General features: G+C 43.6%; 1 protein-coding gene across 1 annotated transcript; it reads right to left on the reverse strand.

Annotated features, from left to right (window-relative positions):
• Nucleotides 1-1103: 1103 nt before the first annotated feature.
• TC2N (tandem C2 domains, nuclear) lies at nucleotides 1104-52928 on the reverse strand. Its single transcript, XM_054026752.1, has 12 exons — nucleotides 52154-52928; nucleotides 31950-32075; nucleotides 31087-31317; nucleotides 27246-27413; nucleotides 23682-23773; nucleotides 23009-23084; nucleotides 21278-21378; nucleotides 20018-20134; nucleotides 10687-10878; nucleotides 9062-9176; nucleotides 8375-8574; nucleotides 1104-4417 (listed from the first exon to the last, which is right to left on the reverse strand). The coding sequence occupies exons 2-12, from the start codon at nucleotides 32014-32016 to the stop codon at nucleotides 4307-4309; spliced, it is 1470 nt and encodes a 489-aa protein (XP_053882727.1). The 5' UTR covers nucleotides 32017-32075; nucleotides 52154-52928; the 3' UTR covers nucleotides 1104-4306.
• Nucleotides 52929-62045: the final 9117 nt, after the last annotated feature.

Here is a 62045-nt window from a genome sequence, read left to right on the forward strand (position 1 = left end):
TCTCTCTCACACACACACACCCACACACCCCTCTTCTACCCCCACCCACCTCCTTCTGAACATTATGGTTTCAAGAAACTTGCAGAGTCTCCTCTTTACCCTATAAAGAAGTAGTATTATATTGTGCTACAAAAGGGAGTCCGATAATTGCTTTTACACCCTATCCTTTTGTGCTTGAAGCTTAGACTGGACAGTCTTACAATAGATCAAGAAACCCCAAAAAGGCATGTGTAATATGGCTAAAATTTTCCTACTTTCCAAGTATAGAGACCAGAGTAGAACAAAGCACCACTGAATGGAAATGTGTAAAGCAGTTGACAGCATAGGGAAGCTTCATCTAGAAACAGGTTAGTACATAGGGTACTGATTGTCAATGTCAGGGCTTCTGAGTGCCTATAACTGCTATAAAGTTTAATTAGGGCTATGGGTGCTCAACTGCTTTTATCTATAATTAAAATAAAAATAAGACCCACAATAAGCTTTTGCCCCCCCCCCCCTTTTTTTTTTTTTTTAAAGGTAGTCTTGGATCTTCATTCTGTAGCTAAGAAGCTCATCTATGCTAAGGGTCTGGAAGCAGTTGAGGACGTAGTCAAGAAATTGTGTTGAGAAGGGGCAGAGAGATGGTGTTTCCATGCATTTTAGTTAGTTTCCGAGTCTTGCCAAGTCAATTCCACATAGATGATGCTGTAAAACCTCTTCTCCATGATGGTTAAGTGACTTCAGAGAAGTAATGTTCCTTAAGGTCAACAGTGGAGTTCACTGCTCTGTTCATCTTTCTAGCTACTAAGAATGTTATGCGACTGTTACACAATAGTACGAAGAGCCTTAAGTACAGCACTTTAAAGCTCTGGGTCATTTTGTGTGAGCCAAGGGAATCAGTACATTCTGCATAGACACTTACACTACTGCTGGGATAGCTGAGCACCTGCTCAAAAATGCAGAGACCATGCACAACTGCAGTTTTAATTTAAATACCCCTTTTTAATTAAAAACCTCAACCCCCCTCACAAATTACCAAGCTGAAAGGAGCTTGGTAGAGAAAAATGTAGGAACTGTAGTGGAGTATGGAGGACTAGGTAAGCATTAGAGAAACCAACAACAAATCAGATGTAATAACACACTTGTTTATTACCTATGTATTTGGAATAAAATGTTAACATAAAGGTATATATTAAAATGTCAACATAGCAAGAAGGGAACATGACCAGTTATGTTTTAAACAAGGCTCAGTGTCTGAAGACAACCATAAGTAATTTTAAACACGACTAATTTTCCTCTTTAGAGAAGACTTTGTAATAAATTGTGGCTTCCAAAATGTTGGAACATTCCTTGCCCTTCTCCTTCCCTCCCCCATTAGTAGTGCTGACCAGGACTGCATGAAGCAACAGATACTCAGCACTCCTGCTTACAATACTTTTGTTATCATGAAAGGAGATACATCGGACATATTAAAATAGAGAGATTACAGAAAGATCAGTGAAGGCCAGATCCTGTTCTCACTGAAGTCAGCTGGCCAAATTGATCAGACATAAATCAGTACTATAACCAAGGATGAGTTCTACCCCATGGGAATTTTGCAATTGACATCAACAGGAGCAGGATTCAATATTTGTCTCCTAATGGTGAGGATCCAGGGCTAAAATATTAAAATCTTGTTTTAGTTGTTTTCTGGAGCTGGTGAAAAAAGTGGAAGTACACACACACATACACACACACACACACACACACACATACACAATCGTTGCATTCTCCCCCATTTGTTTTTTGTTCAAACATCAATGAAAATTTGCTGACATTTGAAAAGTTTCAGCCAATAATATAGCTGGTCTTTCCAGTTTGACATTTCATGAAAATCCTCCCCCGCATCAAACTGTAAACAAATATTACAGGACTGTCTTTACAAGGTGTGTGTTCTTCCATTAGATTATTTTCTCTGGCCCCTCAGCTGTTCCTTCCCACAGCCCCTCTCTCCTCTAAGAAGAGCATATTCCAAAAACATTCTCATTCAAATCCAAATATGCAAACACATCATGTGAGAGTGGATTTGAAGTTAAACCAATAGGGTAAACTCATTTTGTCTATCTATATAGAGTACGCAGACAGTGTCTGTGCACTCTGAATAGGTAGCGAATAAAGAATTGGTAAGGGATGAGTGATCGTGTAAATACGTATTTATAGATTTATTTTTTTAACATTCCAAAAGTTACAGGAGTGCAAAAAGGTTATGGGTTTTAGATGCCTGTATATTATACATGCAGCTTATTTATCAAATTAAAGCCCAGAGTGAAAATTATTATTCTTCATAAACAGCTATGTGAAGATATGGAATGAAAAGAAGCTAGGTTTAGCTATGGCGTGCCAAGGTGGCACCACAAAAAAAAATAAAAAAAAATAAATATTGGTGCCATTTGCACTGAAGATAAACCTCAAATTGTTACTCTTCAGATTCTTATAGCTGTACTAAAATTCTCTCACTTTCGGCCTACCTCTTAAATAAAACCCGAGTCCTACTGTGTGCTGTGTTCCAATGAACATTTTATAAGCACTGCTAGATCAGTAAATATTTGCTCGTTCCACAGTACAGGTTAGTCTGGCTTTCAAAAAATGTAAGTAAACACTACAGCATCATTGATTAGATAGGAAGTGGTTTATGGTTTTAAAAAATACAAATGGAGAAATTTATCCACAAATGCTGGCCCCAATCCCAGGCCTTGCTCTGGCCACTTTTCCCCATTCCACCAGCACAAAGCAGCCCTAAAGCAAACAGATCCAGCCCCTGCAGTACCTCACCTGCATAGGGAGATCCTTGGGTGGCACAGAGTAGCCATAGTAACTCTTACAGCACTATTCCACTCCCTGTGTCAAAATAGCAGAGGCAGCTGGGAGAAAAAAAGAGCGTCTGTGCCCCACCACTATCCCTGGCTGCTGTAATGACCTTTTGTGGCTGCTGCCAACTGGCACAAGGCAGAGCAGTCTTTGGGCTCTGACTACTGCTTGGGGTGACCCCAGGATCCCTGTGTGTTCCCCACTCCTTAGCTGTGCTAAGTGCTCCAAGGCCACAGCTGAGGCTCTACCCCCTGCAGTTTGCTCATTTGTAGAGATGTTCATTTCATTCCATTCAAATGGAGTCAATACTCATGCGACCCCCTCGATCTTAATGGAGGGTCCCCAAAAGGGAAGTACCTACGTGGGCAGACTCCCACTGATGTCAATGTGAGCCTGCCCAACTAAAGGCTTCACATGTAGACCCATGACAGAGAACAATGGGGAAAAAAATCAGAATCAAGTTTCTGCTTTCAGAGACTTGATACCAACATTGTTTCAGAATCTGCAAGGGGAAAAAAAAAAAGTTTGTTGCCTCTTTTAATTAAAAAAGGGGAAAAAAAATAAAAGGCCTAAAAGGGGTTTGTTTATTTTTTAAATTCTGCTGCTTTTGTGTGGTCTTTGAAATATCAGGAATATCAGGTCTTCATTTCCCTGGTTTTGTGACAGTCTCAAGAGGAAGGGAAAAATTCTCAACCCTTAATGGAAGTGTTGTGATGTTGCATCTTTTCTCCTGTTTATTCAGGAGTTACTTAGAAAAAATGCGTCTGACGAAGTGGGTATTCACCCACGAAAGCTTATGCTCCAATACATCTGTTAGTCTATAAGGTGCCACAGGACTCTTTGTTGCCTTTTAGAAAAAAATAGTTATAAGTAGTTTGAACAAACAACACTTTCCCTTTCAGTCTGATTTCACTTGTTTGGTATCAAAGATATAATCCTGCCCGTTCTCCAGTCATCTATAGACATTTCCAGGGGAGATGAGAACTGCGTTTCTATTGTTACTTAAAAAGTTCAGAGAAATCCTTTTGGAAAAAACCCAAAACAAAACCAAAAATACACACAAAACCCCTTTCAAGCCTTCTATAAAGAAGTTTAAAATACAAAAGGACATGAGTTCAATTCCACACACGCCCTTTTAAAATAGGCTTTAAATTTACATAAACACTATATTATATAATCCTTCTTGGAAAAACTACAGCAACAACAGTTCACTTCTCAAGGTGGTGTTTTACTTCAGTGTACAGTTTCACTAATTCCCACCTGTTATCATATCAGTATTTTGCCAGCAGTACTCTGTGAAAGCTCTGATCCCTTTTCCTTTTGGCTTATTCCCGTTAACAATATGTGATGCAAGTCCAGACTTCCTGAAACATTCAAGTAGATAGTATTTTCCCTCTTTTTATCTGTATTAGTTCATTTTAAGAGTGCAAGAGTTTCTTGTAGCAAGTCCATATCAGTACTGAATTCTTCTTTGACATCTTCAGGATGGATTTATGTTATGCCATTTAATGACTACCTTTTCGGGGTTTGCGATTGTATCTCTCCACTGATCTGCTGCTTCACTACTATTGCTATTAGAGCTTAGCCAGACCTGTGGTAAGAAAAGAAAAAACACACCACAGCTGAGTTGTCATACAGAACACATTACTGGCAGCCTCAGCCAATCCCCTCAACATTACTTCTAACCATTGCATACATATAATGAAAGCTAGCATGTACTGCAGAGTATAATAAAAATCTGTCAAAGTTAGTATGGTCTGACCCCGGGCTGGGAGCACAGGGTATTAAAACACTCAGTTCAATTTCTGTCCCGGACAGTGACTAGGAGTTTGGTGGACTCATCATAGGCAACATACATATCTCCACTGTGCAACACACAGCCAGTTGAGCATTGTTTGTGATCTCTGAATTCCATGGGTGCTGCAAGTCAACACTCAGGGGGAGTCTCAGAACTCATTAGGACTTGGAATGGCTCTACAGAACTTAACATAAGAATAGAAGAACATAAGAAAGACCATATCGGGTCAGACCAAAGGTCCATCTAGTCCAGTATCCTGTCTACCGACAGTGGCCAATGCCAGGTGCCCCAGAGGGAGTGAACCTAACAGGCAATGATCAAGTGATCTCTCCCCTGCCATCCATCTCCATCCTCTGACAGACAGAGGCTAGGGGCACCATTCCTTACCCGTCCTGGCTAATAGCCATTAATGGACTTAACCACCATGAATTTATCCAGTTCTCTTTTAAACTCTGTTATAGTCCTAGCCTTCACAACCTTCTCAGGCAAGGAGTTCCACAAGTTGACTGTGCACTGTGTGAAGAAGAACTTCCTTGCATTTGTTTTAAACCTGCTGCCTATTAATTTCATTTGGTGGCCCCTAGTTCTTATATTATGGGAATAAGTAAATAACTTTTCCTTATCCACTTTCTCCGAAAGTGCACAATGCATTTAAATTCACAATTAAAAAACAGATATGGCCTAACTGGGCATTCCATTGAACTTAATGGACTTCTTGCCCGAATGACCAGGTGGGTGAGGTAATCTCTTTTATTGGACCAACTTCTGGTGGTGATGAAAGACTAAGAGACAAGCTTTCAAGCTACACAGAGCTCTTCTTCAGGTCTGGGAAAGGAACTCAGCAAGTCTCAATCTGTTCCACCTTGCCTTTAGTTATGTGTTAACCACTTTTGCTAAACAGTCTAAAAGGCCATTCCAGGTGAAGTGGCCAGAACAACATGTGAAGGAATGTGCCCATACCATGTATAATCATGTGAGAAAAATCAGTTTGTCAGCAGTGCTCAAGTAACAGATGGCAGATACAAACTGAGGAAATAAAGTGCAAAGCGCAAAGAAGGAAGTTTGTCTAATCATTTCCCTCCCACACCCCCGCCCTTCCATTAACAAAAGTTATTGGGACAAACAGAACTCTATCAATATTTATGAAGGCTTTTCATTCTTTTCTCCGTGCTTCAGAGGACCAATCTTGCTCATACAAATCCCAATGATTAAAATGTGATTTTTTGTCAAAATACACTATGCATACACAATTTTGGCTCTCAGGGCAGTCAGTGGGAATTTTGCCAGCCAGAGGACTGAAGGATTGGGTCCTCAAATAAAGATCACCAAATAAATTCCTTTATGCATTAAAATAGTCATGCTTATGATCAAAGACACCTACAAACAGCACAGTCTAAGCTTTAAGTTGTCTTCTGAGAATGTCATCCAATTAAATCTCACGTTCTCTAAAGAATGAAGTTACTGGATTCAGCTATATTCATCTTTTTCCAGCTCTACAGCCAATTGCTCGCAGTACATTTTTCCTATGGCCATGTTTTGTGTCTGCCTGTGTTATATAGCAATATCTGCCTGTTTCAGCCTAAACCAGCCTTTCCAAATCAGCTCTAACGAGCAGAGGTAGTGCACTTTTCTTTTTCTTCAACCCCCCCCCCCCCAAGGTTTGTTATTAAAAGCAGCCCCACTAATCCAGATGCAGTGACAAAGCTTGATAACTGCAGCATCATGCACACGTTATTTACTCCAAATTAAAATAGCTAGAAAGCACAAGCCTATTTTTTTTTAAATATAGTTTTACTAACAGTATCACAATGAGATCCAGCACAAGTGTGGAATGCTGCTCTATCCAGCATGGGGAAGCTCACCTTACAGTCATTCATGCTAGGATATGGCCTCCATAGCACTTACAGCTCTCCAGTAACTGTGTACGTTTCTAATGTCATAAGCACAAGGTATACTGATACAATGGTAAGTTACATGTTTACTGTGATAAAGAGCATAGGACCTCAGTGGGATGTGGACATTATAAAGGTAAAAAGAACAGGAGTACTTGTGGCACCTTAGAGACTAACAAATTTATTAGAGCGTAAGCACCTTAGAGCATAAGCATGCATCTGAAGAAGTGGGCTGTAGCCCACAAAAGCTTATGCTCCAAGGTGCCACAAGTACTCCTGTTCTTTTTGCGGATACATACTAACACAGCTGCTACTCTGAAACCTGTCATTATAAAGGTAGTGAGGCTCTCAAAAAAACCCAGACATTTTGGGGTTCTAAAATTTAGGTGCATATGTTATTTTATAAAAAGCAAAAGAGGGTCCTGTGGCACCTTTAAGGCTAACAGAAGTACTGGGAGCATAAGCTTTCGTGGGTGAAAGGTTCTCACCCACGAAAGCTTATGCTCCCAATACTTCTGTTAGTCTTAAAAGGTGCCACAGGACCCTCTGTTGCTTTTTACAGATTCAAACTAACACGGCTACCCTTCAGATACATGTTATTTTATGGCTCTCAGAGAGACAACTACCACTACCTAGCATTGAGGGCTCTGGAACAGATCAGACAGCACTGAGGGTAGGTTATCAAGACCGGCCTGTGGTCCACTAGAGAAAGAAAGGAGGACAGAAGAGACAGGAAGTTGGGAGTGGAGATTTTAAAAAGCCAAACTAAAAACTCTTGGTTAGTAAAATAAATGTAGCCACACGGTACTTTCAGGAAGATGCAATGGAAACCACCAACTTTGCCATAAAAGAAAATATTGTATTCCCCTCAAGCATTTTATCTAACAGACAAACAAATATCATTATGAGGTTCAAGATAACCTAATTGTGATTAGGTCTTGTGTACTCAGAACTGTGCTAGTTTCAACATCCATTGCAATAGATTCCTGAGCTTCCTGCTTCCCTTTCAGGGACTTGAGACGGAAGTAAAGGTAACATTTAATGTTCTAATGGTAGGGGACGGGAGGGGAGGCAGTCATTTAAGCTCTTGACATTTCCTTCTCTGCATACTTGCCTGAGCACTGCAAGCTGATACACCCTCTTTTTGTAGAGGCTATTCAGAGCTGCAGTGCTCCTGTGAATGCCAGATTTGCTTTACTTTAGCAAGTCTAAGCTATTGACTACACTACCGACCTTACAGTGGCACAGCTGCGCTGCTATAAGGTCTCCCATGTAAATGCTCTATGCCAGTGGGAGAGAGCTCTCCCATGAGCTTAATTAAACCACCCGTAATGAGCAATGGTAGCTATGTTGGCGGGAGAGCGTCTCCAGCCAACATAACGCTGTTCACACCGGCACTTTTGTCAGTGAAACTTTTGTGGGTCAGGAAGGTGTTCTTTTCCCCCACACCTCTGACTGACAAAAGACTGACAAAGCTTTAGTCGGTTAGGTATTCAGCAAGGAGGAGTTTATCTGTATGTATGTGTGAGAGAGAGAGTGGTATTTCACATGGTGGGACTCTGGGGGAAAATAATCAATGAGCCCAATCCTGTGAGGTATAAAGTGCATTCTGAGGGGCAATGAGCACCCTCAACTACCACTGCATGAGCACTGTAGGAGCACAGCACCACTCAGGAGATGCTCAGGTCCTTGTAGGACAGGGCCCAAAGCTGCTACTGGCTGTTTATTGAACGAAAATGGTTGACATTCAGAGATTACGTAACTTAGTAGCTAAGCAGTGATCCTGGTGAGTAAATTTTTAACCTCTGGTTTTATGCTAGTTACCAGGGGTTGGGGGTGGGAAAGAATAAAAACCAACCTGTCCCAGGAACTGTTTTCTTCTCACTGAGGTCCTGCTGTAGAGTTTGATGAGAAAATTAATTCCTTGTTCATTCAGGCTAACTGGAAAAATCATTGTTTCTCCCCACTTCACTTGGCCATTGGTGGGTTTCAATAGACGAGTCTTTTTCTTATAAATCAACCCTTCTGTAGTAAACATTGAAACCTTCACAAAGAAATCTAGGATAAAGGAAAAATGTGTGACACGCAAAGGGGTTAGTGCACTAAAACCTGACAAGAGCCATGTGTGTAGTTTATATTCTAATAATTACCTAAAAGCTGGGCCAAATGTGTTCATATTTACTTAAACATTGCAAGAACCATACAATAGCTTTCATTAAAATCACACATGCCTAATACATTCCATAACATTGAACTGATTAACACAGCATCCAAATGGCAAGGGCAGGCTAATGCTCTTGCATGTCAGAATTAATATTAGGACAAAAGAAAACCCCAAACACACCAACATAGCATCAAACCAAACAACAAATTTAATCTAGTATGACATCTATGGAAACGAATCTTGGCAATGGAAATCTACTGTGCTATGTAATATTAGCTCGAGGTTTGTGCGGAATGCTATGAATTGCCAGGTCATTCAAGCAGTACTCTACCTGTTACAAATGCTTCTAGACAGGAGGTATGAGACAGCTGATGTACTTACTTAAAGAGAGTGGTGTGGATGAACTTGGGAGGCTTTGGGCTTCAAGAATCTGTAACTGAATCCTGCTGTTTATTGCTTGAAAACAGGTTCCTATTTGAAGTTCTGCTTTGCACACCTATAAAAAGAAGAATGTTGCTTTAATATCTGGATTAAATTGCATATAAACTCATGAAACACATGAATTTACTTATATGGATATTGAAATAGAAACCAGATTTATTCCACAAGCACCCAAAATGTGCTTTGGTGACCCTTTCCTCATGCATTTCTGTATACTGAGGTAGAGACAGATAAATATCACTTTATTCCATAAATACCCTGACACTTACCCAATACGATTATGGATGACCAGAGGCTTTGGAGTTTTACTATGTAAAATGTATTTGTGCCATAAATAAACATAGTGTAAATGTAATAAGATCTCGGAGTTTAATGAACACTACACAAATGAAATGCTCAGGACAAACTTTAAGACCTGTTGGAGTATCTTAGAAAGCTCTATAAAAAATAATGCTTATGATTATACATTATTTCCAGTATCTCTCTCCCTATTTTGAATTATTAGGATGGAATTTCATGAACACAATCTGGAAGCAAAATTTAGATTTTTGTAACCAGGCAAGCCTCAGGAGTTGGCTCTTTGTGGGGCTGCTTGTGTTTAAGAGTTCATCTGAATCCTACCACTAATTATTTAATGCTCTCTGATGTCACACACAGAGGATTATAGATTCAGGTGAAGAATGAGGAGCATTTATGGTTATTCAATAACAATATCTACACATGGCAAGTATCATTTACATTGGAACATTACGGATTTATTCAGATGCAGTTTGCTTCCAAAAGCATTAATTCAAATTTGATTTATAAAAAGTATTAGCATCTGCACACATTTTCATGGCAAACATATTAGGGGGAAAACCCCACAACGAAAATTAAGATGATCCTGCTGTTGTGACACACGCAGTTCTGTAACAACTGCCATACTGTGGGTGTGTCGCTGCACTGGGTTTGGGAATAGACAGTAAAACAAACCTTTTATTACATTTCTCAAAAGATAGCTTTACTGTAGTTTCTGATTTAATTGGTCCTATAAATTAACCCCGGTTATTATTACTCTTTCCTGTAACACTTAGCAACCACCTGCTGTTTATTGCTCAGTTAACTGCCTGAATTATTGCTCCAGAGCATGCAGCTTGAATACAAACACATTTAAATGGTTAAAACATCAATAAAGAGCAAGTAATACTACTTAGTACTTTTAATCCATAAGAATTCAGGCCGTCTACTTTGTGTGAACAAGAAAGATCTGAGGGCTGAGAATTTGTCATTGGTCAAAAATTTCCCCAGTTGCCACAGCGCGTGTTCCGCGTAACAGCTGGTTGCAGCCCTTTGCCCCAGAAGCGGCTGAGTTTCAGGAGCTTAGTTATAAAGTGTACAGTTGTAAAGTCTTTTGGAATGAAATACAAAGCGCAGGAAGATATTAATTATAACACTCAGATTTCCAGAATTAACCTTACACTTGTGATTTTACTTTTCCTCCCATTAATCTTCAGCTCTCTTTCTAGTGTATGTGATAACACTAGCTACCATGGCGTATGATGCATAACTGGCGATCAGTCACTTACTGAAACTTTGGAAGGAGGCATTATATCCAACCAATGATCGGATTCCTGTGAATTGAGCTCTCGTAGTGGCAGGGAACACTCTCCGATTGTTTTCTTCCGGGGAGTCTGAGTTTGGATTTTAAACACTAGTCTTACAGTCTGCAGAATTTGCAATTTGATAGTAAACACAAAGGTTTCCATGAATTCAATGTCCTAGAAGAAAGGAACATATGTAATACAACAATGAAGAGCCCTATACACCATGAAACCCAGGGGAAAAAATGTTTTAAGCCTTACAAAAGGTGTAATTGGAAATATTCTTAGGCTGTCTTCATTGCCTACAGAGGTGTGTTTTTATAGCTAGATAACTAACATGGACTAGCTATCTCGGGTGAAATCCTAGTAGAGAGAACGCTCTCTACTTTTTACTGCAGTGTAACTAGGCAAGGTCAACTGCACATGAGAGACCAATCGTGTGATACACTGCAGAAATACACTACGTTCACCGAGTCTCACTATAAAATTCTAGGAGACAATTAAAACGCCTTGGTTATCTCATTGTAAACACACACCTTTTTTGGCAGTGAAGACATAGCCTTACAAAGTTCTCAGTCACGACATTCTCTGCCTGGTGCTGATTGGCTGTTTGTGCCAACCCCTCCCACCCTAGCTCTCTCATTCTTTTCACTTCAGCCTCAATCCACCTGCCCTCCACACTGCCCTCTCTGCCCCACCTGTCTTTACCATCTCTGATGACTTTCTATATAGCTAATCACCTCCTTACCAACCCCCCAAAAGGAATTCAACAACAAAACCAAACAAAAAATTTGTGGCACCAACATGGATGTTTACAAACCATTCCTCTGCTTGTATGTTACACCTCTGGCTCCTTCCGGGTGTCTGACCTCTCTTTTAGACTATGAATCCTTCAGGACAGGGACTACCCACTACTCTGCCTATCCAGTACCCAGCACAGTGGGGTCCCATTCTCAGTTGACCTCTAGACAGTACCACAACATATCATTATGCTCTCACAGTCAGTAGGAGTTTGGGGATTGGCTTCCACAAAGTAGGTCCCTAACTTTAGGATTTCTATCCCCTTTGCACAAGCAAGGTGAATCTAGGCCTGTCTTTTTCCCATTTAGCCCTCCTGACAGGTCGAAGTGGACGCTCAGTCATTAATCAGCCAGTAGGACCCCGACACATGAGAAATGCAGAGTAAAATTTAAGGCACCAAATGATACAGTCCCCAATTCATATTTGTACAAAGAAGCAGAAAGAAGGGAACTCAGAAAAAAGGGTTAAATTGCACATTTCTCTAGAAGGGTTGGGAGGATCTAGACGTGTTGGGTAACATTTCAGACGGTGCCACTTTCTCCCTTCACGCCCAATTTTAATAATTAAATATCACCAAAGATAGTCATGGTGAGAGGCAAGCTTTTGAGCTTACACAGAGCGCTTCTTCAGGTCTGGGGAAAGTACTCAGTGTCACAGCTACATATAAGGTGGAACAGATTGTTTAACATAAGTAGTTAACACATATTTCAAGGGAGCATTCCAGGTGAAGTAGCCTGTTAACACACCTCCAATCATAAAGGAGAAAGGAAGGGGGTGGGAAGGAATGTGGGGTAGGGGGGAGTTGCTAGTAGATTATAGGTTGTTGTAATAAGCCCTAAATCCAGCATCTCTGTTCAGGTCATGATTTTTAGTGTCTAGCAGAGTTCTTCTTCGAGTGCTTGCTCATATCCATTCCATTAGGTGTGTGCGCGCCGCGTGCACGATCGTCGGAAGATTTTCTACCCTAGCAACACCGGCGGGTCGGCTGTGGAGCCCCCTAGAGTGGCGCCTTCATGGCGCTGAATATATACCCCAGCCGACCCGGCGCCCCCTCAGTTCCTTCTTACCGCCCCTGACGGTCGTTGGAACTGTGGAGCGCTGCTTAGCTGTTCTCCACTCTCCCTAGCTTTGTTGGTTATTAGCAGTTATAGTTATAGTGTTTATAGTTAAATAGTTAAATAGTTTAAAAAAGTTGTTATAGTTGTTCTAAGTAGCTCAGGGGATTAAGGGGGTCGTCTCCCCCTTTCTTCCCCGGCCGCGGGGCCGGGCTCATGCCCAACGCTCCCGGCTTCAAGCAGTGCGCCTCCTGCGCGAAGCCTATGCCCACGAGCGACCCGCACGACTCCTGTCTGAAGTGCCTGGGAGAGTCCCACCAAACAGATAAGTGCAAGATCTGTAAGGCCTTCAGACCAAGGACCAAGAAGGAGCGGGACTTTCGGCTCAGGCAACTCCTGATGGAGGCGGCACTTAGCCCGGACACTCCCTCTACGGGCCAGACCCCGGCGCCTAGCACCTCGGTGCGCAGTGCACCGGCAGCACCGGCTTTGACGACCACGCGAGTGGCGTCAGACAAGCCTCCCCGGCACCGGACCTCGTCGGCACCGCAAGCAGTGCCTCGGCGCCGATCATTATCCCCGGGGCATAAAAAAGCCCATAAAACGGGGACGTCCGTGCCGAAGACGCCAGCTCCCCCAGTGCCGGGGGTAGAGCCGCGTCCGCCGGTGGAGCAAAGGAAACAGGTGCCTCCAGCACCGTCGACTCCGGCACCGAAGCCGTTGAGTCCGGTGCAGATAGCGTCTCCACCGAGGCCGGCGGTGATACAGTGCCTACCGTCGACTCCAGAGACCTTCGCGGCGGCGAGAGACTTAATAGCTCTCACGGAGCCGGCACCGCCTCAACCACCGGCACCGACTGCACCGCTGACTCGCCCGGTCCAGTCGAGGGGGAAACCGGCCTTGATGCGCCCTCCACAAGGACTGGAACCTCGGCACCGCTCCAGGTCCCGAAGCAGGTCCCCACGCCGCTCGCAGTCCCGGCACCGAATATCATCTCGGCACCGGTCGTACTCGCGGCCAAGATCTTCTTCGCAGCACCGCTCTACGTCTCGGCACCGATATGATCGTCGGCACCGATCAACGTCGAGACGTAGCTCTCGGCACCGCTACGGTCGACGCTCGACGTCGAGAGGCCGCTCCCGGCACCGGGCATACTCCAGGTCCTCGTCGAGGTCCAGATCCGACTCCCGGCACCGACGAGGTCATCGGCACCGGTCGCGGTCCCGGCACCGATCGCCGGCACCGCGTGGAGATAGAACATCCCCGGACCGGCACCGTGCGGCACCGCATCCCACGGGATTCGTCTCGACGCACTCGGCACCGCCATGGCCATCGAGATCGGTGTCCCGCTCCTCTGAGGAAGTATCGAGATCGGCATACCCCCCTCAGGGTCAAGCCGAGGAGCAGGACATAGGCCATTGGCAGGAGGTAGCAGAGGACCCTGCTCATGGCCCATCTCACTGGTCGTTCTGGACCCCGTGGGCGTACCATCAGGCGCAAGGGGCTCCAATTGCGTCGACCTCTCGCTACGGTCACTCCGTCAGAGGGGCCCCGGAGTCCACCATCTCTCGGCCTCCGCCAGGGGGCATGGAGGCCTCTGGGTCCGCACCACCTGACACCCTGGACCCAGGCACAGGTGATGCTCCAGCCCAGGAACAGGGAGACCAGGACCAGCCCTTGGATCCTGTTCCACCGCAGGCATCTTCCTCTTCTTCTCCCGATGAGGCAGTGGCGGGCACATCGTGCACAGGCCCGCCTCCAATAGATCTTCGGGCTCACCAGGATCTTCTGCGCAGGATGGCCCGTAATATGGACCTGCAGGCGGAGGAGATAGTGGAGGTTCACGACCCGATCGTGAATATCCTTGGAGCGGATGCCCCATCGAGGGTAGCGTTACCCCTGATCCGCACGATTCAAATGAATGCGGATACGATATGGCAGACTCCTGCCTCTATCCCACCCACAGCGAGAGGGGTGGAAAGGAAATACTTTGTCCCGTCTAAGGACTATGGGTACTTGTATACCCACCCCCAACCGTGTTCACTGGTGGTGGAATCAGTGAACGCACGAGAGCGCCACGGCCAGCAGGCTGCAGCGCCTAAATCAAAAGAGGCTAAGCGGCTCGATTTGTTTGGCCGTAAGGTTTACTCAGCCGGAGGGCTACAACTTAGAGCAGCGAACCAGCAGGCGCTGCTGAGCCGCTACAGTTTCAACTCCTGGAACTCTATGGGTAAGTTTAAGGAGCTGATTCCCCAAGAGTCCAGGGAAGAGTTTGGAGCCATGGTAGAGGAGGGCAAGAAGGTGGCTCGGACCTCCTTGCAGGCCTCCTTGGACATAGCAGACTCAGCTGCGAGGACCCTGGCTTCGGGTATCGCTATGCGTAGGATCTCCTGGCTTCAGGTCTCGGGTTTGCCTCCGGAGCTGCAGCAAACCCTACAGGATCTCCCCTTTGAGGGACACGGATTGTTCTCAGACAAAACGGACTCTCGCCTGCAGAGCCTAAAGGACTCGAGAACAATCATGCGCTCCCTGGGGATGCATGTTGTGGGCCCTCAGCGCAGGCCATTTAGGCCGCAGCCTCAGCGCTTCTACCCCCCCCCCACCTCGTCAGAGACAGGACTCGGCCAGGAGGCGAGGGCGAGGTGGTAGAAGAAGGTGGACCGGCCCTCAACCCGGCCAAAACCAGGGGCCACCTAGACCACCTTCAGGCCCCAGGCAGAACTTTTGAAGGTGCGGTCGAGGACGGCGCCCCAGTCATCCCCCAGGATCCAACCCCCTCCTTTCGGGATCGCCTCTCCCACTTCCACCGTGCTTGGTCCCTTATAACTTCGGACCGTTGGGTCCTCCGCACGGTGGAGAGGGGATACGCTATCCAATTTTCTTCTATCCCCCCCTCCCACCCCCCTTCCCCGTCCCTCTTCAGGGACCCTTCTCACGAGCAACTTCTTATTCAGGAGGTTTCTACGCTCCTGGCCATGGGGGCCATAGAGGAGGTTCCAGTAGAGTTAAGGGGCAGGGGATTTTATTCCCGTTACTTCCTGATCCCCAAGTCCAAAGGAGGTCTGCGGCCCATCTTGGACTTGCGCGGACTCAACAAATTCGTAGTAAAGTTGAAGTTCCGCATGGTCTCTTTGGGGGCCATTATCCCTTCCCTCGATCCTGGAGACTGGTTCGCCGCCCTCGACATGAAAGACGCATACTTTCACATCTCAATTTACCCACCTCACAGACGCTTCCTGCGATTCGTGGTAAACATGGTGCACTACCAATTTGCAGTCCTTCCCTTCGGCCTATCCTCGGCCCCAAGAGTGTTCACGAAATGTATGGCTGTCGTGGCAGCGTACCTTCGTCGGCAAGGGATACAGGTGTTCCCGTACCTAGACGACTGGCTGGTACGCGGTCGCACCAAGGAGCAAGTTCAAGCTCACGTCCACATAATAGTGCACACATTCAACGAGTTGGGCATCCTACTCAACAAGGACAAATCCACTCTAGAACCTACCCAGAGAATAGAATTCATAGGCGCAGTTCTAGACTCCAGACGTGCACAAGCCATCCTGCCAGACAACCGATTTGGCACCATCATGAGCCTCATTCAAGGGCTCCAGGCGTTCCCAACTACCACGGTGAGGTCGTGCCTTACCCTGCTGGGCCACATGGCTTCCTGCACGTACGTAACCAGGTATGCCAGACTTCGGCTTCGCCCACTTCAAACCTGGGTGTCTTCAATATACCGTCCACATCGGGACAGCCTGAACATGGTGGTCACGGTCCCGATCTCGGTCCTGACCTCCCTCACCTGGTGGCTAGATCACAATGTGGTCTGCGAGGGGATGCCACTTCACGCCCCACAACCCTCTCTGCACCTGGTCACAGACGCTTCATCTCTGGGTTGGGGCGCCCATCTCAACGAACACCATACCCAGGGCCTGTGGACTGCATCCCAGCTAGCCCTGCACATCAATGTTCGGGAACTGATGGCGGTGCGCCTGGCGTGCCAGGCATTTCTCAACCTCCTACGTGGCCGATGTGTGTTAGTTCTCATCGACAACACCACGGCCATGTTTTACATCAACAAGCAAGGAGGAGCACGTTCGTCAATCCTATGCCAAGAGGCCATTCGCCTGTGGGACTTCTGCATCGCCCACTCAATCCACCTCACGGCATCGTTCCTCCCTGGAGTCCAGAACACTCTAGCGGACCGACTCAGCAGGTCCTTCCAGACGCACGAGTGGTCTATCCGTCCGGACATCATACATTCCATCTTCCAGAGGTGGGGGTTTCCCCAGGTAGACCTGTTTGCATCCCGAGACAACAGGAAGTGCCACGTGTTCTGCTCCCTACAAGGTCGAGCTCCGGGCTCCCTCTCGGATGCGTTTCTCCTTCCCTGGAAAGACCACCTGTTTTACGCCTTCCCTCCGTTTCCTCTGGTCCACAAGGTACTGCTCAAATTGTGCAGAGACCAGGCACAGGTAATTCTGGTCGCTCCAGCGTGGCCGAGACAACATTGGTACTGTTGGAACTCTCGGTTCAGACACCGATCCCGCTTCCGTTGTATCCGGATCTCATCACGCAGGACCACGGCCGGCTGCGTCACCCCGACCTGCAATCACTCCACCTCACGGCGTGGCTGCTCCATGGTTCACCCAGGCAGAGCAGCAATGCTCGCACTCTGTCCAACAGATTCTGCTGAGCAGTAGGAAGCCCTCAACACGCACCACGTACCTGGCCAAGTGGAAGCGGTTCTCCTGTTGGTGCGAACAACGAGCCACGTCCCCGTTGCAGGCACCCATTCCTCTCATTTTGGAGTATCTCCTCTCCCTAAAACATCAGGGGTTGGCGATATCTTCAATTAGGGTTCACCTGGCCGCTATATCGGCCTTTCACCCAGGGGAACTCGCGTCCTCGGTATTCTCTAACCCGATGGTCGTTAGATTCCTCAAGGGCTTAGACCGGATGTACCCACAACAACGTCAGCCCGTCCCGACGTGGGACCTCAACCTGGTTCTCTCCAAGCTCACAGGTCCTCCATTTGAGCCACTGGCCACCTGTTCACTTCTGTACCTATCCTGGAAGACAGCCTTCCTCGTAGCCATCACCTCAGCAAGGCGCGTTTCTGAACTCAGGGCGCTGACATCCGAGCCCCCTTATACAGTTTTCCATAAGGATAAAGTGCAGCTTCGTCCACATCCTGCCTTTCTCCCTAAGGTGGTTTCTCCTTTTCACATCAACCAGGACATCTTTCTCCCGGTCTTTCATCCCAAACCACATGCCACTCGCCAGGATCAACGCTTGCATTCCCTGGACGTACGAAGGGCCCTGGCCTTCTATATTGACCGCACAAAGCACTTTAGAAAGACGACGCAGCTCTTCGTTGCAGTGGCCGACCGAATGAAAGGCTCACCGGTCTCCTCACAGCGCCTATCCTCCTGGATTACGTCTTGCATCCGGACTTGCTATGACCTGGCAGGTGTCTCAGCACCGCACCTCACCGCTCACTCCACGAGGGCCCAAGCCTCCTCGACTGCTTTCCTGGCACATGTTCCGATACAGGACATTTGTAGAGCGGCGGTTTGGTCATCAGTCCACACATTTACAGCTCACTATGCACTAGTGCAGCAGTCCAGGGACGATGCTGCCTTCGGATCAGCGGTTTTGCACACGGCAATGTCTCACTCCGACCCCACCACCTAAGTTGGGCTTGGGAGTCACCTAATGGAATGGATATGAGCAAGCACTCGAAGAAGAAAAGACGGTTACTCACCGTTGTAACTGTTGTTCTTCGAGATGTGTTGCTCATATCCATTCCAAACCCGCCCCCCGTCCCCACTGTCGGAGTAGCCGGCAAGAAGGAACTGAGGGGGCGCCGGGTCGGCTGGGGTATATATTCAGCGCCATGAAGGCGCCACTCTAGGGGGCTCCACAGCCGACCCGCCGGTGTTGCTAGGGTAGAAAATCTTCCGACGATCGTGCACGCGGCGCGCACACACCTAATGGAATGGATATGAGCAACACATCTCGAAGAACAACAGTTACAACGGTGAGTAACCGTCTTTTATGAATTTAAGTTCCAAGGCTCATCTTTTGAAAGTGGTGTGTAGGTTTCCTTTGTGCTTGTCTCTCTCACCAACAGAAGTTGGTTCAATAAAATACTCCTGGGGGAATTCTGTGCCAAAAAATCAAAAATTCTGCTCACCATATTTTAAAATTCTGCAAAATTCTGCATATTTCATTTGTCAAACTAACGCAATGTAATCACGCCGGTTTCAATTATTTTGGTAATTTATTTAAACTACAATACAATGGATGGAGAATGGGAGTGGGGAGCATGAGAGGAAATCCCCAAACCTCCTTTGCGTAATAGTAATGTAGCTAGGTTTGACCCGTTACTTCTAATTATTAGTCAACAAATATATGCAGCCACATGCTCAGTATTACATCATAGGCAACTGAAGAGCAAGTGTGGCAATCAAACTCTCAATTTATATTGGCTACTGACCATCTCCAGAAAGGTCAGTAGCAAACAGTTTATGGAGCACATTTTGATAGGAAATTTATTTCAGTACAAAAATTTAGACCAGTTCTAATCAATAAAGCACCATAAGCATTTATAAGGACACACTATCCTTTACAATAAGGCTCTTTTACACCACTCTGGCAATGTAAAGGAGCCTTATAACTTTTACACCTGTTTTATACTCTTGGGGGAATTCACTAAGAAGGAAGGCTGCTACATTCTGCTCTGCCTGAGGGGATAGAACTTGCCCCACACCTACCCCTCCACGCAGAGTGTGCTGAAATAGCAAGCACTCTCTCACACACGACTGCCCAGCCTCCTTCCTCCCCCCCCACCCCCCCGCAGTGGTGGTTTACGTCTCTACTGGCTGCTCTAGGTGCCTGAACTGATGTGCCTGCACTGCCGGGGAAGGGTACATGACTACTCTTGTGGCTTCCCTTTGCTTCCCTGTCAGCAGTCATTTTTCTGCATGGAAGCAAAGAAATCTGCGGATAACAAGAATTCTGCATATGCGCAGTGGCACAGAATTCTCCCAGGAGTTAATAAAAGCTATTACCTCACCCACCTTCTCTCTCTAATATCCTAGGACTGACATGGCTACAACAACACTGCCTACAAAGATAATCAGGTCTTGCTCCTCCACTTCCCCCCAATACTAGTTCATATTTTCCAAAGTGTACTGTTAATTGAGCAGGGCCTCAACAACTCTGCTGTTTTTCAGCATTTTCTACAAAAAGCGGGTCGGTGAAAGAGAGGGGAATGGCGAGAGAAACAAGATTTGTCCCTTTTTTAACTTCTTAGAAGCCTATAGTGATAATGTCCTGACACTAAACAATTCTTATGGAAAACATGGCACAAAGAAAATGAATGAAGTAGAAACAGGATCAAAATAATTTATGTTTGCAGAAAAAAAATGTATTGATGTTTTTCTACCACCACTTACATTGGAACCTTCTTTGGCTGAAGATTTGAACTGCACTGGCTTAGGCAACATCAGAATTCCTTTGACAGAAATATAAGGATTTTCTCCACAACTAGAAGGCCAACTCAGATCTTTGCACTACGACATTGAAAACAGAGAGTCACTTTAGACAGCATAAGCCCCTAGCTTTAGGCTAATACAGAAGCATGCATTCTTGTTTACTGTATGGCATAAGGAAAAAGCTCCAGGATATATTTTTAAGGTAAATCAGACCACGTGTGATGTCCATGTTGCTTTAGAATTTAATTTTTGAAGTATTTGATAATCAATTTCTGCAGCAAGGTAGAATAGTTATCCAGGAAACTTTAGTGAATTAATTATATGGCATTACAGTAGTAGTCAGTCAGGAAAATGCCCCTAAGGCACTGTGTATTGTTCCATGCAAAGTTGCAGGGACCCTGGCTATTCAAAATTCCACGACCGCAAAATCATTCACAGTTCATAGAATTGTGTAAAAACTTGCTGCACACGCAAACAGAAAAGCCACAAGAAGTTACATCCCAAAATATTGGTGTTGTGGTTTTGCCACTGAAGTACTGGCAGAATTAAACATAGCTTTGCTCTTGAAATAAGATGCAGTGAAGCAATCACATAGGACCTGATTCTGCCACTCTTGCACACTACCTTACTCCACAAGCAGTCATACTATCCAGCATGACTAACCATGGCTAAGGCTACGTTTTAGGTATTTTTAGTAAAAGTCACGGGCAGTAAACTAAAATTCATGGCCCGTGATCTGTCCATGACTTGTACTATATACCTCTGACTAAATCTTGGAGGGAGGATAGGAAGGGAGCAGGGATTAGTGATTAAAACAGTAAGAATCCAGGAGGAGACGACATCTTAAAAGAAGCATGTAAAGGTGTATCACAGTTAGGCCAAACGGAGGGTATATTTTGATACTTCAGTTTTGAGATTGTTTTACAGAAGCAAAGAGTCCAATCTAGCTGGGAGAACTGATACCACAGATTACTAAGTACACCTCTACCCAGATATAACGCGGCCCGATATAACAGGAATTTGGATATAACGCGGTAAAGCAGCACTCCGGGGGGGTGGGGCTGTGCACTCCAGCGGATCAAAGCAAGTTCGATACAACGTGGTTTCACCTATAAGGCAGTAAGATTTTTTGGCTCCCAAGGACAGCGTTATATCAGGGTAGAGGTGTACAATAAAGTCTCCATTTGAGTCAGTTATATAAGCCCAGCAATATTCTCTTACATGCAAGATTGTGATCCAGATCTGTTCTGCAGAAGGAACATAACACAGTTTCACATTCATTCTTCCAAAGTCTCGTTCATCACCTGATAACGTAATGGTATCTGGGGAAAAAGCCAACAAGTCTTTTTAAAAGCCTTGCAATATCTTAGAGCCCATTCTGAAAAGCTGGGATGCTGTTCATTTTTGTGACCCGCATATTTTAAAGCTCTCTCAAACTGAGTTTGAAATATCTCAGCTCAGATTTTAAGGCCAGGAGGGACCAATAGAGCTTCAGTTTGATCCCCTGTATATTCCAGGGCATTAAATGTCACCCATTTGCTCTGTATTTAGCCTAATAATGTATATTTGATTAAAACATATCCTCCAGAAATGCATCCAGTATTGATTTGAAACCATCAAGAGATGGAGACTCCACCACTTATCTTGGGAGTCTGTTCCAGTGGTTAACCACCTTCACTGTTAAATCTGTGCCTTATTTCTAACTTGAATTTGTCTGGCTTCTGCTTCCAGCCATTGGTTCTTGTTATGCCTTTTTCTGCTAGACTAAAGAGACATTTACTAGCTGGTATTTTCTCCCCATCAATGAACGTATACGTAAGGCTAAGATTTTTGTCTCAAATATTTTTAGTGAAAAAGTCATGGACAGGTCACAGGTAATAAAGACAAATTCATGGAAGTCCATGACCTGCTGCTGACTTATTAAAAATATCTGTGACAAAATGGGGAGGTAGAAGGCTCCAGAACCCATCGCTGCTGGGGCTCTGGGGTCCCCCACTTTTCACGGTGGCCAGGGAGCTGCGCGTGGGGGGCCCCCCAGTTGACAGCTCCAGTCCCACCACCCAAAGACTGCAATCAGAGAGGTCTCTGGAAATCACGGATTCAGTGATTTCCACAACCTCCATGACAAAATTACAGCCTTACTTATACACTAATTAAATCACTTCTCAATCTTTTACATAAACTAAACAAATTGGGCTCTCACTATAAAGGCATTTTCTTCAGTCCTCAAATCATTTCGGTGGCTCTTTTCTGCACCCTCTCCAGGTTTTCACCATCCCTTTTCAAAATGTTTACACCAGAACTGTATGCAGTATTCCACTATCTGTCTCAATAATAACAGTGGTATTGGATTGCAAGTTTCTCCATTAGAAAAGGAGGAGAAAGAGCTATTACCATACTTCCCCTTTTCCTCTCCCCCCCCCAGAGTTAACTAGCCAGTTAATTAGGATTAGTCAACTCAGGGTGGGATTTTCCTGAGTACTGAAACTTGTGCTCCTATGGGTATCTCTATAGCGTATATCACAGGGTGCAACTACAGCTTGAGCTGACATACCCGAGTTAGCTAGATTAAAGCTAACTCAGATCCTGAAGCAGTGAAGCTGTGGCAACACATGCTTCAACGGGGGCTGTATAAGCATGCCTGGACCTCTGGGTAATTACGATCTAGCTAGCTTTAATCATACAAGCTGCAATTACGGCATCTCCATATCTTGGGTCGTTAAGGTGCTCTTAAAAATCCCATGTTCAATCTCTTTCAATAGGAAAGCTGCAGATGGAGGACTGAGTAAAGTAGGCATCTTACACGTCAAGTTAAGACTACCCACCAATTGTTTTGCTCCTCAATACCAATCCATAAAATCACTGTCTGCAGAAATACAGTGTAATATTTTAGATATCACTGTGTGAAGGAAATTATTCCATTGCTGGTTTCAAAAAACAAACAATTATTACCCAGGCTCCTGTTACTGCCTTGCGAATCCTTCTTCGAGGAGGTACTACTGGGTACACTGGAGACTGAATCATATCTCTGCAAAGAAAATGCCTCTTTAATCAGAGCAGTGAGTGTGACAAAGAGCCCAGCAAGTTCAGATCATAAAAGATGGGACACACTGATAATTGGGAAGATGTAAATTGAAGTTCTCTCATTCCTTACTAACCCTTGAAGCTGGTAGTGCAGAATTCCTTGGTGGTGGGATTTAACAAAATGCATTCACAGTTACCATTGATTTTTTTGCCCTACTGATGCATGAAGGTTCTGTCCCATTTGCATAAATGGGAGTTAGTAAGATCTTTATTTCCTGTTGCACCAATGGAAAACTAACCCCTTACATCACCCCACTGTCCAGTTTTATATTTTGCAAGGGAAGTGCAAAACAGGGAACCACAGTTGCTTATACTTTTCTGATAACCAACTGACTCAAATGTCCCAACTATACTGTGGGGGAGAAGGGAGGGATTAGGAAAGAACCTAGTGAAATTATTTACAATTTTGAACTTTTTCTTCAAGCTCTTCCACTGCACATCAGAATGGCCCTTAAATGTTTACTCTTGAAATGTGATGGTATCAGGCACAGGTACAAAAGAAAATGAGTTCTGGGTGTAGCCTAAATTATTAAAAACTCACCTGGATGACACGATGGGGTGGATTTGTGAGATCAAACAGCGAATGGCTTAAACCAGGTGATCCAGGAAGTGTGCTACTCCGTAAATCACAAACTGAAACAGAAAGGGACAAACATTTACTTTGAACAGCAGGAACAACTAACATTTTTACTGGTAGGAAAAGAAAAGAAGAGAAAGTAGTTCTTCGTAAATGCCAGATTCAAAGCCAAGTTAATGTTTGTCCATCCCTAAACTTGCTTATTTCATCCAGTCTCAAGCCAAACAATTATAAGTTTGAAAACATTCATAACCATTTAGGTGCATGTGGATGTTCTGCATGGTAGAGCACACACACATGTACCCCAGAGCCAGACCCAAATCACTGCATTTTTTAATATATTAACTACAGGGTTACACATTGTAACTGCAAAGGGCATGAAAAATAACTTTCGTAGGGATATTAATTACAGCATACAATACACTTTGCTACAAAACAAAGTCTAGGTTAGTGACAGTTCATACCTGGAGTGGGAAAAAACTTGTCTGTGGCTTTTGCTGAACAAGTTAAAATAACCCTTAAAAGATAGTTCATTAAAAGTGCCTAGGGGGTGGGACCAATCATGAAAAATTGCAACACTGTTTCCATTTTGAAAGGTTAAGACCCAGCTCCCTTTCATTTTTAAAGATCAGCATTTTTACCAAAAAGGGGTACTGAAAATGGAGTTTTGATTGAAAGGGTCAGTGATTTATGAATTTTGTTTTGGGGAGGGGAAAAAACCCATTGCTGGATGAGAAAGAGCTGGTCATCGTTTTTCAAATGAAAAGCTAGTTATAACTTAAGAATAAATCACGAAGAAAGAGACATAAGGAAATGAGAATTTCCAAATGTTTTTGCAGCATTTATTTTACTATTAAGTTCAAGAAGCCATTAGGTGCTCAGCAAATCCAGTCAGGCTACGTGCACAAGGGTGCACAGTTCACACTGTAAGCAATAAGGAAGTGCAAGAGTTAAGGTTTCAGCAGCAAAGTTGACACTGCTGCATTACACACAATTTTATAAGATCAAACTGCAATATACAGAACTACATATATAACCAGAAAAAGGGAAATGATAGATGCCTTAGAAATACCTATGTGCCAAATACCAAACTGACATCCTCTGCTGCCTCCTTATTTCTTCATGCGCTTCTCTCTCCTCAATGGCAGGAAGTAGCATTGCTTATGGAATGTCTTAGCAAAGAGATGGGTCTGATCTTTAGAGCTGCTCAGACTTGGGGTTCAAGCTGACCTCCTTAGTTAAGGTTTTCCACAACAAGGGTCTCATCACCAAGAGTGCTTTGTCTTCTGCACCAAGGAGTCTTATCCTTGGCTGTGCCTGCTGCAGTCTCTCTGTAGGTCATAGTTGTGTTGCTGGGTCACAGATGGGAAACTAGTCTCAACAGTCCAGTTCCTAGTGAGTTTTGTAAATTAGAATTAGGACTATAAAGTCAGTCTGGAGGCCATAGTGGCACAGAGAACCAGTGAGGTAATTTATCATTAACCTTTCTTGCTAAATGAGCAGACTGCTGCATAATGCAGTTTTCATGTTGCATCTACATTTAACTTCAGGTAGATCAAGTTGCAACAGTTTAACTGGAAGGTGACAAAAGTGTATTATAATCACAATAGCAAGGTCCTCATTTGAGAGCTGGCTAGCTGGAGATGGTTGAAGACAGTACTCATCACTGTTGGCATCTTTTTTTGCCCAGAAGCTGTGCAGAGTGGCTGTGCACCAGCCAAATACCCCAACATTGATAACAGAAAATACACCTTAACATGGGTGAGTTACTGTCACTGTTTTTCAGAAGCTTTTCAACTCCATCCCAACGTCACTGTTCAAGAGGCCTGAAAATACCTCTAACTCCACCATGTTGACTAATCTCCAATTTTAAACCTTCTAGAAGGCCACTTGCTACACTGGTTTCCTTACTGCCTGGTCTGTATTCTCCAGTATTTCAAGAGATTACCATTATTCGCAGTTCAAAAGGAGGACACAATGAAAATGTGGATGTTGTCGTTTTCAGTTGCCTCCTCACTACCTCCCAAAGGAAATAATCAATTTTGCTTAGTATGAGCAGTCATGACAGAGTAATGCTCTTCCTGAGAGGGAGAAAGAGGCAAAAAGGAAAAAATAGTTCTGACTTGGCTTGGAGGAAGGAGGGGAAAGCAGTAACAGTATTCAGATACATTTTAGTGAAGATCTGTGGGTCTGGGATCACTTCCAAATTATCTCTCTTTGTTTGCAAGAGAGAGACAGGACTTCTGGTCTGTTTACAAAATCTTATACAGAAATACTGGCTTACAGAAACATGCATGCCCTTGAAACATAGTTTTGATGTAATGGAAGCAAATGAGCGGAGGCAAGCCCATAACTTGATTTAATACAAGGTGAAAATATATTTACTGAAATATAATCCATATGCAAAACAGAGGAACTCTCATAGACTATTGGGAAACTTGTCAAATTGTTTACTCTTCTAGCTAAAGAAAAGGATTACAAATCAGTTGGAGGTTTTGAAGATGGCATATTTACAGTATGTTTCTAGTACAGCTGGTTGACATTTTTCAGATGAACAAACTGACAAAAAAGAGTGGCTTTTTCCAAAACAAAAAATGTTCACAAAAAATTGGTAACCACAATTTAAAATTGTGAAATTTCATTTTATAAAAAACAAAAATTTTGATTAACTCATTTTCAAAACTGCTTATTTTGAACCCTATGAAATGAAAAAAAAAATTCAAAAATAAAATTCTCTCCTCTACATTTTTTAAACCAGTTCTAGTTTTAAGTTCCCAAGCATGCAACATAGTGGCACTTCTACATGCTGCAGCACAGCAGGCTTAGGAGAGTACCAGCTAGATTTTGAAAGAGGTGACAGAAACCTTGCAAAGGAAAAATGTATATAAGGTCATTAATAGTGCAGTTCTCATGTTTCATCTATACATAAACTTCAGGTAGATCGAGTTGCAATAGTTTAACGGGGAGGTGACAAAGTGTGATATCACAATAGCAAGGTCCTCATTTGAGAAGAAGGGCAGAGTCTCCTGGTTAGCTGGAAATGGTTAATGACAGTACTCATCACTGTTTGGCATCTTTTATTGAGGCAATGTCTGTTAGTGAAAGGGAGAAGTTTTCAGGCTTACATAGAGCTCTTCTTCAGCTCTGTGTAAGCTCGAAAGCTTGTCTCTTTCACCAGCAGAAGTTGCTCCAATAATAAATAGTCTCAACTCTTTCACTTAAGTGTCTAGTGAACAATAGTACTTGCTCTCAGGTTTATTAATACTAAGATCAAGTGTCAAATATTTTCTTAGTGTGTACCAAAGATTGTATATGGGGTCTTTTAGGCTATGAAGAGGCAAGAAGCAAGCAGAGTTGTTGGGAACAAGGAGGAGCCGCCCGTATCGCATGACCAGCTAGTTCTGTGGCCAACAGACCAGAGTTTGGGAATTGCTGTATTCAGACATACCTTCCATATTCCCAATGGGTGCTCTCTTCTGCATTTAAACCTCCTGGTCAGAAAGGAAAGAGAACAGGATGAGTTCTTACCTGATCCATATAATCTCACATCCGATTTTTCTGGGAAGCGCCTAGTCAGATCCGGTGAAATATTCTGCTGCCTATAGAATGGATTATACACCACGTCACCATGGGGCCCCTGCTGGTATATATTGGAAAGTTCTGCTTTCCTGTCACCAACAAAGGCTCTGGCAGATCCTGTGAAGCACAACATAAGCCACGTGTAAGAGTCTTAGCAGTTAATGAACGTATTGCCACGGTTCATGAAGCAGGCAACATGCCTTTCAACAGGTTATGTCAGATTTCAGCATTCTTAGGAATTACCGGCACAAAAATGAAACTGTACATTGAGAAGTCATGCACACACACCCCTTGGAGTTCCTTAATATAAACCTAACCTGATTTATACATAGATAGTTCCAAAGACAGAGAGCAAGACAAATATTCACAGGAAACTGGGCCATGTGTGCAGAGAACCTGTGCTTCCACATTGGCTCTATCCCAGTGGGGCATCTCACTTTGCTATAGTAGCCCCAGAACCTTCAGGAGGGTCTAGGAAGAAGAGAGAATATAGCCTGTGGCTGTGTATACTCTTTGCTTAATTTCAATAGGATACCTATCAGTACAGAGAAGTAAAATGACTTGCCCAAGATCACTCACTCATTGGCTGAGTCAGGAATAGGACCATAGAATCCCTGTTTCCCACCTGCATGCTCAGTCCATTAGACCATAGCTGCCCTACTTTTCTTTCCTCTTCTTCCAATGAGTTCATGCAAAATATTAAGGTCTTGGTAAACAGAACAGATTGACATAATTTCATTTTATTTATCTGAAGCCCCCCATCCGTTCCTCTAGATGGTGTCAGAATGAATAAAAATAGAGAATAACTAAAAGAATCCTATATAACAAAAAAAATGATCATTCAGGAATTCAAGTGTGATGGAAGCACTAACACCAGAAAGTTAAATTAGTTCAGAGCATTCAGCCATTTAAATGAATATTAATATTAACATATGGGGTCAAAAACTGATATTTCCTTTCGCTAGCTTAGCTTCTCATGTAAGACCACGAGACAAACTGTTGCAAGCCTTGCAAAGAAAATTTGCCAGAGCATAATCACTTTCAGTAAAGATGCAAGCAGCAATTCTGAGAGCATGTCCTGTTTAAAGAAAGGAAAATACACAGTCACACATACAGAAAATGGTGTTGCATTAAAAGCAGAGTTTGGACTATTATGGCTGAAAACCAGGTACTCTAATGGTTCTCTTTAACATATTAGTGCTTTAGTTAGTGTTACATTGTAGTGAAGAAGGAATTGCAGCACATTTCTCTAAATTCAATAAATCTTCCTAAAAAAAGTACAGTTTGCCTTTAACACAAATAGCGTTCACAACTCTTAAAAGCTATTTGTCCTTCACAAATATAAAAATATACATTTTCACTGCTATGAACGAACATAATCATTTCAGAAAGACACAGCTTTTTATCTGCTATAAGAATTATACTTAAGTAGGGAGGAATAGATCAGTGGTTTGAGCATTGGCCTGCTAAACCCAGGGTTGTGAGTTCAATCCTTGAGGGGGCCATTTAGGGATCTGGGGCAAAATCAGTACTTGGTCCTGCTAGTGAAGGCAAGCGGACTGGACTCAATGACCTTTCAAGGTCCCTTCCAATTCTATGAGATAGGTATATCTCCATATATTTATTTATATTAAATGCTTACTTATGAGGCATATTTGTGAAGAGACACTTTTCATAGCACATCTCTGAGCTCTCCAGAAAACAATGATCCCAGACACCAATGAACAAAAGTCACCTGATAGTAGCATACTGTATAGTAAAAAAAAGTCTAAAGGTCTACACTTTTGCAAAAGCATGATTCTTACAAAAATAAGAAATTTGTTTGTTGAACATACAAAGCAAAGCAATCAAAGCTGAGTAAAAGTATTGTTTTATAGTGGACCACGTATTATTACAACTGAATAATTGAGGTGTTTTCCTGCGCGCGCACACACACACACACACACACACACACACCCCAGTAGCTTCCTGCTTATGCCCAGAGTGACCCTCAAAAGTGCAGCTAGCCGAAAAGCACTGGTATTCTCTGTTGGCAAAACGTCATAGCAACTAGCCATTTTCAAAATACAAAAAGTTTTGACAGTGCAACTGTGAAAGATAGGACAACCCCATGCAGTATCTTTGGGGACCACTGCATTACATTTATGAATGGTTTATATAGGATTGTGTTCTTCTCCGGTGGCGAGCAAACTTTCCCTTATTGTTAACTGAATCTGTCCATGCCACCCCTCCATTACCGCATAGTCAAGGCTTCCTCAGCAGCCAGCCTGCACTCCTAGGGCAGGACCAATACCTGCTCCTTCCCCCTCGGTTTTCCAGGGTGGAAGAAGGTGCAGGTGACGGTCTCTGGGGGCGGAGTCAGCACTGGGCACAGAGGCTGACCAGGAGCAGAAATCGGTGCAACACCCTGACCCACAGGCTGGGTGGCCCGCTGAGGTGAGTCAGGGTGGAGATAGCACTCCCTCCCTGTCCCTGGTGGGGGCTGGTGCAGGCCCCGCCACACAGGGCTAGCCCTAGCTGCCTGGTGCCGCCGCTTGCCCCCTGAATGATCCTTCATGCCCCACAGTTTGCACACTACTGTTCTACTTCATGGGGGAGGGTTATCACAGCTCCTCCAGGTACAGGATGGGGAAGGCTGTGATTAAGGCAAGTTGCCAAGACTGAACAGTACCAGAGAGGTACTTCCCCCACATGTGATTTACATATACTCGTTCAGATTGGGTTCTCCAACAACTAGGAGACAAGTAATGTGTTTTTGGTATAAAAAGCTGAATTTAAACAGACTTCCTGATCCAACAAATGGATGTGCGCTTTCTTCCAATTCTGCTGAAAGGTTGGAAGGCCATTTGCCTACTGAACTCTCCACATGGAAGATGGGTGATTCCTGGCACATTTAGTGGGTATACAGGACATTTTAAGGTTCTCTCTGTGCGCTTGCATCATTAAAATACATATGCTTGCTTTGGAGAGCTGTGTGCTAACTCATAAATGCTGGCCTACACTGGTCATTGTCCTTGGAGAGAAAGCCACTGAGTCACTACTGCTGCCGGTGGGTCTCAGTACCCCATTCCTTACATGGGAAGTTTGGCTGGTGTGGATATCTAAGGCCTTTTCTGGTCTCCAGACCTTACAAAACTGCCTTTTCACATTGCTTTTTTGCAGGTAACTTATTTTCCTCCAGGTGTCCTTCTCTACTCTGAGTGAAACTTGAGACTTGGGGGCTTTATTGATGGATGTCAACGTTGAACATTTCTCATCTTGCAGAATGAGTGAGTCCATACTGTGAAAGTGTTCCTCAAAGCAGCTCTTGTGGAGGGCAAGAGAGCAGTGACTGAGGAAAAGGCAGGAGACTGGGCTTCTGGAGAAATTCTTAATCTCAGAATCTGCCATGAATATTTACAGAAGAGGCATGCAGCATCTTTGGTTTCTCCAAGATGTAACAATGGCTGAACAGCAGTTTCTGGGACCTATATATTATTAACTAATTTCTAGATGCATGGATTTTTACTAAGAATGTTTAAAAAAAAAAAGCCTAAATAAAACACCAAACCCTCATTTTGCTATAATGCCAGGATAAAATTAGTTTAAACATTAGAAACAGAGAGACTGTCTAAAACCAAAATTCCTGGACCTACCTTCAAATTTTGGTTAGGAAGCATTGGAATCCAAACCAGCATCTGGAGACTGGTTTGATTTACATCGCTTGGGCACAGACCTAATTAAAATATCTAATGAAATGGTGTCATTTTTCTGCTGGGTTTTTTTGGCGCCACTGTGATTTTTAGTTTACCTTGAATTTCCCCAACGTGCGACAAACTGCCAAGATTCTTGGGTTGTATGTAAGCTAGTTTAAGCTGAGGGAGCACAAATGGGACCTCCCTGCCACCCGATGGCAGTTTCGCAAGGAGATAATCCTCAGAACAGCCAACTTGACGCTTAACTGACACAGAAGACAATGGAGGTTTCTCCACAATGCTTTGCCTATTTTCAGCTGCAGCTTCAGATTCCTTCTCCATGGAAACTGTTAAAAAAAAATAAAGTGCATTCAGTCTGAAGGGATCTTTTGGGTTTAACAGGATCAAGGATTCAGAGGGTTTCCTTAGTGTCATTGCATATAGGAGCAGCACTGGAAAGTTTACTGGTTCTGGAAGCATTTATTCTGTCCCAAAATGTGTGGCCACCCAGACTTTATTGTAATGAGCACCTTGCTTTCACTTCAGTTCTTACAAGACTTCACCATACAGTGTATCATGATCCAGTAAGAAAAGTGATTAATACACTATACCAATTGAAAGCTGTGATTACAAGCTTCCAGAAAGTAGAGCGCTGAATTCTAGCCTTTGTTATTTGAGAGCGATAAGACCTTTACATGACCCTTGGTGCAACAATGGTTTTTGTTTTTGCTGGTATTCCAGGGCCAAATACAACAAGCAGCAGTCTTTGTACAATTGTCATTTTCATCTCCGATTAATAAATGTTAATCAGCATATGCTAACTTTCAAATCGAGGCTATAGTTTGGATGCTGTAAAATAATTCAAGTTAATCCAAAAGAAGTGGATGATTTAACATTTTATCCCCGGGACGTGTTATTAATGAAGCTTCAATATCAAAACTATTAACCTGCATATTTATTATTATGGTGTGAAACTCACAGTCATTCTTTTCCTTCTCCACGTAGAAACACCCTTTGCAGCAGTTCTTTAGGCATTCTTTCGCCATAGCTTCTAATATTTCAACTTAAGTGAAACACAAACAAGGCTCCAACGCAGAAGTCAACCCTGAAAACACACAAAATGAGAGTAGCAGAAATTAAAATGCAACACCATTATTTTAAAATTACTGCCACATCACATCCTGAGGCCAACGCCATTGACTTCAATGGGAGCAAGAGCAGCAGCATTAGGTTTATCGTATTTTAACTAGTTTTTCTTATACATAAAGCATGGAGGTGGAGAAAAGTATCGTAAGAGTTGGTGTTTTTAAGGCTGGGACACTGAAGATAAACAAAATGCTTCTTTTCAAGAGCGTGAATGCTCTCCTCACATTCATATGAGCCACTAAGCTCCACAGAGTTTATTAGCATTAGTCAAGTCAGTTACAAGATGTTTCTTTTTATCCAACTTCCTTTGTTCACATAGTCCTTTTATTGTCCAATATTTTCACACACAATTTTACATTATTCAGTGTAAATTCCATGTTTTACATATTGACGTGATATTTATGCACGATACCAAAAATTACTTTTTCCATGGAACTACTGGTTTCTCAGGTTGTTTATGTATCAAATGGAAGACTGATTTCATATACAACTGTGTTCGCCACACATATAGGAGAGTGGAAATTGCTGACAGCTTCTAGCAAACTAAGTGGAGAGAAATAAAAACAAACCTATAACAGTCGGTTAACATTAAAAGTACTTTATGACAGTAACAAATGGCCTCTTATTTAAATGTCTCTTTTACTCATATGCTGATAATCTCTTTTCAGAGAGACAAACAGCTGCACAGCCTCCTGTCCCATATTCTAGCTGCCTTATTATTTACACACATCTCAAATGTGCATTTCTTTACAGAAGATAGTGAAGACACAATCCCCTCCCTTTGGAGCTACAAGATGAGGTCAAACAGAACATGGAGACAAGCAACGGGGTGGGAAAGACAACAAAGAGAAAAGATGGGAGTTATACGAAAACAGACTTATGGTTGGTTATCTTAGTCACAGGAAATTATGCTGAACATTTTCATGATCCGGTATAGAGACTACTCCCATGTATGCTTTGAACAGTTTGGTCTTTTTTTTTTTTTTTTTGGTATGCAAAGAGACAGCTAGGGAGCACCACACACTTTGATCAAATGATTTTATTGCTAAATGTCAATTCTATTAACAAATACGGTTTCTATTAGATGCCACCAAATATTCCAATAAATTCCTTCTGGAGCCATTGTAAATTGTATAAATTTCATCTAAGTAAGAAAAAACACACAGGCATTTTGCCATGTGAGACTTTTCTTTCAACTGTACCTATCAGTGGGAAATAAGTGACCAGTGGGTACCTAATTATACTAATGACAAGCATAGCATATATGTTTTAATTTGTTAGCCATGATCATGCATAACCCACAAGTGGTTTCACTTAGAAGGCTGTGAATACATGAGTTCAAGATGGCAATGTAAGTGAAAAGTAAATGGAAATGCCCTCTCTCTAGAAAAAGGTTTGTCATTATTACAATTGCTGCATAAAAGGTCCAGAATGGCTAACTGCAAATGGATATTGCTTCATCAACTCTCTCTCTTTCTCAACTGGGAGCTGTGGTTGGAAATACGTGTCCCATATAGCCCTCTTGCTTTTAGTTTCAGGTGTTTGAAACCCTCGTAAGTCACAAAAGTGAATGTTCCACCAGTGTGGCAAGAGCCTATGGTAATTTTAATTTACTTTAACTTCTCTGAAGGGTTGTGGTTATTTTCAGAAATGAAGCTGGGGACCACAACTTCATCTAATATGGTTTCTTATCTATTTCCCTTCATGCTCAAGATCTCACTGTGGGCCGAGTTAAACACCAGTAGCCCAATGATTATATATTCAAATATGGTAACTATTATTGGCTCAGAAGCAGCCTGAATATGGGACATATTTTGCTGAAAGACAGAATGCTACCCAGGAAACTGGAGAATATTCTGCTCCTTTGGAAAAGGAGTTACGGGATCTTTAACTTTCAACGATAGGCAGGACCTTGGTTTAATATCCCATTCCAAAGAGAACACTTCTCATTGAGCATTAAGGAAGTGATATATACTGTAGGAAGTGGCCTCAGAATCATTAATGAGCTCATTTTACCATGTGGGATTTGAATCTACAATCTTCAGACGTTAGAATACTACCAATGGATTACACCAATAGATTTTCTGCACATCAATTAAAAAGATGTACAGTATAAGAATTTAACTGTTTATCTGATTGATGAAGGGAAGCAAGATACTATACAACACCAAATCTGATGGACTGCCCCTACCCCTCAGGCCCATACCACCTCTTGGCTAAGTATTGTGGAATTAGAGGTTTACTTTACTGATTTTCCTTCCCAGTTTTTATCAGTACGCAACTGGAGCCTATATTATTTTCTCTCTTTCACAGTATTTAAACTGGGCTTGTAACAGCTGCTAAGTTTGCTCTAACCCAGCGGTGTGAAAACTATGACCTGTGAGCCACATCCGGCCTGTGGGACCATCCTGCCCGGCCATTGAGCTCCCAACCGGGGATGCTAGCGCCTGGCCCCTCCCCCACTATCCACCCTCTCCCGCAGCCTCAGCTCGCCGTGCCACCAGCGCTCTGGGCAGCAGGGCTGCGAGCTCCTGCCGGGCAGCGTGGCGGCTTGGCCGGCTCTGGACGGGCAGTGCGGCTGCCAGTCCTGCTGCTCTGAGCGGCACGGTAAGGGGGCAGGGGATTCTGGGGGGCAGAGAAGGGGCAGGGGATTCTGGGGGGCAGGCAGGGGACAGGGAGTGGTTGGATAGGGTGGCGGTCAGGGGACGGAGAGGTTGGATAGGCGTGGGAGTCCTGGGGGCCTGTCAGGGGGCATTGAATAGGGGCTGGGGTGCCATGGGGCAGTTAGGGGTGGGGGGGTCCTGGGAGGGATCAGTCAGGGGACAAGGAGCAGGAGGGGGTTGGATGGGTCAGGGGCTCTGAGGGGGGCAGTCAGGGGCCAGGAAGTGGGAGGGGGCATTTTGGGGATGGGAGCCAGGCTGTTTGGCGGGGGGAGGAGGGAGGCGCGCAGCCTTCCCTACCCGGCCCTCCATACAGTTTCGGAACCCCGATGTGGCCCTCAGGCCAAAGAGTTTGCCCACCCCTGCTCTAACCTCTGTAACAATGGTACCTAAGACTTGATGACACTTTGCTTGGGCAGAACATTCTCTATCTTAGAATGACCAGGTTGAATTTATCACCACCACTATCACAGAGACCAAAAGTCTTTTGGAACTGCCCCAGGCTTCCAAGGGCAGGAAAAACTAATTTTCCACACATGTACCAGAAAAAGTTCAGTACGTAACAGATCTACTAACTCATACTCCTAACATTATTGAGCAGGACCCACTGTGATACAGATATAGTTATACCCATTCATTACCCCAATGACAAAATTATCCTTTTCACCACTGTGCTGAGTCCCTTGCTTGGGAGGAAGGACATAAGCATTGTTTTAATGGACTTTATAATAATAGTAGTATCTTATTTCTGCATCCTAGGCAGATTTTTGTTTTAAATAAAAGCAGGCCACATTAAAACAAACTATGACTTTATCATTTGATTAATGAAAACAGGAGGTCAAGTCCAGTGTGGGACCAGCCACACATTTCTGTACTGTAAGTATGTATAAGAGTAATTCATCATCTACTGTACAGAAACAAACATGCTCAGATAATGCTATTTACACATTAATGTTTTACTGGCAGAGAAATATCAATGGCAAGCTGCAGAGTATACAGACACGTACTTAATATCTACATCACAGCATTAGTTTAAATTAGACTTTAAAAAAAAAAAAGTTCCTAGAGCAAATGGGTAACTAAAAGCCATGTTTGTGCTAGCATTGTGTGTGTTAAAGAACATAATGGTTTCAAAGCAGGTGGCATGTTTTGGATGCAGTTTTGAAGCCTCTGCTTGTGCCACAAGCACATTACAGAAGCATGTTGAAGGCTTGCTGAGGGACTGATCATCTAAAACATGGTTTTGACTTATGTTGCTTAGCGTTTCTGACACGGTTGCTGTGTGATAAAGTGGATGCTCTAAAAACTACTTTTTAAAGCTAACCATGAACAGAATACCCTGAATTTGAGAGTAAAGCCTTTCGCTATATTCAGATGTTACAGACCCTTGTTTCCACTTTAGAAACTAAGTAGCAGTTAAAATAATTCAGAAAAATTTATCTACCAGTCTGCAGTGCACTTAGCTTCTCACTCCTACATTTTCAAAGAGTCATATAGGATTAGCCACAACTGACACTGATTTTATGAATCTAGTAATAGTGAAGTTATGTGGGATAGAGATTTGTTAACAGGTTCCAGCATTGCCAACTCCCACAATTTTATCAGGACTTTAGCAATTCTGGCATGTTTTTAACTTCTCATGAAAACCTGATCAAAAGCTGCCAACTCAAGAATCTTCTCTTATTCAAAATTGAAAATATCTTCGGTTACTGCCCATGGGGCTGAGGACAGCAATATGGCCGATACTTCCCTACAGTCTGTGTGCACATGGAAGTGAGGCTGCCTGAGAAAGTTGGGTGAGATCTCCCACTGTTTTCAGTGAGATTTAAGCAATGCCCATAGGCAAAATGGCTGCCACTCCAGGGTTCAGAGGGCTAGACAGGACACCGGGGCTGTGAGGAGCAGTAGAGATTCTGAAAGGAAGATGGGGAGAATGAAGGGGGCTGATCATGGAATTGCAGGAGAATGGTAGGGGCAGAGAATAGTGATGGCGATCTGCCACTGAGCCCTACCTTCATGTATGGTCCTAGAGCAGAGAGGGGGACCTGGGGCAGTAGAATGGGGGAAGGGTGATGCTGGTGGATCCTGGATGGAGAAGTCCCAGAGAGTATTAGAAAATGGATGTCTGTTCCCTCTCATAGGGATGAGGGAAGGAGTCACCACCTGAGCAGCTAGGGAGAGGTGTATATTTGGGTTTGTACTAAAGTTGACTTTTCAACCTGAAATTCCCCCACACACAGTGGCAGAGGAATAGAGAGGAGTTAAAAAGTCAAAAGAGACTAAAAAACACACAAGGATTGGTTTGTTTAAAAATATCTTGTGATTTTTTGGGGCAAGTCTCAATTTTAGAGGGTTCTGACTCATGATTTTGGTTCTCTTAAGATTGGCAATACTGAAGTTCTGTTTTATACACTATTTAATAAAAAAAAAATCCTGCTGGGGAATAGTATAGGCCTGTCCTTTAGGTTCCAATAATTATCAAGTACTGCATGATTTAGGTGCTGGCTCTAAAGGAGGAAGGATTCTGTAAACCAGAACCCTTTGCTCAGACATCTAGTTACAAATTTTCAGTACAGTGCCTCACTACTATACTCACATATAAATGAAGGCCAATCTATATTTAGCCCCAGTTGAAAGAAACACTTATAAAATAGCAAAAATATATGTTAAGCACACATGAGAGATTGATGTCCCACTGCACCAAAGAAAGGCTGTGTCAGCATCAGGAATCCTGCCCTGCTTTATCTTCCAGTCACTGAGGCTGGGGCCCCATTTTGTTAGGTCTATACATAGAGAGTCCCTGATGCAAAGAACTTACAGTGTAAAAATGGACAAGACAAAGAGGATGGAGGAAAGGAAGAGTTGTTATCCCCAGCTTACAGAAGAGGGATGGAGAAATTAAGTGACTTGCCCAAGAGTCACACAGGAAGACCGTAGCAGAGCAGAAACTGAACCCAGCTCTCCTGAGTGCCAATCCAGTGCTTTATCCACAAAGCCCAATCTTTCCTCACACCACATCTCAATATGAATTTGACTCTAGTAAACTTTATCTTCCCCGATCATCCAACAGTTGGATAATCCAATATAACTCAGTGATAATACTCTAACAAAACATAAAGTGAAAGTCCAATTATTCCCCTAATAACATAGAAGACAAGATGAAAGAATTGTTTAATAAAATAAAAAAAAATAAAAAACACACCATACACAATCCAGAGAATTAAATCACTGCTTTTTTAATTTATTTAGCCCAGAGAAGATAATTACCTTAATGATTTCCAGGTTTCTCAGATAGAAATTTTAAATGAGTTAAATCAGATAAACTGGATATCAAAAGACTTTACTCCCAGATGCTTTCAGAATAATTGCAAGATGAGAGACACAAATGTTTGGACAGAGATGCAAATATTTTCAACAACTCATTAAATAAACTAAACAGGATCGGAAATAGCTGAATGTAGTATAAATATTCAAGGCTGGAAGTGGTCTCAAAGAAATGTCAGACTTGTTACTGTCCCATGATGCAAATATATTATTTAAAAAAATTAGAGCTAAAATAGCTTGTTTATTTAATAATACCACTGCTTTTTGGAGGTGGACAGATGTTTTTAAAGGAAGATAAAAGTGAAATATTCTGATCCCTGACTGGATCTGCCATACTGCAGTTTCCCAAAGGATTACATTTAGAGGACACACCAAAACAGTTATGAGATTTATTTCGAGCCTGAAATACATACAACTCATTCCCAGACTTTCATTCCACAAGTACATTACAGCACCACTGCAAATAGTAACGTGTCCTGACAAAATGGGAAGTATTCAGCAAAATAACTAGGAGGAGGAATGGTCAGTACCTATTAGCCATCTGGGGGCAAATGCTCAGCTGACAGAGGTCATAGCTCCACTGACTTCATTGGCACTGGGAGCATTTATGCCAGCTGACCATCTGCCCCTTGAACAGTGCCACTTTGGACTTTACCAGTCCCTCACCAGGTACTGATCACTCAAGCCTCTGTTTTCTCTGCTGGATGGATCTCAATCCTAGGAGATCCAGTCCACTTTAAGCCTTGTAAATCCTGCAAAGAGCATAGCTGTAACACCACACATCACTGGAGGTCTAACAAAACACACTACAGCAAAAACTGCTTCCACCGCAGGCTGGAAAGGCTCCCTCAGACACTCAGTGCATGTCTTAGCAGGACCAACTGGTTGCAGCCGAATGTCGGGTGGGTTGTTGGGAGTAGCTGCGTAAGTGACGCTGGGCTGGGGAGACCATGCAATTGGAAAGGGAAGGCTCCCAGATTAAAATATCAAGAAACTGGAGGAGCAGAGCAAATGGTTTTGAGAAATTTGCCTTCAGACAAAGATGTTTTGCAACAGTAGCAGCAAGGTAAGTACACGTGTACGTCGTTCACCCATAAGCCAAAGTGAGTGTGTTGGTTTTGGTTTTTTTTTTTAAACAAACAAACAGTTCTGTAGCTAGGCTTGGCTGGTTCAGACCATACAGGTAAAATATGCTGTCACTTCAGGTAGATCTAAACTTGACTTTTTAATTGTGTATGAACAATTAATAGGCCAGACACAAACATTTGTTCCTAGTGGAGTTTAACCCTAGGCAGCAGAAGGTTGTTTGAGTAGGAACACACACTTGTGTCCAAGTTACCATTACTCAATTCTAGTGAATTCAAGTTAAACAAGTAAAAATGTAAGTGATCAGACTACTGAATTCTGCTGGTAGAAGTTACTATGTATGTAACTACAGCCTGGTAGAGAGGGATGCTAGCAGGTTTGCCTAGAGTAGCAGAACCCCTACAGCCAGTAATGGTTATAGCAAGCTAGTGGTACATTACAATATCTACGCACCAAGGACCCTATTCTTCCCTACATAGATATAACTTAAGAGCGTGGAAACCCTGGGAGTTGGCAAACAGAGTCTCTTTCCAATTCTTGTGTCTTTTGGGAAAATGCAGGGAGGGCATTTGTTCCCATCCCCAGGAGAGACAGGAGATGTAGCCCCACTGGATCTTGGAAGAGATGCCAAAAGGGTTAGAGTAGAAATAGAAAAGTTCCCGAGAAGGGCAATGAAAATTATTACGGGCATCCATAGAAACGGAGGGAACATTCTTATTTCGTTTAGTTTTCAAGACTGGTGGGAGCAAGAAGAAACTGATGCAGGGTGGGAGGGTCCATAGAGTTCCCAGTGCTTTTTCTTTTGATCTTGACACCTGGCTCCTTCTGAGGCCTGACCACAAAAGATATTTTCTCCTTCTGTGCATACAAGTAGTTGGATTTCCCAGGTTGCGCAGCAGGACATAGCTTTGATAGTCTTCAGCATGCCCACCATTCTGTTTCTCTTCTTAATCAGCATGCAGCCCACCCGTCATATTTCCACTGGCGAGTCCTCTGCTTGAAACTTGCGCACACACACACAAAAACAAAACAAACAAAAGAACATCACACCAACAACTCTTCTCCAGGAACCAGACTTTCCTCTCCAGAATGCTTCTCAATCATAATGAGGATAACCCTCACCTACAATAGAATCATGGATTTTAAGGCCAAAGGGACCACTGCGACCATCTACTCTGACCCTCTATATAATACAAGTCAGAGAATTACATCCAGTTATTCCTGCATCAAGTGCAGTATATGACTGAACTAGGGCAAGTCCTTCAGCAAGATGGAGTCTTTATATCAAGACTGGACAACAGAATCAACCATTGGAACAGATAATCAAGTAATGTGGTAAATTATCTTCACTGTTGAAAGTTTTCAGTTTGAAATTTTTCCTATCTTTAAACTTCCAGCCATTGGATCTTTTATGCCTTTGCCCACTAGATTAACAAATCTTAAATATCAGATATCTTCTCCCCACATAGGCATTTATAAACCAAATAACCTCCTAGCCTTCTCTTTGATAAATAGATTGAGCTCCTTAGGTCTCCCACAGTCAGTCCTCCATGTAAATTTAAACCTACAATTGGGTGAATAACTGATTTGGTTTGGTTTGCTGGCAGTACCCCATTTAAAAATATATTTGGTTCAACCCAAACCAAGTCCAAAAATTGCAATAAAAAGTGAATTGAACACTCACCTGGGCTGTGGAAGACTTGGGTTCAACTCCCCCCCTCTGCCTGATGTGGAGAAGGGATTTAAACTTGGGTCTCCCATTTTGTAGGAGAGCACCCTAGCCATAGGGCTAGGGGATATTCTGGCAGAGAGCTCCCTCCAACTCTCCCGTTGAAGCTGTTCCACTGTGTGTAAATAAAGAGTCATTGGAGCATTGACTTGAACATAGGTTTCCCCACATCCTAGGTGACTGTCCTAACCACCAGGCTAGAGAATCATTTTCACTCTCATTCCCTAGCTCAATGATCCCATTGCCATTATGAATGATCTCCAATCTTCCCCATCCCTCCATTAACAGCCTCAGACAGAACCTTCGGATTCAGATAGAGCTGACTGCCATGTTCACCGGGGAAGACAGCCACAGCTAAAATTAGACTAAACTTTAAAAAGTATTCATGACCAACAGATTTGTCCTGCATTTTGTTGCTAGCATTCAGGATGTGTCTAGAAAGTACTGCTATTACTATCAACTTTAGAAGGTTGCCAGCCAAGGTGGAGGAAGAGCATCAGCTCAGGAAGCAGTCTTTAGTTGGGGTATAATATACAAATAAACTATGTTGCTATTGTGCAACAGAGCTAATAATAGGCAATCAAAAATCACAGGCCAAATACAGATACTGCAGTTCCCTGTGCTGCAGAAACCATTTCAGGTTTTCTAGCATCCCAGTTCTTAACAGTCAAACCTAGAGGCCTCATTTAAAGTGTCAACATCATTCCAGATGGATAACGTCACACAAATAGTTTGTCCAGCAATGCAACAAAAGCAGAAATGTTCTTAAAAGAAAGTCTTCTGTGGAATCCTCGAATGGGAGACTCTTGATGACCCTACTCTGAGCAAATCTCTAGTGCAGTGGTTCTCAACCTTTCCAGAGACCTGTTACCCCTTTCAGGAGTCTGATTTGTCTTGCATACCTCCAAGTTTCACCTCACTTAAAAACTACTTGCTTACAAAATCAGACATAAAAATATAAAAGCTTCACAGAACACTTACTGAAAAATTGCTCGCTTTCTCCTTTTTACCATATTATGAAATAAATCAATTGGAATATAAATAGTGTACCTACATTTCAGTGCATAGTATATAGAGCAGTATAAACAAGTCATTGTATGAAATTTTAGTTTGTACTGACTTCACTAGTGCTTTTTATATAGCCTGTTGTAAAACTAGGCAAATATCTAGATGAGTTGATGTACCCCCTGGAAGACCTGTGCGTACTCCCATGGCTACACGCACGCTGGTTAAGAACCATTGCTCTAAGGCACTGTGTACATGAAGATGTTCCATTGGATTAGTTCGTTCCCTCTAGAAACAGTGAGCTAACTATATTGAATTGAACTCTCACCACTTTGTTATGCTGGTTTAAAGTACGTTCCTTATGAATCACTGCGTACACCGCTCTATGCTTGTTTAAATTAACCATGAAGCATTCTGGGTAGATATCCCGTGGTACAACGTTCTGCCACTCAGCTGTGTACAGTGGTATTCTCGCAGTGCGCTGTGGGATGCCTACTAGAACTTAAGGAATTCTGAGACCTAGTATCAAACTCCCATCATTCCTCTCCTGGCATCTGTATTTTGCCAGTGCCATTCTCGCATTGCTGTCAGGCAGCATGGAAGACATGCACTGTTATCAGGATGATTTTTTTTCCCCTCCTCAATTTCCTCAAACTTTATCAGCAGAGTTATATTAAAAACCATTTATAAGTTTCATAGGTAACAGATAACACTGCTTGAGCTTAAAAAATAACCAAGAACATAGTGCAAACACAAAACCATTGGAACTATGGCATGCTCAAAGTGTAGCGTGCTCACACGCTCCTGTAAGCTATTTTTAGTTTCAGGGGGTGGATTGCAGTGGGAAGAACCTGAAATTTAGTTGCTTGAAAGGGTGATCCCAGTATGGCATGCTCCCCATAGCTTGCAGGACAGTGCTAGGATTAGGCGCTGTGCTTGACCTTTGTAACAGAAGGTGCTGCACTGCAGCTATTGTCTCTGCATCACATTTTCCAGGACCACACACGCCCTTTTGAGCCTCTGAGTGTGCTCCAGGAAGCCATTCCCTCCACACTTCTGGGCTTCCCAGCCCTCTGCTGGGCTGCAGTCATTCATCCTTTGAACACCGCCTCTTGCCTTTTTCTCCTTCTGAGGTTTGTCCCTCTCTCAGCAAGTAATAAGTCCCCTGTATGTGCAAGCTGGGGCATTGCAGGTGCTGAGGGAAGTCAGAAAAAGCCCAAGTATTTATCTTCCCAATCCTAGTTGCTGTGCCAGCACTGATAAAGGGCTGCTTTTCCCACCATTTGGGGATGCCATTCCCATCTCTTCTTCCCATGCTGGGGTTTGCTTTGAGACAATATTGTGTTTTCCAAGTTTCCCCTGCCTTGTATAGCACTGTAAAAATGTTGGGTGGGCATAGGCAGGCTAGTAGTTACATGTGCACTTCTGCAGGCTGTCATATGTCCTTCTGAGACAAATTCCCCAGGAGACACAGAAGGGTCTTATTCAAAAAGGCAATGGGCAAACCAGAAAGCTATACAGCCCTGTTATTGGCTAGAAGGGTGATGCTCCAATTGTTGCAGGAGTAGAAGGAGGGAAACACTAGCTATAGACAGGTGTCCCAGCAGAGGTGCATTGCCTTCTGTCTTAGGAATGTATATAGCCCCTATCACAATAGTATCAAATGCCTCAACACCCCTGTGGAGGTAGAGGATTATTCTTATTCCCATTTCACAGATGGGAAACTGAGATGCAGAGAAGCTAAGTGACTTGGCCAAGGTCACACGGGAAGTCTGTGGTGGGGCAGGGAACTGAATTAGTGTGCCTCAAATCCTAGACTAGGGTACTAACCATTGGACCATCCAACCTCTCCATCCTTCCATGTAATTTGTGCGCACCAAGAGAGCACTGTCTGTGTCTTAAATTCTCTTTATGACACTCTCCCCTCAGTATAAGGTGCACTGCAAAAATATATAAAACTGCAGTAATTCTTCTGAACCCAAGAGTTCCAGATAGCCAGGAATGAATGCCTCATGGCTTAAAATGTCTACCCATTCTGAAATATCTTTGAAGGCTGGTTGGGGGAATTTCTCATGTTAGCTAAAAGCTGAGGGCTTTTATAGAACTTTGAGCCAAGCTACTTTGTCTATTGCCGTTTCTCTGACTGCATCTGCTAGGCAAAGCATTTGATTTTTAATCACCATGGTGCTGATAGCTTGAGGGGCAAAAGGGGGTCCACAACAGCAAGCAGCTCAGGAAGGGGACTTGGGGGTGGCAAGTGTGGCCAGTGATTGTGCGATCGGATACTACAGGGAACTAAAACTTGATAGTGTCGATTCTCTGGTGTAGATGCCATTTTGAGCATAGTTATAGGGTGAGGGTTAAAATGCCAAGCAGCTGGAGAGAGGCTCCCAGCTCCATCGAACATAGTGGTGGACAGCTAGTACCCAGAAAACGTTGTTTTGTAATACAGCCCATAATACTGACTGCTACAGCTCCCCTTTGCAGCATTTTCAGGCTGGCTGCTGGTAGAGCTCTGTTCCACTGCATGGGGTTCCCATGTAATCTCTGAATCTGCTGGGTCACACAGTTCTTGCCTGCCCAGAAAAAAAAAATCCCTCCTACTTAGATCCCCTGGATTTTAGGGCAGTCAAAAGCACCTGCGTGGATTTTGGTCACTTTCTGGAAAGCTTTCCATCACATCATTTTTGTGTCGTGGCGGTGGCATGAGCATCCCTTCGAAAAATGAAATTCCAGGTACTAACATTATGGGGAGGCAGTGGGAGCATTACTAGAAGTCTTGTTCTGGTCCTTTGCCTTGTGCTGGTGCTCCTGGGCTTTGAATCAGCACTGGCCCCACCTCCAGGAACATTCCCTCATCTTCATTTGCTCAGAAAGCATCTGGTAGATGTCTGCATTCTGGTGACTTCTCCAGATTGGACTGAACATGCAGCTCTTCAAAGAGGGCAGTCAATTCCAGGGGCTTTGCAAAGGTCTACATGGAAGCAGGGACGGGGGAGCATAGCTGCTATAACAGGTATACGACTAGGTGTGTGACCTGGTATCCATAAGGGTTATACCTGGTTAAGTGCTAATGTAATCCACACACCTCCTGGGTGTGGTATTCTGTCCCATCTAGTGGCACCAAGACCACTTAGAGAGAGAAAATGAGTCTGCTCTGCAGCCTTAGCTAACAGCCAGTTGGCTTTTAGTGCATGCAGTAGAGCAGGGGTCAGCAGCCTTTCAGAAGTGGTGTGCCGAGTCTTCATTTATTCAGTCTGATTTAAGGTTTCATGTGCCAGTAATACATTTTAACGTTTTTAGAAGGTCTTTCTATAAGTCTATAACATATAAACTATTGTATGTAAAGTAACGTTTTAAAAAAGTTTAAGAAGCTTCCTTTAAAAGGAAAATTAAAATGCAGAGCCCCCCGGACCGGTGGCGAGGACCCGAGCAGTGTGAGTGCCACTGAAAATCAGCTCACGTGCTCCCTTTGGCATGTGTGCCATAGGTTGCTTACCCCTGCAGTAGAGGCTTATGCACTAAATTCCAGAGGTCCCTGGTTCGATCCTGTCCACTGATAACCAGGGTCTGTCAGCATTACACTAACATTTAAACAGAGATGACACCTAATTACGACGACTCTGGAGCAGTGGAGGGCACACAGGCAGGCTGTTTGAGGTGTGATGCAGGGCAGTGTAGGATAGCATTGGGAAGACTGCCAGCAGTGGAATAGTTAGGAAAGGGACCACCTGTACCTTAAATGAACAAACTCACTGCAAAAGTAGAGTTACTCCTGTTCCAAGAGGGATTACTTGCTGCAGCCTAAGACACCAAAGAATTTTCTTAACTTTTCTTCCCCCCCCGCCCCCCCAAATGTGTTGGCACTGTGAAGCAAACAAACTACAGTTACTCTGATGTAACATCTATGTGCAGACAAAGGAAGCTGGTTTGTTGATAACAGAAATACAGTTCACGGTGGTTCTACTATTCATTTCACTGGCTCCTGTGCTGAGGGGGGATATAGATATACCGGTAGCTGAACTACCGCAGTGGCCTGTGAACGGGGTTTTGCCTGCAGCAGAATAGCCGACACCTCTTAACTACCCTGCTTGGCCAACAGTAACTTGTTCAGATGTCTCCGCCCTTACAAAGAAGATCTACGTACATGTTTCCCTCCAGGTGGGCCTTTAACTGAACTCTGCAGGATGAGAACTTGTGTACTCTAACTTTAGCTCTATGGGTTTAGCAGCTGCTTCGTCAGGCACAGAGCGCAAATACTGGGGAAGGCAGATAAAACCCCTCACCCGCCCACCCCAAACCAATACATCTGTGCACAGAGCCCAGGAACAGACCACCAGCACAGTAATAAGGCACAAAGTAAAACTGAATTGCTGCTGGCTACTTCCCTGAAGAAAAATAAAGTTGAGCAAGTGTGTGTTTGAACCTTTGCAGCTGTCAGAACAATTGCCTCTGCTCTTAAGACACCCCTCCGAGAAGGGGGAACTAAACTTTGGCAGGAGAATACTATGGGCAGTTGTTCCTGTGACATAGCCCCAAATGACAACTCTGCTTTGACCCACACACCCCTCCCCCGCATCCCAATAGTCACAAGAATGGAGGCAATCTTCCCCTGATGCTGGGCCAGTGTGCTTTGGAGAGACAAAAATTAACGGAAAAAAGTGAAAGAGCATCTTAAGCCAAGACTTTTTAAAAAGCCCCTTGGAGGAAAACATTGCAGCAACAGGAGCCTCCAGTGAGTTGAGCAGCTGTTTGCTGGTGTCCAAATCACTTTCTTTTTTTAAGTTAGCATTATAGTCTTGCACCTGCAGTTCTTAAATACACTCATCATCCAAGTCCTAATAACCAGAGGATTAATATAGTTTAAAGAGGGCCAAAAGCATAATATCCATAAATCTCAACCAATTCTTCACATGCAAGATTAGCTCAAATATAAAGGAAAGGACATTATAAAGTGGTCCCATGATAATGCTTAAGACCTATTTTTTTTAAATATACTGAAACATGCACGCCCCAACCATGGCCTGTAATAGCTGTTAGAAGTACTATAACCATGTGCCTAACACAGCATTAGGCAAGTACCACTGCAATTATTGTATTGATAACATTGTTCCTGAGAGCTGGAGATATGTTCACTGACTTGGACAAGAAAGGACAATGAAATAAGTTGTGGAGGTGGTTAATGCAAATGAATGAATCCATTATGTTGGCTAGCATGATCATTCAGATTCAGATGGGGGCTGGCAATGAAAGAAAACTGAGAATGAAACTTCTGCAAGAACAACATGACTTTTAGTTTCAGAGAAGCAGCCGTGTTAGTCTGTATCCGCAAAAAGAACAGGAGTACTTGTGGCACCTTAGAGACTAACATTTATTAGAGCATAAGCTTTCGTGGACTACAGCCCACTTCTTCGGATACATCCTATAAATGTTAGTCTCTAAGGTGCCACAAGTACTCCTGTTCTTTTTATGACTTTTAGTGAAAATGTGGAAGTAGTTCCAACATGAGAAACTTCATCCATTCTAACCCAGCAGACTATTGACTTTATCCTAGTCATCAATGGTTACTTTATAATCTACACCTCTACCCAGATATAACGCTGTCCTCAGGAGCTCCCCCCCCCCCCAAACAAACAAACACACACACACACTTACTGTGTTATAGGTGAAACCGCGTTCTATCGAACTTGCTTTCATCTGCCGGAGTGCGCACACACACCCTCCCCTCCCCCCCGAGTGCTGCTTTACTGCGTTGTATCCGAATTTGTGTTACATCAGGTCGCGTTATATCGGGGTAGAGATGTAGTTTAAGTATAAGGGGTTTACTTTATCTAACATGTTCTAAATTTATTGTGATTCCAAGATGTTTTTGCACCCAGAAGTCTCTCTCCTCTTTCTTACATGAGATGGAAAAAAGAGTAGTGAGAGAATAGAACTATCAGGTATTTTGCTATGCCTTTGATAATTGAAGAACTGGAGCCATTTGTAAGCATTCACAAACACTATAACCAGGAGGGAATACTGTAGGCAGAAGAGATCTTATCACTTCGGTGTCAAAGGGCTGGTCTACACTGGGGGACGGGGGGGGAGAAATCAATCCAAGATACGCCACTTATTCGCGTAGCTGAAGTTGAAGTATCTTGGATCAAATTACCTGGGGTCCACATGGCGTGGGATCGACAGCCGCGGCTCCCCTATTGACCGCGCTACCGCCACTCGCTCTGGTGTAGTTCCGGAGTCAACGGTGAGCGCATTCGGGGATCGATATATCGCATCTTAACGAGACGTGATATATCGATCCCAGATAAATCGATTGCTACCTGCTGATACGGCGGGTAGCGAAGACGTACCCTTAGGCTAGATTTGAGGGCCCAACTTGGAAAGTGTCCCCCTTAGTAACTTGCTCAAAGTAACACACTAAGCAGAGCATTGAATAGAATCCAGATCTCTAGAGCCCCAAGACTATGTAAGACACACCTAAGATACTTTTGGTGTATGGACGGACAGCTCAAGAAAATGAACTCCTCACTAGAGCTGAGGAAATATTTTCAATTTTCACTAGAGTACAAAATTTCAGAACAAATTCAGGGGTGCAATCCAGAGAGAAAATAAGCATCAGCATTTATAGTGAGGGTGGTTTTAGGTTTTTATTATTAATTATTAAAGCACTGATCAGGTAAAACCTAGCTAAGATGACAGGCAGACAAACACACATACTAAGCAGAAGACACATGACCTAGGGAATTCTGTATGTTCTGATGGGCTAACATAGTTAGGAGACATTATGCAGTACAGATAGGTTCAAACCAAACCCAGGATCTGACTGTCCTCCCAGTTTAGGCTCCAATCCTAAATATATTTATGCTCATGTTTAACTATATTCACAAGTAAACCTTTGCAGTTCAATGGAACTACTCCTATGAGTAAAGTTAAGCATGTGCATAACTATTTGCAGGATCAGGTCCTCTGGGAAATCCCTAAGCAGATTCTTATTCAGAATCCAATCTCTCACACACACACACACACACACACGCGCGCCACCGCCTCTCATATTTACATAAAATGTATTCAGAGTTCATGATGTATCCCCAATCACTGACTGTTCTCTCTAAGAGCTGGTCCACACTAAGCCCCCAGTTCGAACTACGATACGCAACTTCAGCTACGTACCCTAAGGGTACGTTTATACTTACCCGCTGGTTTGGCGGCAAGCAATCAATCTTCTGGGATCGATTTATCGCGTCTTGTCTAGACACAATAAATCGATCCCAGAAGTGCTCGCCGTCGACGCCGGTAATCCTGCTCCGTGAGAGGAGTAGGCGGAGTCGACGGGGGAGCCTGCCTGCCGCGTGTGGACCCACAGTAAGTACCTTTAAGTTCGAACTAAGATACTTTGACTTCAGCTACATGAATAACGTAGCTGAAGTTGCGTATCTTAGTTCGAACTGGGGGCTTAGTGTGGACCAGCCCTAAGGGTCACAATGCAAATCTTCAAATTGTTTGTTTGCTATCCAAGTAAAATTTATTTAGAACATTTTAATCGTCACACACACACACACACACACACACACACCCATTATCGTTAACAATTCTCTCATAATCTAGATGGCTGGAGGAAGAGGGGCTTCATCCATTGATGCAATCAGGCTGCCAGGGAAATGGAATACTGTTATTCAGTGGGTGGATAACAGGATTTAACACAATGCTCTCTTTGAAGTCAGTGAGAGTTTGACCCTTGACTTCAAAAGGAGCAGGTCCCAAATTCTGTGTTTGGGGAGTTAGGGATTTGTCTGAGTAAGATTAGAGTGAGGATATTTACCAGATTTAAGGCATCTGAAGAAATGTACTAGCTTGCTCTAAATACAGTTAGCTAGGTTGCAAAATTAAATAAAAGCCCAAAGTAAGAAGGGAATGAATAGTTTTGCTAATGGTCAGAAAAAAAAAAAAAACAAAAACTGTCATCTCAATCAGTGGGTCATTTCAATCAAGCAAGCAAAGTCAAAGTTAAGAGTATTATTGTCAGATTTGCTAGTGAGGAAAGTCCAGAGCCTAGTTCTCCTCCTCTCATTGTTACAACTCCATTGACTTCAGTGGAGTTACTGCCAATACACACCAGTGTAAGTTAGAGGAGATTCAGTGCCACAATATTTGCCCTTTCATTCTTAACTAGTGAAATGTGTTGCTTTCAGTATGGCAGCATGCCTAATGCTTAAAGAAAGTTATAAGATGAGCTTAATTACAACGAATCTTTATTCTTACAGTGCTACTTTAATGACTAGAGTGCCTGAACACACCCAATAACCCAAGCATACAGAATGCATTAACAAAAGTACAGCCTGGCTTTAGAACAGGATGTTTTGAAGCCACTTCCAATTCACAAATGATACCTGGAGGTTAATAGACCACGGTTAATAGACAAAGCATATTATAAATTTGGAATATGTTGATATGAGGTGTGTTCTGTTGCTAATAAGGGAGAGATGCCTCGTTGACAATACTCTACTTTTGTTTGTGGTTCGGCTAAACCACTAGTTCTGTAAAGAGCTCCTTTGCACGTGATTAGATTAGTTACAATGCTCCTTGTCTGAGTTTAAGAATGAACAATGCCCAGTTGGATTTTGGTCATAATCAGTCTTGGTTTACATGAAATATTTTAATTTTAAATCAAACAACTTCATGCAGTAATGATGATTTAGTAATTGATTCAATGTGAGAATTCTGAATTACAAATGGACTATGGCATAATTTATGCAAAGTTAATGATTCTATAGTTGAATGTAGTAACTAGTTCCACCATCAAGCTCCATTCTTGGCGGTTTGCAACTTGAAGGAAAGACCTGTTGTGAGCAGATTTTTAATGGGATACTGTCAGCTTAAAACTAATATGAGATTGTAATAAAAAACAAAAGCCCCAATATTGCAAGCTGTAGCACATAGATGGATTTCTTCAGTCCCATTGACTCAATTTGACTTCCCACTCAAGTCAATGGAAGTTGTGAGCCCTCAGCACCTCTCATGAACAGATAAGTGATTACCAATGTCTACAACTGATACTTTGCCAGCTGAAGTTACACAGAACTACCTTTATCCCACTAGCAAAAGTGACAAAGATTGAGTGAAGTTATAAAAACTAATGCCCTGATCCAACAAACATTTATGCATGTCTAACTTTACACACATGAACAGTCTGGTACGTAAAGTTAAGCACAGTTTATTTTCCTTGCACAGGAACCTTGTATATATCAGCATGGAATGATAATCTGCACTCTAATATTTTACATTTTGTATTTATATAAACCTAATGCATGCACATGTCAATTCACATTTCAATCAGCTCTTAATATTTAAAATTTTAAATACCAATAAACCAAGTGGTTACAGTTAAAGGCTGGCCCCAATCAGAATTTCTCCAACACCCTCTCCTAACTCTGTTCCTAGTCACTCTTAGGGAACACTTCTTGCAATAGCCAGGCACAGCATGAATTACAGAGCACATTGCTGTTGCAGTGTGGGTTTACAATAATGTAGTTCTTGTGAAACCTGTAGAGCTAAACTTTAGTCTTCAGATTAGTGATTATATAGAGGGGGTGGAATTAACTCAATTGTTTCTAGAACCCAACCATTGACTGTGGGGATTGTCTGACACTCCTTCAAAATAAGTGCTTTATCAGTTATGTAGCTACATTGCCATCTCACTCCTGCAATTTGCCAAAGAGAGCAGGCTGGCTGCATCTGACAAAGAGAAGACAATATCACAATATAATGCCCTGGATACTTTCCCTAATGTTAGAGTGCAAGAATACAAGACATGGGGTTGTAGCTCGCATGGGCCTGTGGTTTTCATTTTTAGGCCTCTGAAAGACAGAGCAACATCACTCACTAACAGGGAGTAATTTTTTGTTTTAAAGCAAGCACGTACTCAGAAGACCTCTGCCCGGGTTTTCAGACTGGGTAAAGTAACCAAGCACATGCTGCTGTTAGCCCTTTACAGAGGGGTCATGTTTCAGTTCGGGGCTTCGGCTGCACTTTTTAGTTATGTTTAGTGCAACGGGAAAACCCTTCTAACCCGTGGAGGGCTAAAAGGGCCGTGGCGAGGCTGGGACAAGCTGACCGCGGGAGAGCCCAGAACTTTACCCCGTGGGACTTTAGAGCCTCCTCAAACAGACCAGCAAGATCCCCGCGTCAGGCAAAAATCCCAATGAGACGGGCTCCCCCGGGGACTGGGCTGGTTACCTCGGCAATCTCCCCTGGGGCAGGGCGGCTCCTCATCCTCCTCCCGGCGGGTGTAGCGGCGTCCGGCGCAGCTGAGCTGCCCTGCTGGAGACACCTGACTCCTCCCCAGGGCGCCGGGGCCAGGCAGAGGCTGGGGGCTGGCTGCTGTGTGAGACTCCCCGCCAACTTCTCCCCTCCTCACAGGGGCCGGGGCTCGGCAAAACCGCTGCGGAGCTTCCTCTGGGCGGGCAGGACACTTGGCAGCTGGGTGCTAGGCTTCCTCGCCATGCTGCAGAGCGGACGGCGCTTGCACCTGCTCCTCCCCCAGCCTCCGCGGCACACAGCTGGCTCTAGCCCTCAATCCCCACCGTCTGTCCCATCCCACCTGCACACAGCTGGCGCTGGCATTCAGTGCCTAGCGTCTGTCCCCTGCACACAGCTGGCTTTAGGACTCAATGCCCAGCATTTATCCCCCAGCCTCCTCTGCACAGCTGGCTCTAAGCACCCACCTCCTGGACTTTGCCCCAGCTACCTGTAGGCTCAGTGCGGTTCCCTCCCAGCTACAGCCTCTCCCCAGCCTTCTTGTACACAGCTAGCTCTAAGCTTTTATTGCAGGGCTTCCCTCGCCTGCCCCCGTAACACAGCTGGTGCTGGGCTCAGCCGCTCCCCGCCTCTCTCCCCCTGAAAGCGATTCTGGTGCCGCAGCTCTCTGCCCTCTTCACTTGTCTCTCCAGGCACTGGCTTCCTTACCTGCCCAGCGCTCTCCTTGACACCGGCTACAGCAGCCTTTCCCTTGGGTCCTAACGCCTGACAAGTCCAGGGCTGCAGTCCCAGCCCGCTGTAAACTTCAGGTGTCCTCCCTCAGTGGAGCGGTTCCCCTTGGTCAGTGATTGATCGCTCTTGTTAGGAGAGGAGGGAGCTGGTTCCCCTGGTAACTTCCCGTCTGCGAGACTGACCGCAGCTCCTCACAGGTGTAGCTGCTTACGGGATTTCTCAGAAGGACAAAACTCAGGAAACATGTCATTAAATTAACTTCCCCGTTACTGTGGTACGTAGGTGCCCATCCTGCTCCCATTGAAGTCAATGGCAACATTCCCGATGAACGAATTGGGACTGGGATTAGGCCCTTATTATCAGGATTGGGCCCACATACTATGGTGCTGAGTGCAATAAAAACCTCTGTAGAAGAGAGTATTTAGGGAGGGGTGAATTATTATTTATATTGGTATAATGCCCAGAGGCCCCAGACAGGAAACAGCTCCCACTTGTGCTAGGCACTGTACTGTAAAGGCCCCCAGTCTTCACAATCTATATAGTGAAGCAATTCAGAATTTTCCCCAAAAACATTTGCTCATTTCTAGACTCAATCACTAATTGAATGTTTTGTGAGATTCCAAAATGTTCACATACGTTCAGTGTTTAGGTAGGTCCTCTCTTTCCCCCACTTCCCCTTCCTCCCTTCCAGTTCTGGCAAAGATCAAAACCAGAAATGACAAAATCCCTTGCGAGAGGCTCTACTTGTGGCATTTTCAGCTGTAGAAATGGAAAATAGAGACACCAGGCACTCAGGATTTCCAGTGCAATTCTGCAGAATCTATAATTTTGGAAAGTTAAAAAAAAGCCTCCAAATTTTGAGTGCTCAAACTAAATGCACCTGAACTATAGAGCTTTTGAGGTTTCCCCAGTTTTAGAATATTTAAAATTCATATTGTCACAGATCTGATGCCAATTATGAATATCATGTCTGTCACCATGCCACATGAAACTTCAGAGCCTCAACTCTTCCTACTCCAAAAGCATAGGCTCTTAATCTCTGTCACTAGTACAGAGCCAACCCCCACGTGGTTGAGCAGCCCTTATTCTCTCCAGCAGAGGGCACACTAGCTAGTCTGCTGCAATATTTTAAAGACATAAAAGTAATTTGCTACTATTTCTAAAACATCTGTTTGTCTGAAGCTTACTTTAAATAAATCTTTCAAGGCATCACTTTGCATTTAATTGATTTTAACAATATATTTTTACTGTTCATAACAACAGTTGATTTCACAGATTCCAAGGCCAGAAGGGACCATTGTGATCATCTAGCCTGACCTCCTGTGTAACACAGGCCATGGAACTTCCCAAAATAATTTCTAGATCAGAGCTTTTAGAAAAACATCCAATCTTGATTTAAAAATTGTCACTGATGAAGACTCCACCATGATCCTTAATAAGTTGTTACAATGATTATTTACTCTCATTGTTTCTCCTTTTTTCCAGTCAGAATTTCTGTAGCTTCAACTTCAACTTCCAGCCACTGGATCACGTTATACCTTTGTGTGCTAGATTGAAGAGCCTATTATTAGATAGTTGTTCCCCATATAGGTATTTATCGTCGTTGGCAATCCCTCAAGGTCGAGGATGATCTCTTTCACAGGTTTTATTTTTCATGGGTCCTTTGGTGACTGAAAAGTCCGATTCTTGTGCCACAGCCTCATTGGCAGACATTGCAGGTGGTGTTGGAAGATACGGTTGAGCCGCGATTGCTGCATGACCGTTGTCTTTCTTTTCTTTTCTGGTGTTTTTCTGAGACCAGGGCAAGGCAATTTTCCTCAAAAGTAGATGTTCCCTCTCTGACAAGCCTTCGCCAGTTACCCCTATCCTGGGGTGCTGTCTCCCAGTGTGCGGTGTCGATGCCACATCTCTTGATGTTTACCTTGAGGATGTCTTTAAAGCATTTCTTTTGGCCTCCTCGTTTCCTTTCTCCTTTGGTGAGTTGGGCATATAGCAGTTATTTTGGTAAGCGTACATCAGCATCTATTCCTTGTCCAGCTTTCAGGATTTAAAACTAGGGTTCTGCGGGGACACACAGCAAAGGGTGCCTGGCCCAGGTCTGTGCTTAGTGATTAAAGAAAGCTGTCTTATCCATAGCCTTCTGAGAGAGAAAAGTGTCCAGCAGGCAAGGTATTTAAACAGAAGAATATAAATTCTTCTCAGCCAGAGCCTGTAAGGAGTTAATACACCTTCCTTGCAGCCAACTTCTGCAGCCAGAGTCTTTCAATTCCATAAAAACTTCTTCAGACAGACTCTGTCACTTGAGTTCTCTTTGGGAGGAACCCCAAACTGTGTCCCTCCATCCTGCTTGTCCTGATGAAGAATAATCTCCGCTGGATTCCACCTTTTCCACCCCAGTGCAACCTTTGCAGTTTAACAGACAACGGGCTTCCCTTCTCTGCTCATTGAGAGTTTAAACCTTTTCTCCCCCAGACACAGGGTGTGGGTCATACCCTTCATTATATAGAGCTGTTATAATTCAACCAGCAGCTATTACATTTGAGTTTCCTTTTTTCAAGTATATATTTAATTTAATACTTTTCTGACATTTCTCATTGAGATTTCTAGTTACTATTTGCAATGGCTGCCAGATATTCAATACTGCAATGCTTTTGCAACACAAATTAATAGATTTATATAGATATAGATAGTATATCTAAAGTGTTTCTAGGGAGCACAGAACATCAAATAATTAAGTAGGAAGATTCACCAGAATTGTTCATAGCAGTCTCTTTGCTTTGCCTCCCCTGGTTCAGCAGCCTTGATTAACTGTGTCTTTGGGGTGGTGTGTTTTGTCTTCTTGTTCTAATTCCTTGCCTTTGGTTATAGCAAGAAAACTTTTATGAAAAACTATAAAACATGCTCTGAAAATAAGCCAAGTTGGGCTCAGTCTTTTTGATGCTGGTATGTCATCCCACTACTGAAGGCTCTTGACAAAAAAAACCCTTATCTCTGTCTCTCAAGAGTTTTACCCTGGGCTCTGTGTTCTGACACATGGAAGTTCAGCTGTACTGATGGGTTGTGCTTGGCGGGGTTGTTTCTGAGGTAGCTGGGCCTTCTTCAAGCCCTCAAATTGGCATTGGCCAGGAACTGGATGGGATGTGGAGGACAGGGTATGTGGGACAGTGATGTGATTTGTTCTCAAGGCTGGACACTGAGTTCTGGGTAAGCTGGAGTTTCCATCTTGCTTCCATCTTCAGCCCTAGAGAATGACAAACATATGGGTCACTGTGGTGAAATAATCATCTGAGAGGAACAGGTGCAGTTTCTTGGCAAGAAGGAGATGGAAGAAGGCATTTCTTGACATTGTTTCTGCCTAGGCATCCAGGATTAGTGATGACACTAGGAAGACCATGAGATGTCATACCATCTTGATGAATGGAGGATAGGTTGATGGAGAGGTCAGTGCCATGGTTCTGGCACTGCTCAACAGTATCATTTCAGTCTTCTTTGGCTTCAGTATGAGCCAGCTGCTCTTCATCTGGGCACTGAGCTTGTGTAGGCTTTGTGATGCCATTGTCATATCTACTGACAAGGAGATGGAACTAGATACTATCAGCATATGGTTGACAACAGAGCCCATGGCATCGCAGGACCTCTTCAAGGCGTCTTAAATCTATGAGAATGTGCCAGGCGGAGGGTCTCTGACTTTAAGACCTAATACACTACATCCAAGAATCACAGTGGGGTCCTGGTCCACCTCTAGGGCTCCTAGCACTATAGTAATACAAACAGTCAATAATAGTGGGCATACCACCTTTGTCATTTTAATCAGTATAGTTAAAATAGTTTCTTATTCTGATATTATGCTATAAACCAACCTATGCACCACATGACTGTGCTACCTGTACTACAATTTTCAACCACTATACAAGGGGAATGGAGAACCAAGCAGGAGGTTGTAATCTGCAGCTCACAGGAGGAAACTTTTGAAACCGGAGATATCTTTGACGTTGTCTTTATTTCAGTGCAAATCATAGTACAGTTGGACTCTGTTCAATAGTAAGGTTACAATTGTTCCCAATTCTTGAATGCTTAGGAAAAAAACAGGAAAGACCTGTTCCAGGAAAGATTATATCATTGAAAACTGCCCATAAGAACACCTGATTCTGCTATACTTTTATTTTTTTTAAATAATTTCCATGGCATCACATTAACAAACATGAAAGCTCATGAACTCTGGTATCTGAAGCAAATGTGTTTGACATCTGGCACATATTCCTCTGGTGGGGTGGATTGTGCAGAACTTTATTGAATATTAAGAGTGAATTACAAAATATTAGTGTAATCTAGTAAAAAGTTATTTTATTTTTTAAGCCAGGGACATAACAGATCTCACAGAGCTACTTTACTTAGGGTGACTCAAAGTTATGTTAAGGAACAATAGCTATAAACAAAGAAGTCTTTGTGTTTTTAAGTAGTGCAGTCATAATTAGCTTGGTAATAGCGGCCCCGATTCAGGAGAGCACTTAAGTAGTACATGCATAATCAAGGCTTAAAAAGAACTGTACTCTCCCTAACATCTGAACCTTGCAAGAAATACAAATGCTGGAGGTTGCTACTGAAGGAGAAAAAGAAAAGGAGAAGCTAAAGAAATAAATGCACAATACTCTCAAAGAGGGAGCAGCCTCTATTCAAAGTGGAAGCCTACCAAGAGTTTTACTACAGCCATGCCATGTTGCAGTATGGGGCCAGATCCTCAGCTGGTGTAAAACAGGATCAGTGGTGGATTACCATATGGGGTCGGTGCCCAGAGGCCCTGAACAATTGGAGGGTCCCCTCCGCAAGCCAGAACTCTGCCCCCCACTTGCTCCTCCTCTCCCTCCTACCGGGGCCCTGCCACCCTGCTCCTCCTCTTCCCCTTGAGGCCCCGCCCCCTGGCCAAGCCGTATCAGGTGAGCACAGAGCATATTCCTCCTGTGCAAAGCTGCCCCCCCCCCGAGTCCCTCCCTCCCATGTGGAGCTGCCCTCCTGAGTCACTCTCCTTCACCCTCCCTCCCACACGGAGCTGCTCCCCCCCCCATTTTACACATGGGTATAGTGAAACACACAGAGGTTAAGTGAATTGCCTACAGTCAAGCACAAAGTGAATCAAGTATCACTGCTAGTTAGAGAACTCAAGTATCCTGACTCCCAGTCTTCAACACTTACCAACAGATATTGTTTTAATAAAAAAAACCCCTCATGTCTCAGCTATTACAATATTTGGCAGTTTGGCAGAGTTCTCTGGCATAATGCTGTATAATGTGTACAGACAGCTGCAGCTGTCCACACTCACTCACCTGAAAGTACAGGCTCCAGAACTACTGCCACAAGTGTCAGCAAGGTTATTAATGCAAAACCAAACCATTTATTGACAAGATGACATCTTTAAGATAGCCACATTTTTAGTGCATTGAACCATTTATTTGCATTCATATTTATTTCTGTGCAGCCCAGGCAGCTGTGGGGAGCCCCAGACCCTCCATCTGTCCGGGGCAAGGAGCCGGGGTGCCCGAAAGCAGCCCCCATCTCATGTCCCTACCCTCCAGGGCCCGCCATCCAGGACAGGTGGAGGGTCCAGGGCTCCCCACAGCAGCCCAGGCTCCCTGGGCAGCTCTTACCATGGCCTGACTTCCAGCCAGGCCAGGAGGCAGGGCCATGGGGGAAGGTGAGGAGCAGGGGGTGGGGCCTTGTGGGGTGTGTGTGGAGGGACCCCCAATGTTCTTTGTGTCCAGGGCCCCAATAAATCTTAATCCATTTCTGATCAGGATAGCTCCATTTTAATTCCATTTCCAATTTCAATAGAGCTATGCTGATTTCTATCAGCTGAGGAGTGGTCCCTGACTGTGTCATCTCTTACAGGTTATGCAGGATTGGAGCTGGGCAATATTTAGTTGAGAACCCTATCCAGAGTGGTGTAGGAAGTGGTGGTAGTGATTCAGTAGGTAGACTCTTACCATTGAGTTGTTACTAAACCAATAATCCATTCTTCTTCATCAACAAATTAATGTTTATAGTACAGTAGCACCTAGAATTCTCACTCAAGTGAGGGATCCATTGTACTAGGTGCTATATGTGACAGGTATGGCAAAATCCTGGACAAACTGTATGTAATTAAGTTAAACTCTTTTGAATTAAGTTGAAGTATCTTAGGACTTCACTATATTAAAAATGCAAATATTTATGTATTATTGTGGAATTATCTGCAGTGTCTCTATGCCTTGCTGGGGAATAACGGAGTGCGTATAGGGACAGAATTCTGTAGCCTGGTAATACCTTGGTTAGGAGGGACTGAGAGAGACGGGTGTCTCCGCCCAAGAGAGGTGACAGAAAGAGTGTGGGTGTCCTTGCCAGACCATAAAAGGCAAATACGTGGCAGTTGCCCTGAATTATGACATCGTACAGACATATAACAAAATAGTCCCTGCCCCAAAGAGCTTACAATCAAGTATACAAGAAATAACATATAGATGAGCCAAAACAGGGGAGCATGTGGGGTGAGAGGACAGGGTAAGAAACATCACTGGGTATTTTATCACAGATTACCTGTGTGTGCAATTCTTAGGCAATAGGAAACAGCAATCAGTAGATATTCTATTCTTTGTACAAAACTGTTGTTGATATCACCAGGAATTCCATGCCAGGAATGAGAATAGACTATAGCCCATAGTGGAATGTATCCGCACCGTGATGGGCAGGGTTTTACAACTCCCATTAAGCTGAATGCATAAATCCATGCTCCGTGAGATGAATGTGTATATGTCTACACAGATCACATCAGTGACTAAACAAAGCAGGATGTCTTCCATTTATGTGCAACTCGATCTCATAACTTGAGCTGCATTATCAATTATATTCCAAACCAGTGTTAGCATAAACAGTAAAAGCTTCAAATTACAAAGCATTTATTCTTGAAAGTATTTGATTGACAGAGTAATTGCAAACAACTGGAGGCATCAGTAATAACTACACGTATAATATGTATTGCAGGGAAAAGTAGCTATATTTGGTATTTATTTATGCTCTGATAGGAAGCATTCATATTTACCATGAAGGCTGGTCCTTTGCTAACTTTGAAACACCCATCCATTTAAAAGTATTGCTATATTTTCAGGAGTCACCATTGCTTTAATTCCTTAACACCATAAGAGCCACATATGTGGTAGCAAGGCATTCTGGGGTGAAGGGTTAATCATTTCACTGCAGCTCAGGGATTAACATCACATTAAAAACACATGTATATGTATCCAAATGACAGGATGAAAAATGACCAGTGCTGGTGAAAGGTACATTCACTCAAGCAGACTAGTATGTGTTCACGGCCTATTCAAGGACTAAGTAAACTTTACTGCACGCTTCTCAGTCAATGCACTGATTGCTCCCCAAGTGCTCTCGGTTAAAACAACACAGTGGCTGTGTAATCTTCAAATCTATCATTAACATGCAAAGGTCACGCAGACTTTGCTTTGAACCCTGTTTCAGTGGAACTTGGCGATCATCTTGTAATGATATTGGGACTGAATTATGGAAGAAGCGTGGGAGGGAGAGATATTTAAAGGTAGAATGGGAAATGAGACACTGAGAAGATCCTTACTACTCATCTTATTCTTGTATAGCACCTTTCATCCAAGAGGACCTCAAAATGCTTTATAAACTATAGGATAGATTGGGAACTTCCTACTCGGGCTGGTGAGCAGTTACTCACATGAGTCGTCCAAATGAAGGCAATAGTATTAACGGTGTGAGAAACTGCTCCCTATTACAAATATGGGATTCACAATCTGGCTTTATAGAATTAACTCCCCCTGCCACTGATAGGCCCCTGGGTACTGAAATGGAGGAAGGGGTTAACAGTATTCAGTAACACCAGACACACAGGAGGGGAAGAATGCCTACTGCCATTGAAAGTGCAGGGGGAAATTTAGGTAGGTAGAATGCAACTCTCCAACTGAGATTTAGTCAGGAAAGTTGGGTTAATACCCCTATTAGGAAAAATACAATAGGAAATGTAGTGACTACAGATTGCCAGGGCCTCAGTTTTACAGCTTAGCCAAAAGATGACATGTCCAGCAGTGCAGTGGCTCAGTACTGACAGAGAGAAGAGTACAACCTCTTCTTCTATTATCCAGACTTCCACAGCCCTTGTGGGTTTTCCCTGAAAAAAAGACAACCCCATCTGCTTTGCCTGTGAGATCATATAAAAAGGGTCAGTGGAACAGCCCCTAGCAGAGGACAACCCTTGGCCATAGAAAGAGATTATCCTTGTGCTGTAAATAGGCCAAAGGAGGGGGCAGTAGTGCTCTATACAAACCCAGAAGACAGTGACACTGCAATGATTATAACAACACTGACCTTAAAAGCACACAGGGAAACAGCTAGAGAGAGGCCACCCTGTTCAAAGCTGTGAGCCTGAAGTCAGGCTTTTAAAGCCATATTCAGACACCTAAATGAAACTGACTTGCTTTTCACACAAGCCTCTTTTCTATGGCAGTGTATGTGAGCTGCAGATGCTCAGCAGGTTTAATAGTCAGGCCATTTCTATTTAGATGCCCCAGTAGGGCTGTCAGAGCCTGATTTTATGCTCCCGGTTTGAAGATTTTGGCCATGGACAGTGCTAACAACATTTAGCATGGGTAGGTTTATTGGGACATTTGGTTCTGCTCAAGTGTTTCTAACCAGTATTCCTGCCCTTGGGCTCCTTTCCCCTTCCCATCAACTACTGTACTCTTTCAATATCACTTGATTCAGAGTTTGCAGTGCAGTGACTTCAGTGCACTAGTGACATTGTTAAAGAGCAACATAGCTGTCAATTTGTATTTGAAACAGCTAAAGATTCTTATCAGTGCTGTGAATAGCTTGTAAGTCAACATATTCCCAATGAATGCCAAATTGACATGGCACGCATTACTGCAGCCAGCCGGAGGAGATATTTGGTGAGAGGCAGGAAAAGCAACACTATGACCCAGCGTCATTTAGCCCCTAGACAAAGGAAATACAGTCAGTGACTCAACTGCCTTTGGAATTTACTGTAATAAACAATGGGAGAACATTCCACCTGAAAGAAAACAAATTAGAGATAAACCTGTCATGCAGAAAAACTGGAAATACTTTCTTGTAT

The sequence above is a fragment of the Malaclemys terrapin genome, chromosome 4, assembly GCF_027887155.1.
Source record: "Malaclemys terrapin pileata isolate rMalTer1 chromosome 4, rMalTer1.hap1, whole genome shotgun sequence".
Lineage (NCBI taxonomy): Eukaryota > Metazoa > Chordata > Testudines > Emydidae > Malaclemys > Malaclemys terrapin.

Coding starts and splice junctions, on each gene's coding strand:
- TC2N (XM_054026752.1), bottom strand. CDS start 32,016: ATGGCGAAAGAATGCCTAAAGAACTGCTGCAAAGGGTGTTTCTACGTG. Junction 27,414..31,086: donor GCACGTTGGGGAAATTCAAG/GTAAACTAAAAA, acceptor TGTGCTTCACAG/GATCTGCCAGAGCCTTTGTT. Junction 8,575..9,061: donor ATCCACACCACTCTCTTTAA/GTAAGTACATCA, acceptor CCTTTATCCTAG/ATTTCTTTGTGAAGGTTTCA.